This window comes from Chiloscyllium plagiosum, chromosome 19 (genome assembly GCF_004010195.1).
Source record: "Chiloscyllium plagiosum isolate BGI_BamShark_2017 chromosome 19, ASM401019v2, whole genome shotgun sequence".
In the NCBI taxonomy this organism is placed as follows: Eukaryota; Metazoa; Chordata; class Chondrichthyes; order Orectolobiformes; family Hemiscylliidae; genus Chiloscyllium; species Chiloscyllium plagiosum.
Window position 1 is genome coordinate 45,021,349 of NC_057728.1, and position 72,089 is coordinate 45,093,437.

Below are 72,089 nucleotides of genomic sequence, written 5' to 3' on the forward strand. Positions count from 1 at the left end.
TCCCTAAACACTACAAGGTAGCATGGTCAATCCACCTAACCTGCACATCCCTAAACACTACAATGTTGCACGGCCAATCCACCAATCCACCTAACCTGCATATTTCTAAACACTACAATGTCGCATAGCCAATCCATCTAACCTACACATCCCTAAACACTACAATTTAGCATGACCAATCCACCTAACCTGCACATCTCTAAATATTACGAAGTTGAATGGCCAATTCACCTAACCTGCATATCCCTAAACACAACAAGATAGCATGGTCAATCCACCTAACCTGTACACCCCTAAACACTACAATGTCGCATAATCAATACACCTAACCTACACATCCCTAAACACTACATGGTAGCATGGCCAATCCACCTAACCTGCACATCCCTAAATACTAGAATGCAGCATGGCCAGTCCACTTAATCTGCACATCCCTAAACATTACAATATAGCATGGACAATCCACCTAACATGTACTTCCCTAAACACTACAATGTACCATGGCCAATCTACCTAACTTATACATCCTTAAACATTACAATGTAGCATGGCCAATCCATCTAACCTGCTCATCCCTAAACACTATAATGTAGCATGGCCAATCCACCTAACCTGCATAACCCTAAATATTATAATGTAGTATGGCTAATCTACCCAATCCACAAAGGGCGGCATGATGGCTCAGTGGTTAGCACTGCTGCCTCTCAGTACCTGGAACCTGGGTTTGATTCCTGCCTCGGGCAACTGTGTGTGTGGAGTTTGCACATTCTCCCCATGTCTGAATGGGTTTCCTCCAGGTGCTCCAGTTTCCTCCCACATTCCAAAGAATGGCTATGCAACATCGAAGTGTTTAGGGATGTGCAGGTTAGACGGATTGGCTATGCGATATTGTAGTTTTTAGGGATGTGCATGTCAGGTGAATTGGCCTTGCCAAATTGCCCATAGCGTTAGGTGCATTAATCAGTGGTAAAGATGGGGTAGGGGGATGGGTCTGGTTGGTTTCTCTTCAGAGGGGCAGTGTGGACTTGTTGGGCTGAAAGACCTGTTTCCATATTGTGGGGAATCTAATCTAATCCCTAAACACTACAATGTAGCATGGGCCAATCCATCTAATCTGTAAATCCCAAAACACTACAATATCGCATAGCTAACCCACCTAATCTGCATATCCCTAAACACTACAATGTAGCATGGCCAATCCACCTAACCTACACATCCCTAAACACTACAATATAGCATGGCCATCCACCTAACCTACACATCCGTAAACACTACAATTTAGCATGGCCAATCCACCTAACTTGCACATCTTTGGACTGTGGGATGAAACTAGAACACCTGGAGAAAACCCATGCAGACACGAGGAGAATGTGCAAACTCCACACAGACAGTCACCCAAGGCAGGAATCAAACCAGATCCCTGGTGCAGCAGTTCTAAGCACTGACCATCTGCATTGCCAGCAAGATGGTAAGGTTTTCCTTAAAGATATAGATTGTGTCCCAATGGTATTATCAGGTGTTGACCTGCCCCATTTACCCAAGACCTGCTTGGTGGACAGGAGCTTTCTCATAAGGGCAAACGTCTGCTGGGAACAGAAGTAAGGATCAAGAGGATCCCAGAAAAGTAAATCCTTTCTGTTCTCTGTATGTTCTGTTTCTCCAGGTCATACAAGAAAACCGTTAGTTTCACTTCTCCAGAGATAAGATTCCCATCTTCCAATCTCCAACCAGGCTTACCCTCCTGACATTTCCATGCACTAGACTTGTGTCAGTGCCTATACCCCAGGGTCTAATCAGCTTCTTGCCACTTGAGTTTAATATCTTGACAGCTTCCTATCAACTTTGGTCAGCAAACATTATAAGGTAAAGCATTAATCTCAGGTCTAGGCTGCCTTGTGCATTGCACAGACATGAAAAGACGCATACTGCCATGCTCCCACCCTGGAGTTCAACTTGAACCCAAGATTTCTAATATAATTGTGAATTCACAGTTAAGTTGATAACTTGTGTTTGTATTCTTCTAACATGGCTAGTCTCTTGGTCCTAATACCTTTGACTGAACTTGTGTATTGTGTGTCTTCTCAAGTTCAAAATATAACCCAAATGTACTTTATTTTTATTCTTACTTTAAAACAAGGAATTGGTTACTGTAAATTAATTCAGAAATATAATTTCACCCTTGCTTTGAACCACCCTTAAGCCCACCCAGGAAAGGGAGAATTTAGAGTAATTAGGATGCTTTAAACCAAAATGTATAGTTCCAAGTTAAGAAACAGATGGTTTAAGGCATTATCTTTACCACAGTGTTATGCATGCTTGTTGCAGGCATCTGTATTTTGGCCACCACATTATTTCCCATTATTAGTGCACAGTATCTATTAAAGTGTTTCCCAAACATTTTCCCACTGGGACCCAACTTCAAGGTTTGGAAATTGTTGTGATTCCCCTAGAACAGGAGTCCATCAGTATGAGAGCACAGCTGTTTGTAACGTTGTCAGAGCTTCACAGTGGTGGGTACTGCCTCAGATCACATGACCCCGAAATTCTGGCTCGTGATTGCTTTGACTCTGACTTTGGCAAACCTGATCTATTAGGCCTGATGTAGCTTTAAGGATTATGGTAACCTGAATTAAATTGGGCCATATCGTGGTATTATCAATATCCTTACCTTCCTCCCTTGCCAATTAATGCTTTCATTTTGTTGTTTTTTCTTCCATGTTTTTCAGACACCGTAGTGACATTTGAATTAAAAACTTTCCTTTGGGATTTTTTTCCTTTCTTACATTGCCTTTTCAAGAGACTATCAGTTTTAATTTGGTTTAATTTGCCTTAATTTGGTTCTTCAAGTTTTACACAAAGGTAATTTCCATGGCCAGCACATATTGTGGAGTGCATTAGCAGCCCTGAAAACAAAATTTTGATTTCTTAAATTTCTATTGAAGTTTTGATTTGTATTGCAGTGCTTTGATGAGAAGCAGTAATTAGTTACATTTATTTCTTGGGTAATTGGACCTTTTTCATTGTTTATATAAAACAATATGAAGAGAAGTAACTAGGACACTGAGATGGTCGAAATAGCCCTATCTTTGCTTCTCCCTCATACGTGTACCTACCTTTTCCTTAAATACATCTAGACTAAACCATTTGCTTTAACAACTCTTCTGGTAGTGTGTCCAATAGGCATCATCAATCTTTGGGTAGAGATCCTTCCTCTGAGTTCCCTATTGTGTTTTTGGTGACCATCTTCTAATGATGCATGTCTTTCCCATAAGAGAAGCATATTCTATGTACCCATTCTATAAAAGTCGTTCAAAATGTTAAAACCTGAACCCTTTTTTAAGAGAGACTATCCCAGTACTTTTCTCACCCTGACCCCATTTCGGGACTTGAAAAATGTCTTGATTCCTCAGTGAGCTTTGGGAGCTCGAGGAGAAGACATACAGTCGGTTCTGATATAATGTGATAGTTCCCATCTCATGTTATAAGAAAATTACAAAAAAGCCATACCATTTAAACTATTTGGGCTGGAATCGCATTATTTCCAATACAGGTAAGGAAAGTTCGTGTTCCACAAATAACGGTCTAAATTCTTCAATCATATTAAAGCGGGTTCGTGTTGAAGAAGCACACATTAGAGCAAGGTGAAAGGTGGTGATCATTGCTGCCTGTACGTTACAATTCCCTGAGGGTCCCAACCCATACTTTGGGAATCCCTGCGATAGACCGTGTCAGTCCCTTTCTGATCTGCACACCAACATATTTCAGGATTTAATCGTTGTAAATCTTCTCTGAACTTCTCTTGTGACCCTATAGGATGAATTATACAGCTTTTTGGATAGCTCTAAGTTGTACTGAGTTTTAAAAGGAATTTCCAACGCAGGGCCTGGCATTCATGATGAAGGGTTTTTGCCTGAAACGTCGATTTTCCTGCTCCTCAGATGCTGCCTGACCTGCTGTGCTTTTCCAGCACCACATGCTTGACTTTTTTCTAGCTGTGTTGTACTAAACGCAATGCATTAATTACCCGCTACTTTGGCATCCTACATGTCAGACTCCAGCCCCATCTTATCACAGACCATTCTCAGAACAATTCACCATTTATAGCTGATCCCACAATTCACCATTATCCTTTGTACTCATGCCAGCTTTAAAAGTCTGATTGTCCAGGGTGACCGACTGACCATATCCAAGCCCCTGGACTGGTAACAGGAGCTACCCTTGACTGACTGTGTTGGAACTCCCTGAGCAAAGACTTCCCCCCCTTAATTAAGAACTACTGACAACCAGGTCAAAGATACTTCCTTTGTGCCTGCTCGAAAAGTCAGGACAGCACAGAAGTAATGTGAACCTGGTATCTCTTGCTGAGGGGACAAAGCACAGAAGGGCAAGGCAAGGTAGGAATGCTGTGAGCAAGCAGCTTGGCTTGGAGTGAGTTCACATCAACAAAGACCCTGATGATGCAGCCTGGTCCAGCCCATGAGCTGGATGTATAACCTTGGGGATATGGTGTCCCTGCTGCAACATTGCAATAACAATTGCTGTTATGCCCCCAAAGGTGTGTCACTGAAGTGCAGAAACTTCCTATAAATACATTGCAGATATGCCAGGAAGGTTCTTAGAGGTTGGCACATATCAGCTGCCAATATCAGTGGATTTGGGCACCATGGAGCATAGGGTTTGGTGCCTGTTGTCCAACATGGAATTCATTCAGAGCAAGCAGTGAGCTAAATTCACCAGGTAACTACTCACCTTGGTTTCCATGAGTTTTCTCAATGTCTACCTTGTTTGGCGAGTTTCATAAGAATATTAGTGAAGTTAGTTGAGCCATCAATAAGGCATTTTATTTGCAATTACCCCCTTAATTGGCATCTCGCTACTGCCTAACAAAAAACACCCCCCCTTGTTTGTGAGAAGTATGAGATAAAGCAAAATGCTCTCCGTGTCAACATTAACCTCGTCAGACTTCTCATTCGATTCTGCCACAAAGTTTACCAGAACCCATGTCACTCAGGACCCTAAAAGGTTTCACCTTTTGTGCCTCTTTTTTAGTTAATTCGTGTTTGTGCCCATGGGCAAAATGACATGCTTAGCAAAATGCTGGCACAAACATGTTGCATTTAATGGCTTCTCTTGCTGTAAGTCATTTCCACTGCATCATGTAAACAGGCAATTCTGATGTAAGTGAAAGAGAAAGCTACAATTAAATCATCACATGTGCACATCCACAGCAATTTAAATCTTCATATTCCCGTGAAAATGATCTCTTCTACTGGGGTGGGAAGGAGTGGGGAGTTGCATATTTGCCGTGAAATGCATGCATCTAATGTAAAAGATCCTCAGAGATTGCTTAAAAATGAGCCAAGTGATTTGGCATCTAATTTTCCTCCTCATTTTAGAGATATGTTCATTTGCCTGCTTAAAATGTGTGGTCAGAGAAGCAATCTTACATTGTCACTCAGAATGGTGCATGAATTCGCTGATGAGTGTACAGTGTCAATGTTCCACTATTAAAGATTTCAGAATGGTTTTGTCTACAGCACAGAATGCATGGATGGTGGGCATAGCAATCACATTGCCTGTATGATGGCACCAGTGAGAGAGCCAAGACACATTCAAAGATATGCCTCATTTGATTTGATGAACAAGCTGTCAGCACAAAAGTTTTTAAAAAGCCTCTTGCCAATTAGAGAGGGTAAGAGAAAATGCAATAGTTCAGCTATGGAGTCAAGCATGAAGAAAACTTTTAAAGTAGTGGGGTAGTGGGGTGGATGATTAGAATTTGAAAATGTTGGATGAACACAGTGATCAGTGTTCCAAGTTTTTTGGGGGCTTTTCAGACCAGAAAGCTGCTCAATACTTAATTCTCCCAAGAAGCACACACATTCTGCCCTGTGAGCCACCAGAGCTGTGTTGGGTAGATTTCTAGAAACAGTGCAGGACCCCATATGAAATATTTTGCAGAATCACATGGCTGTTTTGTGCAGGATCACTGGTCACTTATTTTCATTTTCACCAAAGTTGAACATCAGAGTAAACACCACATTTTAATATTTTATCATTCCCTTTACTCTGCATAAATGGGGTGGGAACAAATGTCAATAGCATTTCTCCCCAATTTGATTTCAAAATGTGATATGTTGAAATTAATAAATTCATTTTGAGATGCTTTGCACTTGTTGAGGTATTTCCTCTTCAGTGACTTTGTATGTCTGCCCAGTTTGAAATGAGGTGAACTATGAACCCAGCCCCACCCACCCAAAATGCCACTTCCACCAGGAAATTGAAAGTGACGACTTTGGTGCTGGTGAGTCCAGCACACGCAGTGGAGGGGCACAGACATCATTAGGCAACTGTCTCTGGGTGGAGGTGGCAGAATGAAGATGAACTTTCTTTCAGCTTGATCTTTTTATTCTTAAATTATTCAAATTGCATCAGATCATGGTGACAGTTGCCATTTTTCACCGTATTTTGCCATGTTGTTCATTGTAGAGTACAGTGACCATTCACTCATTCTTTCAAATGCCAATAGCGCAGTGGTAGGTGAGGCTTATTGTGTGCAGGTTATGCCTGATACCTGGCATACAGCAATTAATAATGTTGGCTCTTATCTCCCAATCGCTTTACAAGATATCATTTCAATCAAAATAACAAACACAACTTTCGATAGATGCTTCATCTTCTAAAGATGACAATACTATTTCATGAATGACTAACATTTTCATGCTAATTTCTCTCTCAAAGTGCTGAATGTTTTTATTCAGTGGCTATATAATAACATGCAATTAATAATTTGCACAATACTGCAGGTGACCATTTTAACCATTGAGTTCATGCTGACATTTTGAACAGTTAAAGCCTGCAACCTTTTCTCACTCAGACATTCAATTCCCTTTTGAAAGCTAGTATTGAACCTACATACAGCACTATGTCAGGCAGTGCATTCCAAATCTTAAACCTTTATTGGAAATGCCTGTTCACTCACAGCAATATCAACAGTACTATCTAGTCTTGCGTAGCTGTGCCATTTTCTCCCAAATTTCAATAAGCATTGATGTGACGTAAGGCTAGAAGAGGTCATAGCCCAACTTTGTTCTCCTAGTCAGAAGTTGTAGCTTGCAAAGTTAAAATTACATGTGGAACTATACATCTTCACAACTCTTGCAAAATCATATGCATAAATCCCCGGAAGCTTTTACAATCGATAACAGGGTAAGACAACACTGAATTATGACTGAATAGCTTCAAGTTTCACATATCCAATAAACAGGCCAAGCATTTGTCCTGCCAACTGCAAATCAGATGTAGAATGTAAACATTATAAAAATTATAAAAGAGGACATGTATTGTTTAAGTTTGAATGCAAAGTCACTTAGACCACGAGAATAAAAATCACAAAATCACAATTAAGCTTTATCACTGGGTGTTTAATTTCACATGAAATATAACAAAGGACTACAGAGCTCCAGAAGAACTCGAACCTCTCCTTCCTTTGCAGGAAAAGTCGTGGTACCTTTTCTATAATGAAACCAACTTAACCAAATTAACAAAGAATTTCATCGAAGGCTTATCAGTGCTGAAAAAAGCTTTTTTTTTGCATCAAAATGTTCAAACAAATCCAGGCAAATATACATATGTACACTTTGCAATATGCAATATAAATATATAACTTGTTCACTAAATATTCTAAACCACAATAAATATCTAAAATCATTAGGCACCAAATTAACTGTACTGATCAGTTTGATAGTACGAGTCAGTTTTGACTCTTCAAAATAGGACTTTACCTCTTCAAATTAATAATTGCAAACACTTTACACAAAATATATAGCCAGTTTTAAAATTACAACTCCCTCTAGCTACCTATAGCTCATGCCAGCCACTTACTTGAGGTCACACAGCAGAGAAGCAAATAATCTCCATTTTAGATACAACTGTTGAAAGGATCGATGCTGTAACCTGTGTGTTGAAGGATAAATTCTTCTCAAACGTGAGTATATCTGTTTTTCATCAGAATTAGCAAACAGCTAAAATAATTTGTAGCAATTCATGGGTCTGACATATGTAAGTTATATAAGTATTTTGCTAGTTTATTAATAATGAAGTGCGATAGAAATTCATGGGGAGGAGTCTATGATTCAGTCATTCCCCAATTGGGTACTAGTTTAGAAATGCGACATCCCCAGAGTCTAAGACTTGATCTCATTGTAATAAACAGTGATGAGAGTGCTGTGAAGAATGAGAATGGTCCTCTAGAACTGATGGTAAGTGACTCCAGAAAAAAAGCAACTGGGATGGGATTAAGAATCAGTGTAGAGAGTGCAGGGGATGAAGAGAAATATGAAACCAAGGAGCTCAGCCTGGTATGGGGGCAGTATTGAGGATTGCAGTTGCCTGTATCTGGAATTGAGAGTATTAGTGATTCAGCGAGGAAGTGGAGTTGTGGGGGAGATCTTTTTTTTAATGTAGATTGTTCTTTTCAGATCAACAGCTGATCTATTTCATTTATGTTCTTTTTTGTTACATGATCCAGCCCATAAAGTTTTGGCTGATTCAAAATAGACTAATTTTGGAAAGATGACTTCAGACTTGAACCCTGTGCACATTCAAATGACATGCCTTTTTGTATTAATTTGTAAGATGAGACGAAAAGTAATTTCTTCAGTCAGTGAGTGGTGAATCTGTGGAACTCATTGCCACAGAGGGCTGTGGAGGCCAAGTCATTGAGTGCATTTAAGATAGAGACAGATAGGTTCTTGATGAGTATGGGGATGAAGAGGTATGGGGAGAAGGCAGGAGAATGGGTCTGAGAAACAAAAGTCATGGTCAAATGGTGCAGATTCGATGGGCCAAATTGACTAGTTCTGCTCCTATACGTTATGGTCTTATGTGAGCATCACTTGTAAGGTCAACACTTATTATCCATCCTGAACTTTTCTTGAAAAGCTGAGGGTGAGCCATGGTCTTTAATCATTTAATTGATGTGGTATTGGTACAGCGAAAAATGGTTTTGGAGAGCGAGGTCACCTCTTGTTTGTCAACTTAGCCGGTATGGCAGGTGAATTATTTCTAACTAGAAATGTGTGCATGCTTGCTGCCCACACATTGGGCTTTAGCAATCCAAACATCTTCCTAAATTCAGCACTGCATGAAGTACCACCTGGATTTGTGTGTCAGGGAGCTGGGGCATTTATGCTGTTGCCACAATACTCATTGATGACCCCTATGGGCAAAAATGAGAAATTACCCCTTACCGGACTAAAGAATGTTCTCTCTAAATGTTTTCTTTTTAAAAAAAAATTTGAGAATGTACTGTGGTTTGACAAGGTACTGAATAATTTAAGATAAAAATCAGTTTGTATGTTGATTCAGTGTTGAAATGCATTTTAAATATTTGTCGTAACTTACATAAAAGTTCAAGAATAGAAAAATCTCAAATTTGCTAGTCTCAGTGATGTGGTAAGAAAGAATGCTCTGATCTAGGAAGCAAATTGATGTCCTTTAAGAAAAACAACATTTTTTTTTCTGGGAGGGATCACTGAATAAGATCTGTCAGACGCAGAAAAGTATAATGTTCAGCTTTGCTCGTAGCTACTTGTAGGCAACAATATTTCAGACAATATCATTAATATGGAAAAATATAGTCTATCTACAGGATATACATGATACATGTGCCACATCAGTACTTTGCGTGCTTTTTGAGTGGCAATTATGCTCAATGTAGCAACAGACACATAGACAGGCAAAGCTTGTTCAGAAGCTACAAGTCTGATTCAGGCATGTCAGCCATTAAGTATCCAATACCATAGCGGCCGTTTGGAGCTGTGTCTGCTTCCGGAGTGGGGGATCCATTTTGTTTTCGGTAAATGTTGTTTCCAACCATTGGCGAGTGCATCTCAGTTGGGGTCTTGCTGTGTAGAAGACTGGCATCATCTTCTTCCAAGTTGGAGTTCTCCTTCAGAATCCGTCCTTTTTTGTAAGAGACTGAGGCCAGAGAGTTGGAGCCATCATCCATTATGTTAAAATAACGGATGATGAAGACAACTGGGACAGGGAGTATGGCGACTAACACAAGGCCAATACAGACAGCCAAGCCCCACGTTGGGTAACTCAGAAATCTGTCAGCACCCTAGGAAAATAGACAGAAGAATTCTAAAACAGACGTATTTGAATAATTTGTAATTTGCTTCTACTATGGGTTCAGCACTTCTTGGATTTTGTTTTGAATTTGCACTAATTTTCATAGGGAGTGAAACTGGCCTCTGTCAGAACCCAAGCCAGTATGACAGGAAATAAGCAAATCCATTTCCTTCATTGGAAAATGTTGCAAAGTGGGCTTCCAATTGGTTTCACATTCCTGTGATAAATTAATATTGCCCAAACAAAATCTTGTATTTTTCAATCACACCTCGGGATCTCTAAGACTGAGACTGACTCATCAATTCAAGCAGCCATTTTTGCAATCTAAGTGACAATGATAGATATCCAAATGAGATGCAAAACACTTTTTTTAACAGATCTAAAGGATTTAATATAATTAATTAGATAATTTTTAAAAATCCCATGTTCAAAATTTGTCAGGGCTCAATCTTAAAGCATACAACTATCATGGATGACCCATGGCAATATATTTGACTCCAAGATCAGCTGCTGATTGCACAGCTCAGCTGTCATTACTTTCACCTCTGTAACATTTCCCAGCTCCATTCATTTCGTGCACAGCTGTTCTTTTACAACTCTAGGGGCAAAGCTTTTCCCTCGCTGAAAGTGATGAAAAAGGTAATGAAAAGGACAAAGATTGCGGGAGGGAGTGGCCCTGGAGAGATATTCAGCCCTTTCTTGCCTCAGCAACTGTGCTAGGAGAGCGGCTCCTTTGGGATCACATTCTTAGGGACAAGCGTTTGTAAGTTGGTCATTCGTAAATTCGAGGACGCCTGTATTTTTAATGTAAATCTTGTGCCCTCACTTCCTTTAACTTCAACAATTTCTCTTTCATTTTACAATAGTAGTAACTTCTGCTATTGACAAATGTAGTTTTCGACAATATTTTTCAAATTGTTGGATGGAATTATTTGAACACCGATTTTTAGTCAACGAATGAGGAGCATTTTGGGGTGACAATAGTTTGGCCCGCACCTTTAACTCCTAAGCCATTAGTTTGCCATCTCACTCCTGATAATCTGATGAACAGCATGTTATCATGCAGAGCTAGCTATTTTCAGGTTGTCCAGCTGACACTAGGGACTCCCACAGAAACAATTTCCAACAGGATAAGGGGGTGAGGAAGGAATTGGAAAAGTTTGCCGTTGGGAAAGACGAAACAGTGTACCAAGGTACCTTTGTGGTCAACAACAGCATTCCTGCTCCACTTGGCCAACAAGGAACTGCAACAGGTCAAAAGTAAGGACTTGCCTGCGTGTTGTGGTCTTTTGCTACCTTTTCTCAGCATTAATAACCCCTGGTCAGCCAACAGGCAATTTAAAAAAAATCCTGTACTGTTAGTATTAATGGCAGGGCCAGTATTTGTTGCCCAACCCTAGTTTTCCTGATTCTCTAAGCCATTTCATAAGGCACTTAACAGTCATCAACATCGCTGTGACCTGGAGTCACATGTAAATCAGACCAATTAAGGATGACAGATTTCCTTCACTCAGGGACATGAGTAAACCAGATTAGTTTTTACAACAATTGGCAATGGTTGTCTTTAGACCAGCTTTTGATTCCAGATTCTTTTTTTAATTGCTTTCAGATTTGACCATCTACCACAGTGGGATTCAAACCCATGTCCCAAAACGTTAAGCTGACAGTCTGAATTACTACTCCAGTGATTTCTCTGTTACACCACCACCTCCTCCAGTCACAGTGGTACACTTAATGTGATAACATCATCACAATGTGACTCAACCAATTTTACATTAGTTCCTATCGCTGTGGCAGGTGATTGTTCCATGTCTGACTTCGAGCAAGTTGTGGAGGTTCCAGTGTTGGACGAGGATGGACAAAGTCAAAAGTCACACAACACACCAGGTTATAGCCCAATAGGATTATTTGAAATCACCAACTTTCAGAGCCTAGCCCCTTCACCAAGCTCTAAAGGTTTGTGATTTCAAATAAACCTGTTGGCTATAACTTGGTGTCATCTGGCTTCGGATTTCAGGCAAGTTGATATTGTAGGTACAATTTGTGAACACATTGCAAAAACAAATGATGCTTCATAACTACCCTCAAGATTCCCATTTAAGTGGAGAAAGTGAGGACTGCAGATGCTGGAGATCAGAGCTGAAAATGTGTTGCTGGAAAAGCGCAGCAGGTCAGGCAGCATCCAAGGAACAGGAGAATCGACGTTTCGGGCATAAGTTTTCGGTTCCTGAAGAAGGGCTTATGCCCGAAACGTCGATTCTCCCCTGTTCCTTGGATGCTGCCTGACCTGCTGCGCTTTTCCAGCAACACATTTTCATTCCCATTTAGAACTCAATCTCCAAATAGAGTTTTTCTAGTTTGGATCTCCAGCTCATCTATCAGTTCTTTCCTCTAAGGGGATGGCAGTTTAAACATGACAATACTATGATTACAGTCAATGTTGGTCCATGGCTGAACATATTGATCAATATTAACGTTGGCCTGATATTTTTTCCTCCTGCAATGACAGATTCTGAAGTTCTGGAGCAGAGAAGGCTAATTGGTACTTCTGATCGGGAATTGCATTAATTGTCTACATATCCTGCTGTTAACAATTGAATGTTATGACCCCAAATAACACATGTGCACATATATACGCACAGAATCACAAAGCAGCATGATTATTGATGTACACAACACTCACCAATTCACTAATCCAGGCCTCGTAGCCTGGTGGACTCAAACACATCTGGACAATGCTTGCCACAAGCAAAGCAATCAAAATAAGTGGAGAAATGTATTTCCATGTGTAATAGTAATATCGGAAAGGAGTGAATCCAAGCATATCCTTCAAGTCCTCCATGAACCTGATAAAATTCAACAGAAAATCAAATGTTCTTTTTGTACAATTACTTTTATCAGTCTATAAAACAGAAAGTTCCGGAAGAAAGGGCCTCTTATCATGTTAGTTTTATTGTGGCAAATACACCTATGGCATGTTTCTTTTTAGGGTGAGTTCGGCAGCTTTGTAATATACTGAGTGGAGAAATACTTTGGCTCTTCGTTGAGGACATAGAAAATCTGAGGGGAGAACTTCCAATTCTAGAGGCAGAGAGGCAACATAAACAGGTAGGATGATGGCAATACCAGAACAGTGCCATCTTCCAACTGGGATTGAATTCTGGGTTGAAAGGTCAAGTTTGGGTTTTCCTGTCCCGCTGCCAGTTGAGACTTTAAGTAATTTATTAATGATCGCTGTATGAGCTATTCTTGCTAAGGCTGCAATTATTTCAACATCAAGCTGGACAAGTAAGAGTTGGCCAACCCAAATGGCAAATCAGCGAAGGTGAATAAAATAACTCGTATCCCATCACCAAACCACTCCTTATTTACATTTGGAGTGTCCTTGATGCTGATCCAACTCCCTCAGAGCCAGCTCTCAGAGTGAACAGAACCTCTGGCACTCCTGTTTATATCTGCCAGCCAGGGCTCCCTGATTGGAACGGATTAACAACCCCACTCTGAAGACTACCTGGCTGACCTGGTCACAATCACTACAACCCTCCCCTCTGAATCCCAGGACAATGGCCAGTTTCCTTTGTAGCTCCTCCTGGGGCAGTTTAGCACTGGGTCAGCTTCACCCAACTCTGCCTCTGACACGGGCAGCGTGTCATGCACAGTAGCTCGCCTCTTGTGCCCGGAGCGTCTCGGAAGAAATTCATTCTCCTCTTCAGGTGACACATGTATTGAGGTGGCGACATATGCCATGTCTATCTCAGATTCCATGGTATCTTCAGCACCTGATGAAGTGGGAGAACCCACAGGTTTAGGAACAGTCCAAAAGGCAGTTGAGGAGCTGGGCACATTTTGCACACACACAGTTTGCATTTTGCGTGTTTGTAGCTTTCATATTGTTCATGTGCTCGTTCAGGATCGTCACACCTACTCGAACTTTATATGTCACTAGACCTGACCTTGCATTGACCCCATGCCTCTTACCCATGCAAGGCCATTACCATGGTCCCTACACCAAACTTTATCCTCTGAAGTAAACTTTAGCAGAATCTTGTGTCTGGCACTGGCATTCCTAATGCCATTTCACCAACACCACCCCAGGTCCAGGAAGATCAGATTTAACATGGCTTGGAGTCTTCTGCCCATTAGCAATTCTGCTGGAGTTATCCCTTTAGTTGCATGATGGGTGGTGCTTTTATCAAATCGCAACTGGGACAGTTTGGCATCTAGAGAAGCTCTAGGCTGTTTGTTCAAGCATGCCTTCAAAGTTTGAACCTCTCTTTCAGAAGACCATTGGATAATGGATGGTATCCAGCTGTCCTTATATGAGGAAAACCATTCGACTTTAGGAAATACTCAACTTCCCTGCTAGCAAATGATGGCCTATTATCTTGACCGACACTTCTGGGAGTTCATGTATTGCAAAAGACACATTCAGTTTTTCTACTGTAGTCCCCGTGTTTGACGAATGAACTCTGACTCAAAGTGGCTGGATGTGCAGTGTCCACAATGACTAAGAATATGGAGTCCATGAAAGGACCTACATAGTTGATGTGGAACTGACTCCTGGGTTTACCCAGCAACTCCCATGAATGTGAGGGTGCTAATTTATAATGCATAAATGAACAGCTTTGTTTACGTCACTCCAATAAGGTGTCTTTGAATCTGAATTCAGAATGGTCAAGTATAAATATTAATCTTCACTCAGATGATCTCCGAGTTCTCCTTTAAGAGGTAATTCTCTATCACTAATTCTCATTTGTGTCACTAGATGGCGTAGTACAGAGTACAAAGCTCACAAAGAATAACTGCTGCCTGAACTGTGGAATAAAAACCTTGCATAACAAAACTAGAATATAATTTGATGGGAAATTATAATTGGCAGAACCAATATTTTCAGTCACTTCTTGTTACACCGCTTTTCGTAAATTTTGAAGTATCACAGGACTGTTGGTACATACTTATCTGTGCCATAAACCCAAGCGATAACAATATTTTCCAGGATGACCACAATTAGCAGGGGTAGTGTGGCGGAGTAATCATCAAACATGGTTACAAAGTAGTTTCCAGAGCGCTGCACAAAGAGGAGACCTACACTGAAAGCCACGAGACAACAGCCAACTAGAGTAAAGGAAAATATATATTACAGACCTGACAGATGGCCAAAGTACATTGCAAATCACCTACAAATAAGCTGACTGTAATCCTGTAATTGCTAGCAGAGTGAGCATGAAAAGGAAGCAGAGTTTTAAAATCGTAAGACTTTTCCACAATGTATTACTACAAGCAATACTCATTGAATAAAGGCACCAGTGTTCCCTGTCCAAAGCCATTCATGGGTCCACATTGAAAATAAAATTTATACATTGTCCACTGTGAGAGTTTCAATATTTATTTCTTTCACGTACAAAGTCAGAGACAGAGAACTTGCTTGTTGGCCGATTTTGTATTTGAAGAATTGCCCTGAAGTCAAAGCTCCACAATGAAATGCTGAATCTTTCATATAATTCCCAGGCAAGATTGAGCCACTGAGTCAAAATGTATGCTGAGTAAGCAAACTTTCTATTAGCTCAGTTGTGGCTCTTAACAATTTTTCTTTTTAATAATAACAGGGGGAGGAAGAACTGTTAGATTAACAATAATTTCTCAAGCTGTCAGTCGCAGTCTGCAATCAGCATGTGTGGCTGAGTAAGGGAATTGCATTTGAGGGTTTCCATCACTGACAAATCCTGGTGAAGTTAAGTTTCAGTTTCTGAAAGCAGTGAGGCATGGATCATGGTGAAAACAGAGAAAGCAGTATTAAGCATGTAAGCAAGCTGTTTTAGACGTTTTGAACTTTAAATTACAGAATGTTGGTAATAAACTCAAAGGGCATTGATAGGGTTGATAATAGGAAACTTTTTCCCATAGTAGAGGGATCAATAGCTGGGGAATAAATTCAAAGTAAAGGGTTGGAGGATTAGAAGAGATTCAAGGAAGAATGTTTTCACTCAGTAGGTGATGGTTCTCTGGAACTCACGTAGAGGTAAGTGCCATGACAGCATTTAATAAATATTTAGATGACCATTTGAAGAGCCATAGCTTATCAGACTACAGACTAAATGCTGGTAAATTGAACTGGGAAAAGTAGATTCTTGATGACCAGCATGGACACAATGAACTGAAGGGCTTCTTCGTAAAACTCTATGGCTATGATTCAAGAGGATTCTGTTTCTGCAGTAAGTTCCAAGTAGGTTAATAGCAGAAGGGGTCAATCTATCCATCCAAAGAAACTTTGGTACCGATGTATTTATTTTCTATCTAAATATGACTTTGTTTTTTGACAGCCTTATGTGACCAATCAAATATTATAAGAAAATCGACTGATGAAAACATAACCTCTAAATGTGCAATTTTAAATGGAATGATAAAGCCAAGCCTTCCTAAATCCTGTTCACTCGTATACAATTGAATGTTAACTGTCCTGGTAAAATTATCAAAGAGCAAAATCACAGCTTATTTTGGAACAAGACAAAATGTTTCACAAAGTTACTTACTGGTGAGAATTTCTTTGCGCATTTTGAATGTGTCAACAAGAGGGGTGAGTATTCCTTCAATGGTGCCAAACATGCTGCCCAAGCCTAGATTTACTAACATCAGGAAGAACAACACTGACCAGAAGGGTGATGCTGGGAAGTGAGTCATGGCCTCAGTGAAGGCAATGAAGGCTAAGCCAGTTCCCTGCACAGCCTGCAAAACAGAAAGCAAATAAAGAACATGTTAAGAATCAGGTTGTATGCATGTTAAAACACTGCAGAATTATGCTCCAGGATCTCGAATTCATGGGTAAATTTGGAATTTTTCAGCCTGTCTATAGTAAAGGTTTATTGGTGGTTCTAGAGACTGTACTCAGTCAAGTATAAGGTTTCTTCAGAACCTGAATCATTCACTGTTACTTTCGTATGAGTTCAGAATGGATCAGTTACTGACTACGTATGGCAAGAACAGACATCTCTTTTATTCAGGCAGATGTACCAGAGAGCATATGGCAGATGGAAATAATGATATTTGGGATGGCTTATATTTCCCTTTTATTCCAATAATCTCATCATTTCCATATACTCGCTAGGGTTGAGTGAGTTCTGCTTACACCTGCCCTCAGATTCAAAAGAATCTTTGACAGATGTTAAATCAATCAGTATCCTACAATAAATAACTCCATTACCCAGATAAGGTTTCCTTTATCCAGAAAAGCTCTATTCTTAGATTTACTGTAGACTTACCTGGTTAAGTTCATCCTCTAATTGACATGAATCCAGGCCTAACTTTGGAAATTCCTCTTCCTTCACCTCCTTTATAATGTTGTACATCTGATGATAATCCGTTGCTGAAACATCTGATAAATTAACATGATGAGGAATGAGATCATGACTGACTGCACCTACTTTAAGCATTTCCAGGATCTTGTCTGTGTTTCTGCAATGTAACACATGGAGCCAAATCAGTGTGAGTAACAACATGCAATCCTTGGGTGAAACTGGTATGGAATTGGGAATCATTACCCACCTCACAATACATTTTTCATTGATAATATTCGCTTTAAAGCCTAAGACAGCAAACACTACCAGTGTTGCTAACACAGATGTAAAGAAATTGATGAAGGAGACAAGGACAGCATCAAAATGGCAGTTGTTATCTCGTTTGTTGTAACTGGAGAAAGCAATCACACCACCAAATCCCAGCCCGAGGGCAAAGAATACTTGGGTAGCAGCCCCTCTCCAGACCTGAGGGTCCAACATAATTTCCAACTGTGAGGTAAGAAAAGATATTGTCATTAGTGCTCTGTGCAGACTCAGCCAATTCCATCATATATTCAAAGTACAGCAAAGATTTTTTGCTTACAAAGCACTACAGACCATCCCTAAGATTTGCTACTGTAACATAAACTAGCTAAAACACATTCACCTTGCAGCCTTGGCATGACCATTGCCACAGGGCACTCTAAATGAACATTCAAGATATTGCCATAAAAAACAATTTAAAATTAGCTGGTGACTGCCACAGAAGGTTCCACATAAACTTCTACTTACTATTACATTTTCTGATATATCTCCCCTCTTGTCACTCATATGGTACTGCGAGTTATTTCTGCATTTTCTCTGCAGCTTTCTTACTTGCTATTCATCTGTTTAGATATCAACTGTGTTCAAACTACTGTAATGACACACCAAATGTGTTCAAATGGCTTCCAATATCATGACAACTACCATCTAGAAGGACTAGGGAAGCAGATATGTGAGAATACCACAACTGCAAATTCCCCTCAAAGTCACTCACTATCCTGATGTGGAAATAAATCCCCAATCCTTCAGAGTCACTAGGTCAAAATCCTGGAAATCCTTCCCAGTGGCATTGTGAGTTCACCTACACCAAGTACTCTGCAGTGACAAAAGGAAGCAGCTCACTACCACCTTCTTAAGGGCAACTTGTGATGGGGCAATGAATGCTAGCCCACCCAGCAATGCTCATATCCAATGAATAAATGACAAAAAGAGGAGATATTGGAATAAGAAGAAAGAGAATGAATATATAAATAGAGGTTTTAAATAGTGGTGCTAGGTGCCATTTCTAAAAGTGAGAACTAATCGGAATTGGGACAACAGACAATCTTTCACTATGGTCTCTTTAATTAGATTGGATTTATGATGTATTTTGTAGATAACTAATTGCAGTACAATTTAAATGGTAAAATTATGTATAATTTACAATACAGAAGCATGCTATTCAAAGAAACTGGTCTTTTCTGGTGCTTATGCTTGTATACTCTACTTCCTCTAACCTCACCAGCATATTAATTTAGTCCTTTCTTCTCTCATGCCTCTCCTTACAGACACCAATACTAATCACCTCATCTGCTCCATATAATAGCAAGTTCTACATTATAACCACAGAGGAGAAAGTGAGGACTGCAGATGCGGCATGGTGGCATACTGGTTAGCACTGTTACCTCACAGCGCCAGAGACCCAGGTTCAATTCCCGCCTCAGGCGACTGACTGTGTGGAGTTTGCACGTTCTCCCCGTGTCTGTGTGGGTTTCCTCCAGGTTCTCTGGTTTCCTCCCACAGTCCAAAGATGTGCAGGTCAGGTGAATTGGCCATGCTAAATTGTCCGTGGTGTTAGGTAAGGGGTGAATGTAGGGGTATGGGTGGGTTGCGCTTCAGCGGGTCGGTGTGGACTTGTTGGGCCGAAGGGCCTGTTTCCACACTGTAATGTAATGTAATGTAATCTAATCTAATCTAAAAAAATGCTGGAGATCAGAGCTGAAAATGTGTTGCTGGAAAAGCGCAGCAGGTCAAGGAGCAGGAGAATTGATGTTTCCTGAAGAAGGGCTCATGCCCGAAACATCGATTCTCCTGCTCCTTCGATGCTGCCTGACCTGCTGCGCTTTTCCAGCAACACATTTTCAGCTACATGATAACCACACTCTGGATAATGAGGTTCCAAATTATTTACTGGTGGCTGTCTTATATGTAAGTGCTTGAGAACTTGGCCTCTTGTAACTGTTATAGCTATTTATGTTTGTCCATTTAAGTATTGCAATCTTTATAATAAGGAATATTTTGCTGGTGTAGCTTTTTAATACTGTCCATAATATAACTAGTGTCTGTTGTTGAAACTGCAAACTATACGAACCATTAATTATATTGACAGATTCATTAATCACATAACCTGTACATATCTAAGCAATAAAGTCTTGTTTGTAATTCTTTTGCTGAGTTTTGGAATAAAATTCCCTTGTGAGGAAAATAAATTAAAGTTTTAGATCTTTTTTATGATTCTTGTATTAGCTTGAGTGCATAGTTTGATCTGAATAGATTTATTCCTGGACTGGAATAAACTGGTGATACCTGATGAAGGAACGTCGCTCCAAAAGCTAGTGTGCTTCCAATTAAACCTGTTGGACTATAACCTGGTGTTGTGTGATTTTTAACTTTGTACACCCCAGTCCAACACCGGCATCTCCAAATCATGGAATAAACTAGTTTGTGACCACCATGAAGCTACTGGTACACTCTCTACCACTAGGTGGCATGCAATATAACAATTGTGTGTGCTTATCTGGAATTTCAGCACGACATGGTACTGACAGAGTCATTACGAAGCATTTTTTAATTGAACAATAAAACTGAGCAGACCATACCTTAGGGGTAAACATGTAACGGATTCCATCCAAAGAACCTTTCAGGAGAAGACCTCGAACCAGGAAGCAGATAAGTACAACATAGGGAAACAGAGAACTAAAATACATCACCTGAAAAATACGTGGAGGTTAATTATTTTCAACAAAAGAATAAAAAGAAATCCTTTTCACTTACAGAAAATATGTGGACACTTAACAATTTCATTACTGCATTTCAACCAATCTGCATGATTGAAACTTTGTTAAATGCAAGGGTTTTTCAGTTGTAATCAGTATTGGCCTTTATTGTATTTTTAGTGTAATAAAAGATTTTAATAAAGCTGGACAGTAGAAAATGTGCAGTTGACAATATTAATTAGATTCATACTGAACTAAATATGCAAGATGATCTGCAATTAAAACTACAAGATAAGGTAGCTGGTTAGGAACTCTAACCTCCTTGGCTGCATGATGGCTCAGTGGTTAGCACTGCTGCCTCACCACACCAGGGACCCCCAGGATTGATTCCACTCTCAAGGGACTGGCTGTGTGCAGTGTGCACATTCTCCCTATGTCTGCGTGGGTTTCCTCTGGGTGCTCCTTCCACTGTCCAAAGATGAGCAGGTTAGATGGATTGGCCATGCTAAATTGCCCGTAGTGTTCAAGGATATGTAATTAGATTCATTAGATAGACTTTGGAAGGCAGGAAGTGAGTCATTCACCATAGAATCCTGACAGTGCTGAAGAAGACCATTCATCCCATCAAATCCACACCAGTCCTCCAAAAAGTATCCTACACAGACCCCCCCCCCCCCCCCATTACTGTAACCCTGCATTTCCCATGGCTAACTCAAGTAGCCTGCACATCCTTGAACACTATGGGCAATTTAGCATGGCCAATCCACCTAACCTGCTCATCTTTGGACAGTGGAAGGAGCACCCAGACAAAGCTTAAGTCAAGAGTGTATTGGAACATTCTCTACTTGCCTGGATAAGTGCAGCTCAAACAACACTTCAACAAGCTGGCCCATCTGGCCTGCTTCATTGGCACCATGTCTACCACCTTCAACATTCATTCCTTCATTACTGACACACAGTAGCATCAGTGTGTCCCACCTGCAAGATGCAAAAGTTTAGCTCGCCTCATTCGACAGCACCTTGCAAACTCATGACCTGGACCATATTGAAGGCAGATGCTTGGGAACACTACCATCTGCAAGTTACGATTCAAGCCAATCATCATTCTGACATGTAAGTTTATCTCTGTTCCTTCACTGCTGCTGGGTCAAAATCCTGGAACTTCCATCCTAACAGCACTGGGTGTCCCTTCACCCCAAGAACTGCAGAATTCAAGAAGGCAGATCACCTTCTCCAGAGCAGTTAGGAATGGGGAATAAATCTTGGTCAGCCAGTGATACTCATATTTCATGATTGAATAAAATGATTATAGCTTATTTTTTTTAGAACCTCAGCAATTTTTTCTTCCTGGAAGAAAGTGAGGACTGCAGACTCTGATCTCCAGAGTCACAAAGTGTGGTGCTGGAAAAGCATAGCCGGCCAGGCTGCATCCAAGGAACAGGAGAGTTGACGTTTCCTGATGAAGAGCTTATGCTTAAAACATTGACTCTCCTGCTCCTCGGATGCTGCCTGACTTGCTGTGCTTTTCTAGCACCACACGTTTAGACTCTGATCTCCAGCATCTGCAGTCTTCACATTCTCCGAGTTGATTTTAACCTTACTATGAAGCCTCTTCCAAAAGGATGCTTACTCTGAAGAGGTTCTCCTCTTCCCTCTACAACTTCTTTCTTCCTGTCAACATCCTACAAATCTCTAGACAGCAATGGCTCTCTAACTGGTGGACAGTGCTACACCTGCCAGTCATCCTTTGACATGTTCTTCAAAATGAGCTTCACCAGCAGATTTTCCTGAGGGGTCAGATTGTTTCCTCACCAGAAGCTCACTCTAAAACAACTAGCTGAATTTGTATCGTCCTGTTAATACACTGCCATGTTTCCAATCCGGTATGTTTGGAAGCAAATCATTTCTGGATTTCAGAGGTTTGTGGATTAAGGAATGATATGGGCAAAATTAATTACAGCCACTGTAGAGATCAGTAGTAGAGAAGCAGGAGGCTGGAAGAACTCAGCAAGCCAGGCAGCATCAGGAGGTGGAGAAGTTGACGTTTCAGTTATAACCCTTCAGAGCAAACATTTATAGTTATATTGATATCAAAGTGATAGAAATGGGTAAGCGGAAGGATATCTGACATTTAAAACATAGCAGCCTGAATAAAAAGCTTTCAGCAGCTTCTGGCTACTTGCATTACATGAACAGTTGGAATGGGTAGTTCATGAATTGAGTGGGTCCAGTCATAGAAGTTCCAGCCAGTGGTGTTTCTGAAAAATAGACTTCCAGACTATAGAGGTCACAGGATATAGGAACATATTTCAAGGTTGCTTCCAGAAATTTAATTCGACAAACATTAACATCAGTCCAAAAAGGTATAACCAAAAGCCAAACCAAGGTATGGATTTTAAAGAACAATATGGAAGGAACTCCAGTTAGGGCACCTTTGGCTGAAAATGTGGTTGTCAATGGTGAGGTGAAGAAACCTTGTGAGGAACAATGCAGAACTCTTAGAAGATGAGCAGGTTACAGAGACAGGGAGGGATCATGCTGTGGGAGATCTGAGGTCAATATAAATCAATAAGCATAGGCTAATGGGTGAATGGGTCTTTAGTTTCCACAGGATATGAACAGTAGCAGAACATGGATAGAACGATAGAAAGCAGAAGACATGCCTAGAAACCTCTAGAATTGTTCAGGTTATAAGTGACTGAAGATCTGGATGAGAGTTTTGGCAGCAATTAAGATAACGATGGAAAAGGGACAAATGACACTTTGGTGCTGGGGGTGGATAGAGAGTGTAGGATTTGAAGCCTTTTATGGTGCCAGAGAAAATGAGGGGCTCAGTGCAGGCTGTATGGATTTTGCAGAGGGACTAGACAAAGATCAATGATTTTTGTCTTCTCATCGTTTTACTGGAGGAAAAGGAGATTACTGAGAATGCATATTTTACAAGCAACCTCATAATAGGCAGAGCAGGAGATGAGATGGATGATACTGGATGAAGCCTATATATGTGTGAAACCCAATTCCATCTCTTCGGATGCTGATAGCTTAAAGCTGTAGGTAGATAAGGATGAGAAGGCAACTTGATGCCTTAAGGGTATCAAAATGTAATTATCTCAAAGTGTGTCATGAAGCCATCGATAATCAGAATCATATAGATGGAAAAAGACCTAGTGGTCTAACTCATCCATACGGACTACATTTCCCAAACTAAACTATTCCCATTTGCCTGCGTTTGATCCATATCCCTCCAAACCTTTTCCAATCATGTACTTGTCCAATTGGCTTTTAAATGGTGTAACTGGACCAATTTCTTGGCAGTTCTTTCCACATATGAACCACACACTGTGTGAAAAGGTTCCCCCTCAGCTCCCTTTTGAATCTTTCTCCGCTCATCTTAAAAATATGCCCTCTAGTTCTGAACTCCCCTACCCTTTGCTCTTCACATTATCTATGCTCCTCATGATTTTTAAAAACTCCATAAAGGCATCCCTCAATCTCCTACAGTCCCAGGCTGTCCAGCCTTTCCTTAAAACTCACCCCACCAGTCCCAGTAACATCCTTGTCACTGTTTTCTGCACCCCTTCCAATTTAATAACATTCTTCCTATAACAGTGCCATCAGAATAGGACACAGTATCCCAGAAGTGGCCTCATGTATTTAGATAAGTCAGAGTGCACTTCCCTGAGGACTTCACAGACTTCACTGTCAGCTTGGATTATAGGTTCAAGACAAATTAAGTGGGGTGTGGGGGGGGGGGGGGGAAAGGGCGTGGGTTTGGAAAAATATGGGTTCTAGGTTAGGGATAGGAAGCTTTTACAGCTTGGAGGGCAATGACTGTGGCACAAGTAGCTAAATAGATAGCCTATGCAAGAGTTCCTGGTGACCTTCACATTTGCTGGTGCTGTGAGCAGTTGGAGATGTTGTGGAGAAAATATGGAGATTGTTGATCAAATGGAGAACAGGGAGAGAGCTTATTTGGGTATCCAAGATTGATCTAGAATAATAAAATGTTTTGAAGAGTATAGAGACTCAATAGTGTTTGATGCAATTCAGCAATACCTGACAACAGATAGTTAGAGCAATTGAGAGGAAATAATGGAACCTAGCAGATTTTTAGGGTTACAATGACAGCCAAAATACACACATGAATGGACATACCAGAAATACAAGTTACAAAGGCATAGCAAAGATTAGAGGAAATATGACTTAGTTGTGAGCAGACAATAGAGAGGAGACAGCCCCAAGTTAAAGCCTGAGGTCATCTGATGGGATGATGGTACCTTTAAAGTTGGCTTGGAGCATGACTGAAAAAATGTCCACTTTGGTCACACTTGTCAACTTAGGTGGTCTTTTATCAGACACTGCTTGTGTAATGGAATCTCCAGCACCAGGTGGCAACAGACAGGGAGCACACTAGACAGGGCAGCTACAGCAGTTATACCCGAACCTCCACTGAGTAGGTGGCAACAATGAGGGAACGTAGCTGGAGCAGTCAAATTGACCCTCTCTGAAAAAGAGGGTGTCTTTGGGGAAGAAGGTCTCATAAGAAAAAGGAGCAGACAAGCAAAGGATTCCTCAAGCTGATGTGAACTATATTTTCATTCATGTGCAGACAGCAACTGCTTCCTGGATAACTTTAATTTCCCTTCATGTTTGTGATGACCTGATGCTTTTAGAATAATAAATCCATGCTTCATGATTTTTGGACTGTGTGTGTGCATTCAAGTCTTATGTTATATTTCATTTCAATAAGGAGTGTCAAAAATAGCTGTGCTGCCCTCACCATGCCACTAACTTTAGTCTCACTATACTAGTGCACTCTGGGAGGTCAAACTCAGTCCTTTCAGCTCTGCATGGCTAGTTACTCAATCATCTTTTTAGACTGATCTTCAACATTGTGTTGACCTCTGAATTTCTGCCGACTTATCTTCAAAATATATCTTTCTATTCTTTATTTTTTCTAGTGGTTTTTAAATGTTATGGCTTATTTTAAAAACATTGATAATGGATCACTGTCACAGTTTTATGTTGAATAAACATAGCCCTAGAAAGGACCAACGGTTTCACATCAGTAACTTATTTTTGGGAACAGCATGCTCTCTTCTAACATCTCCTAACCATAACAAAGGTCATCAAGAACAAGTGAAACCTAAGTCTGAGAATCTCCTTCGAACTTCTCTAATGACATTTTGAGAAATCCCAAAAATATCTACTCAGCCTCAGGAAACTGGAGCCAGTTCAGTTAATGTTAAATCAACTTATTTTATTATTTTCATTGAATGGCAACTTTGAAAAGTTAGCTTAGTTTAGGGCTGTTCACTATAGATGCATGAAGGATTCACTGCATTACAGACAGAAGTGTCTCTCTATAACCAAACGTTTTCATTTAAATGAAGTTCTCAGGTCTCCCAAGGTGTGTCTTATTTTAATAAATTCAATGCTCCTGAAATATCTTGGACATCTTTTTCCTGTGACTATGTTCGTTCCACAATTTTCAAAATATAAGTAATTAACAGGTGTATGACAGCAATCAAACCACTTTCCAGATATGGACTTCCACAAATGTTAATCTGAAGTGGTTCTAGTGGTGTTTGACACAATAATCTTTTCAATATATCAAAAATGGCGGAACTACTCATTCATCTCAATGACATCCATTGGACATTGCTAGTTCACGCATAACAAGTAGTGCTCACCAAAGGTCAATGCTGGTGATGTTACAAGCATGTTTTTCTAAAATCACATAATTTATGGAGCTACAAGAAATATATTAAGTTACTGGTTGTTTTCAACCATAGAATTGTGAGGTACTTTAATACAGTGCCGAGAATAAAGGCAACTCTAAAGGTTGGACAGTGTAAATGGATACCAGACAATTGAAAGGTCTCCAAATTTGATCTTGTTTATTAGTGCAGCAAAATTATTGGGCTGGCTATGAAGAAAATCATAATTTAAAGGCGATCTATCTTCAATTATTTGGTTGACCTATGCTAAACAGAACATGAGTGCTATTGCAGGCAGGCAATACTTGAAAGGCTGCATGAGCTTAGGGTCGTTAATGGCTTGGATTCAGTGTATTAAAGGAAGATGGGATCGAGTTCTTTTTCAAGCTCCATTAGAGAACAGGGGGTGAGGGATGGGGGGGGGGGGGAATTCACAATTTTGAGATGACACCAAACTTAAGAGGTGTGGTAAACAAGTGGTATAAATCACCTGCAACAGGTTAGCAGAATGGGGAGACAAGTGGCAGATGGAATTTAATTCAGCCAAATGAAAGGTGATGCAATTTGGCAAAAGAGATCAGAAGAGGCGATCTCAGCTTAGTAAACAATTCTAAAAAGACTGCAGGAACAGAGGGACTTGTAGATGCATGCATATTGATTTTTCAAGGTGTAAGGAGGACATATGAAGAGAGTGGTTAGCACAGCATATAGAAGCTTGTCTTCATAAAGATAGGACGGAGTACAAAAACATGGCTATACTGAAATTGTATAGCCCTCTGGTTAGGATACAACTAGGCTGTAGCATCCAGGCTGATCATCGCACCTTGGGAAAGGTATGAAGCACCTTAATGGGTTGCAGAGGAGAAGACCAAACTTGTTATAGAGTTGGAGGGTTTTAGTTTCAAGGTTCAATTGGAAAGGTCAGTGTTTTCCTTGGAGACAGAGAGAATAGGGTAGATTGATAGAGATGTCCACAACTATAACAAGTTTCGACTGAATGTAAAAGGAAAAGCTCTTCCACATCGGCTAATGGTCAAAGGTCTGGGACTCAAATAAGATTCTGGGCAAGGCACACAGGACAAGAAAAGGAAGAAAACTTTTTACATTTTTTCTAATCAAACTGTTTAGATATATTATTAAATGCATTTGGACCATAGGGCTCTTGAACCCAGGCCTCCTGGCCAGAGGCAGGGGCACTACCACAGTGCCACAAGAGTCCTTAGAGCAATTTTTCCACAGAGAGTGTTGATCACCTTAAAATCCCTTCCAATCAGAGTGGCAGAAGCAGAAACAATCAATTATTTCAACAGGAAGTAAACCTGTAGGGCTATAGGAAAGGAGTGGATGAGTGGGACAAACTTGATAGCCCAGCTGGGAAATGGTAGAATTTCAATAGGCCAAATGGCTTCCTTCTGTGTCCCAAATGATGATGATCATGGCAGCAACAAAGCTGGGGACAATTCCTCAGCAATCATTTCCCCCCAACCGAAGTTGACATTCTTCAGGCATTACCTGGTGGGTGACTGGGTCCAAGGCATCTTCAAAGCAGATGATCCACCTCCAAGACCTGCCAGCTCATCAGAGGCTAGCAGCTCTCTATTACCAATGGCACTACCATGAGCAATGGCCACTGATAGCACTACTGTCACGTCTAGAAGTAGACTCATAACTGAAGGCTTTGAGGAATATAGGGAGGATCCAACAGTAAGGGAGTGGGTCTGTTTAAAAGGAAAGTGGGGTCTTCTCATATGGGTCTTCCTTGCCATATGATCGTCCCTTTGTTTGAAAAGAACTATCCAGGTAGTAAAGAATTCCTCCTTAGCTGCATGTTTGCTTTGCAGGACTTGTCTGGCAGTTTATACTCATGCATGACCCCTTCTGGCTGCTAGGTGAATACCAGCTACAATAGAATGAGGCCAGTTCAGGCTTCAATTTGCCTCCTTCTTCCCAAATCTTAATCAGGGTAGCTGAGACGACAGAACGGTCTCCACACTTTTCTTTCTCATCCCATTATACACCAGCCCCACAACACACCGTTCTCCTTGCCTAAATCAGGAGGGTGTATTTACAGTCCATCTATTCTTGCTACATTCTGAGATTACCCTGAAAGAAATCTGATGTAAAATAAGGGAGAGAATAACTGGTTATCTCAATTTCTCATCACTTTTAGGGTCTAGAAATCAGACCGCTCGTTTTTCATCTGTTTAAACATTTCTATAATTACAGGCATATTATTGAAACTGCATCCACATGAATATTTATAATATTGTTAGGGCAAGGAAGGGTGTTTTATTGATGTAGCACATTTTCCTCAGGGAGCTGAGTAAGAGCTAATTAATTCTGCAAGTAAATGAATAATGCAGCTTACTGTATAATACACATTGAAGTGCATTTGAGGGGGATAAGGAAGCACATTTCTAATAATGTCAGTCTTAAAGGCTGCTGTGTGGCTGGTTGTTCACTTAGTTTTAAATCACTCGACGCACGTTTAAAAGGAGTGGTAAATACAAGACGACCACTCTGGGTTTCGACTGAGCAAGCGGTTCAGCTCGATTTTCAAGAAAGTAAAACCCAAAAGACAAAACAGGAGCACTCGAAAGAAATTTTGTAGAAATTCCCAGAGACATGCACAAAAGAGTCATAAGTTTGGTGTTTTTGTAGACATATTCCCTTAACCTGTGTATGAAATGAGATTTACCAACTAATACATGCATGGTTAAAATTAATTTTTTTTAAAAGTTATGAATTAAAAAGTTTCTTTTTAACTGGTCCAGCCATAAATTTGTCATATGCAGGAAATTGGGTGTATAATTAAATAAGCATCAGTGGAGTGATTTAGCAATACTGGACAGATGGCATCATTAATAGACTGACTAGACTGTGACCTTACAAGCAGACATCTGAGCTAATCTCATTTAAATCCAGCCTACTTCACTGTGTATGCTTTCACAGCCAGGTAACTCAGGAGCTTCTTTGAATCAAAACGGAACAGACAATTATGATCAGAATTATTGTTTTGAGGGGAAAATAAAACTTTGGAAATTTTAGAATCCAAATCCTTAGAAATGCTGGAAATACTCAACAGGTCTGGCAGCAGCTGTGGAGAATGACAGATGTTTGGAGGTCTGTGACTCAAATGCTGTCTGACCTGCTGAGTATTTCCAACATTTTCTGACTTTAATTCAGATTTGCAATGTTTGCAGTATTTTGCTTTTGCCTTGAGAATGGCAAAGAAGGATTTTCAGGTGAATTAATAATTGGACTTTGCTGAGTTATTCGAATTATATTATAGATGAGAACAAGGAGCAAAATGAGCCCATACACTAGTTTAACAAAGATATTATTTAAGCAATTAAATACATTTTTTTCCGAAATCACAGACTTCCATCATGGTTTACTTTAAAAAATCATTATAAAGTCTGGATGTTAGAATACATATTGCAAATTATCTTTTTTTAAAATCAAAGTACCATGTGTAGCCAGGCTATCATGTATGTTATGACTTCCATATCTTTCTGTTAATTTGCTTCTTTGTGGTCTAATTGTCTTGTGTTTTATATTTTATAAATATTCATCCACCATGCTGCACAAAGTAATTCTTATCACACCCTCTAACCAACCACTTGCAAGGGAAAATAACTTTTAATAAAAAAAACAAACAGGATATTTTCTTATCCCCATGTACTGCCCCCTATATCCCCTTCAAAGAAAAGGCAAACACTGAATCGTCACACAAACCATAAATATATCTACCATTCCAGCTTCAATTCCCCTGCCTTAATTGATGTTCTGAACTTGGGATAGAGCCTTCCTTCCCCCCCACATTCCACAGACTTCATGATTGTCACACAATTACCTGTCACAGATGTTCAGAAACTCCACCATAATCAGAGACAAAATGCATTTTCAGGGGAAACATTCCAATCCTTTGAACTAGTGCACTGCTGGGACTCAGAACCATTAAAAAGTGATGCATTTCTTTTTTTCATGTAACACAGACTCCCTGAGGCATACGCGCTTGGGGATTTTGTCTCCATTGAATGAGCTTCTGATTTTAATTTAGTAAAGCTGCTGTCGGGTAATCAGAGAGAGACACACACACGAAAAGGTAAATTTTCATCTTCAATGCCAGTGTGATCAGTCGATGCGACCAAATGCCCATCCTCTGTAAAACTTCTCTTCCTTTTTTTTATTTGCCTGGTTTTCCCTCCAGGTGTTATTCCATGATGTTAAATGAAGGTAAAGGAATTGATCTAACTGAGTTTGGATGGGAGAAAGAGTGTGCTGGGGATGGTTGAGTGAGGGGTGGGTGTGATGGAGGGAGGAGCTGGATCTGTGAGTGTCTAGAACCAGGGTCACAGTCTCAGAATGAGGACCAACCCATTTAGGAAAGATAGGAGAATGAATTTCTTCACCCAGTTAGAATGATCTAAACCAGGGAGCTTTGACTGAGTATGTTGATGTCAGTGAGTATGTCAAAGACAGGAATTGATAGATTTCTAGTTACTCAGGATATCAAGCAAGTTACAGATAGAACTGGAAAATGTGTCTGTAGATGATCAGCCATGATCTAGAACGGTGAAAGAGACTTGAGAGGCTGAATGGTCTATTCCTGTTCCTAAGTCCTAGAGCCAAAGACACAATGGTGGTTTGGGGTCCAGAGGGAAAATAAGCAACCAGATGTCTTTGCTGCTGCCTAAAAACATTTCAGAGACACCTGGCTTATTTTAGTTGTTACCACCACATTCAAAGAAAGAAGGTGCACAATTGGTGAACTGATTGGCAGCTTGTCATTTGGTAAGGTGGAAAACCTGGCAGTACAGGTATCTCACAAGGGCATCCAGTTTAAGGAAAGCAATGGGAGCTAAATAGAACAGCAGATTTGAACAGCACGAAAAGCAACAAAGAGATGGACTTTATAGCAGCCTTTAAGGCTCAGAACTCTCAAGAGACTAAGAAAACCTGCGTGAAATGCTTCCCTTTAAAGGATACCAAATAAATAGTGTTACAATAGACTCTTCCTGACTTACGTCATCTATGGTTTATGGGCAGATTAAGAAAATACGAGCAGTCGCTGGGTAGTGAATGGGTTCCATGCTGAAATCCATTTGCATGTAAGTTTATTTACAAGTTGGAGCACAATTCAGGGTAATAGAGAACAACTGTTCATAAGTAAGGAAACATCCATATATCACATCTTTAAACTTTAAAACCATGTCACATTTGTGAAAATGGGCATTTGTGAGTCAGATGTTTACAAATTGGGGAGATCTTCTAATCCAACAGTGCAAATTAAAACATAATGGTAAGGGTTCATATCATTTGACTTCTTCTTAAATACTTTAATTACTTTTCTCTCTGCTTGCATCTAGAGTTATAAATTATAATGTACTGACATGAACATTGATTCCACTTTTCTGGGATGCTGGAAAATTACTGTTTGAAATACAGAAATAAGAAAGGTACATTATTTTGATGGACACTTTTGTACCATGTTCTATGAGACAAACAGAAAAACAGCTTGGAAGTAGAAGAAGCTAAAGTCAAACATTTGATTCAGGAAACTAGAAATGTTAAAGTAGGGTTATATCATGACCCCAAGAGCCGAAGCTGCAGCTGAGGTATTCTAAGTAAACAAAACACATAGTAACATCAATTCTTGTTAGTGAAGTCTGGAATGATAAGATAGTGGTCAAGTTTACATGCCATCTTTATTGTCATTCAAATTAAAATGGATCTGTGATTTAGTAACAAGACAATGAGAAGAAGCTGTAAAATTACCAAGGGTAGTAGGGTACAAATAGTATGTGGCTTCAGCAACTCTTCCATTTCAGTGTAACAATTGCTCGATGCCTCCTGTGATGAAATTTTGTGTAATTCATCCCAGGTTGAAACCAAGAACCTACCATAAACTGATTGAAGCATGATGTTGTGACTTTTTTTTGCTAACTGCATTTTCTGAGCCCAGGTCATGAACAGTCAGGAAAAGAGTTTTTTTTCACCGTTTGGCTAGATTGTGTCAAAAACACATCACATCAACGTGAAAGGTTTGAATTTGAAGTATGTTTTGGATTGATTAATTCTCTGTTAAGAAATAGGGAAATATTCTTGTTCCAAAGATCAAAAAATTTAACCAGTTTCATAATTCTTTGTGTTAAATGAAGTCTGGATTCTTACGAGTAATGACTAAACATAGGCAGTGCTCTGAATCAAGCACAATGAGGTAATCTGTATGTCTCTTAAGCAAGACTCAAAATTTTCAGGCCTGTAATTTCTATTTGAGAATAAATGAGTAAATATAATTTCTCATACTTCCAAATGTGACCAGAAATAAGTTGGATCACTGCAAAAATAGGTAGATCGGAGACAATCTGGAAAAAGATGGAAATCTTAATACTGACAGAGTCAAGAAAAGCACTAACCTTTCCTGAAGATTGAATGCCTTTGATCATGGCAAGACAAACCATAAGCCAGGCTATGAAGAGGCAGATAGTCATTTTCCAATTCAGACCCCCACTCTCTGAGATAGAGTTAGATATATCCAGCGCCTCTCGGTACCAGAAATATGTAGTGGCAGAGCTTTTCTCACATTCAGGCACAACAACTGAAAAGACAGGAAGATATCCACATTTGTTCAAAAGAGTCATAAAGGTGTACAACTCGGAAACAGACCCTTCGGTCCAAATCTTCCATGTCGATCAGATATCCGAACCTATTCTAGTCCCATTTGCCAGCACTTGAGCCATATTCCTCTAAACCCTTCCTATTCATATACCCAATTAGATGCCTTTTAAATGATGTAATTGTATTAGCTTCCACCACTTCCTATGGCAGCTCATTTAATACAGGCACCACCCTTTGTATGAAGAAGTTGCCCCTTAGGTCCCTTTTAAATCTTTCCCTTTTCACCCTAAATCTATGCCCGCTAGTCTGGACTCCCCCATCCCAGGGAAAAGAGTTTGCCTATTTCCCCTATCCATGCCCCTCATGATTTTATAAACCACTATAAAGTAACCCTCAACCTCTAATGCTCCCAGGAAAACAGCCCCAGCCTTTTCAACCTCTCCCTATAGTTCAAATCTTCCAACCCTAGCAACATGCGTGGAAATTTTTTCTGAACACAATGTCATCTCCTAACAGTAGGATATTATTCAGCCCACTGTGTTTGTTCAAGCTCTTCAAATGAGAAATGTTAACTAGAGCCAATCTCCTACTTTTATCCCATCATCCTTGAACACATGTCCAAATAATCATCCAATCCTCTCTTCAAAGCCTCTAATGAACCTGCCTCTACCACAGTTTCAGGCAGTGCTTTCCATAGCCTAACTACTTGCTGCCTTTTCTCATGTTGTAGACATGATATGGAGGTGCTGGCATTGGACATGGGTGGACAAGGTCAGAAGTCACACGACACCAGGTATAGTCCAACAAGTTGATTTGAAATCACAGGTTTTTGGAGCATTGCCCCTTCATCAGATGACCTGACAAAGGAGCAGCGCTCCAAAACCTTGTGATTTCAGTGTGACCTCTGACCTTTTCTCACATCACCTTTGCTGTTTTTGCACAAAGTTTTGTTGGATACTCACAGGTCTGGCTGCCATTTTTTTCCAAGGGACATTGATCCCAGGGCAATGGATGCTGAAAGGACTTTGACAAATAAAAGAAGCTCCATCCAATAATAACATTATAGTACAGAGCGACAAAGAAGCACACCTACAATGAAAACAACAAGAAGTATTTTATAATCCTTTCACTGGCCTGAATACAAGACATCCCACTGATTTTTTCTTATTAACAATATTTTCAAAAAATTCCTTTCCATTTAGACCAATTATAATCTGCAAATCATGCTGTGCTGAAATAGCATTTAATTGTAGACATCAAATTCCTTTCATTGCATAGTTAACACTGTTGGAGATTTGATATGAATGCATTCAATTAACGCATTCTATGTTATTCCAATTTTCTGGGTTGAAAGTTATTCGAACCTGTCAAGTTTGTAGCTGAGTCATGACCATCAAATCTTTGAATATGTTTTCTACCCTATAACTTTCAATGATTGAAAAGAAATTTCCGAAGTAATTTGTTTCACTTGTTTAATGACTAGTCACTGACGGAAGAAGGACAGCAATTGTATTAGCTTGAATCAGATCTCACATGTTTAAGTGTAGAAAAGCAATAAGAATTCTATGGGTCTTATGCTTTTTAATCAAATGTGATTCATTGAATAAGTCAGTGTGGAAGTGTGAAAATAAAGCTGGGTTGTGTCAGTATAGATGAAATTGGTGCTGTGTATTGTGTATATGAAGGACCACTAAGAGAATGAAGTAGCAATACAGATTTAACAGGAATCTCCAATTTGTATCCCTTCTGTAACTAAGATCTTGGGAAACATTAAATTTCCTTCCCCTGTCATTGTAACAAACATGCACGCTTAAAAATAATTCATTCTGTCGTTGTCAATGGCACATATTTCCTAATTAAGTTCAGGATTTACAGCAAAACAAAAGCCGTCTGGCCGGTAATTGACCTCTTGATCTGTGTCATACAATAAGTTTCTAATTGATCAGGAAGGCATGAAGAATCAAAGCCATAATTTTTCCTTAAAGGTACATACAGAACTCTCAATATTTATTTGATCTTGGAAGAAAATGTTGGAGTCCAAACGTTTTTTGGACTTTTCAGGCAAGGAACTTACAGATTTTCTTGACGTTCTGCGGAAATTAACTGCAAGATGATTAACATTTTTTCAATATTTTTCTCATTTCAAACTTTGTTCAGGATTCAGTTGACCTGTTAGGCAGGGAAGCAAATGCCATGTAATGTGAGCATTCTGACCAGACAGGAGAGGGCCAAGTTGGACATCATGAGGAACTTAATTATGAGAGTCAAACTGGAGGAGTCAGCCCATTTCTTTAACATTCTTTCACAGGATGTGGGCATAACCTGTTAGACCACCATTTATCAACGACAGCTCACTGTCAGTGAAAAAGAGGTGATAAACAATGGGAGTCTGTGCCAAAATGTGCTTGTTAGAATTGAAGAAGAGTCCTATTTCTCCTATCTCCATGATGCGGAGGTGCCGGTGTTGGACTGGGATGGACAAAGTTAAAAATCACACAAAACCAGGTTATTTGGAAGTACGAGTGTTCAGAGTGCTGCTCCTTCATCAGGTAGCTAGTGGGGCAGGATCATAAGACACAGAACTTATTGCAAAAGATCAGTGCCACGCAATTAAAACGATATATTGAACAAGCCTAGATTATTGTTATGTCTTTCATCTTTTAGAATGAGCATTGCAAGTTTCAGTTCATTAATACTTAAATCCCAGAACTTCTTTTAAGTCACATTCTTGAGATAACTTAAGGTTATCTAGGTTTATTCAATATATCGTTTTAATTGCATGACACTGATCTTTTGCTCTCAATTCTGTGTCTTATGATCCTGCTCCACTAGTTATCTGATGAAGAAGCAGCGCTCTGAAAGCTAGTACTTCTAAATAAATCTGTTGGACTATAACCTGGTGTTGTGATTTTTAACTTTCTCCTTTCTCCTGCAGTGCAATGAAAATACCTGCCTCAGGCATCTCACCTCCTTTTAATTTCAAGGTTCCTGAGATACAGAATTCATGGCAAAAAAAAACAATCAGGTGAAATGGAAGCAGATGTACTCCTCACCCAACTCCATTAAAAGCAGAAGTGGAACAGCTCAGTCTGGATTTGAGAATTTAAAAGCTTTTTATCTTCCCACCCACCTTTCGAAAGTTAAAATTTGTTAAGTTGCACACAGCTGTACTTCAACAGCAAAACAATACTGCTTCCTGCCTTTCACATGAATTCATCATTTCAAGAAATGCATGAATATACCTGGATTACTGATTTATGGTTCTGAAATTAATTAAACTAGATTTTTATTGCAACCAAAAATGGAAGATTTTCCCGTTGGAATGGTTGGGTCATGGCTTTCTTGAAGCTGTAAATAGTGAAGCTCAATAATTATATCTGTTTAGCTATGCCTTAAAAATTTTAAAATGCAGAAAATACGGGAGGGGGGGGGCGTATGAGAGACAGTAACCCAGATTATAGACAGTCAAGGATATTGGGAGTGTGGTTCTAGAGTCTGGGGCTCCAGGATTGGGAATATTGGTGATGGGTTCCTGGGTTTGGAAGTAAAGGGACTCGGGTATGGAATTTATGGAACCAAAATCTGGAAGCAGTGGGAGGATGCTCTGAAGCTGAATTGTATTGGAATACTGACTTGTGATCTTGGATGTAATGTAATTGAGTGTGAAAGCATGGAAGAGGATCTTTGCAGTAAGATTCTGGGAAGTGGGGGTGACTGAGAAGTCACTGTGAACTTTCCAGTGCCTGGGATCAATGGGAAGAGCATGCTGACCTTATATCAATTAATAAAGTAGCAACATTTTATATATACACACTGACATAAAATCAACAAATAAAGTATACAAGCTCTAAATGCTCAGGAAACTTTTAATGACAACCTGCCCCTGCTTGTAGCATGGCTCATTGCCACACTCCTTTATAACCATGACCTGTACTACCTCAAGGTTCCTTAAAGTACTTCAAATACTTTTACTTTTAAATAAAACAACATTACAAATGACTTGAATAAATTAATGCTGACTCCTAGGTCACAGCTAAGAATGTACCAATCTGCTATTCCTTGAAAATAGGGAAAGGGGGATGTGGAAACAGCAAAACTTCAAATCAGAGCTTGACCTTCATATGTTTCAGCCAAATGCAAGCAGTGCAAACTGTATTTCAGGTTACCGGGGCTTAAGCGAGTCACACAAGAAGGAGAAATCCATCAGATGAAACTAGAAGAAATAGGGAAGTTTAAGCAAGAAAGCTTGAGAATTATTCTGCTTTGCATTCAGGACCTTGTTTCTATCTGTCACCTTTGATACATTATGAATGGCCCCTGATAATTCTCATAATGATACAGTAAAACTGCAATGCTGATAACGAATGTAAAAATGAAGTCTCTGATGAATGGTAAATTCGGCTCTGTTTCTGATATCATTATGCAACAATCTTGAGGAACCGCAGAGTGAGAAAGTGAAGTCTTGGCCCCTCCCATCCCTGGAGAAAAAAAGGGAGAAGTTAGATATTTAAAGCAAAACCTCAAAGGCTCTGGGGTGAAAGTGCTATAGCACACACTGACTTGTGTCAAAGTTACTGCTAAATTCACTCCACTCTGTCAACAACGTCCTAGGTTGGATTTTATCAGCCCCTCGGGGATGAGCTGTGAGGTAAGAAGTCAGGCAAATCTTAGAAAACAGCACGTGGTGAAGGCATCATATTCCTACTGCTTTGCCATCTTTCCATTGGTGGGAAAGGTGGCATTTGGTCTGTCAATTCAAGGCCTATTTAAGTAAATAATTAGGGTCTCTTCCTTCCCCCAGTGGCATCTTGCAAGCATCCAGGTTTCCTCTATCATGTGCAGCAAGTGCCATATACACTCTGGCAGCTGTCTCTGGGAAGGTACTGTCTTCCTTTGCTGGCTAAGCATTGCCAACATTCAGCAACCCCATAAACCTCCAGGAGTCTGCATGATTTGCCCCAGTAATCTCCAGACAACACAAAACCATTGATGCACCCTTATCCTGGAGATGTAATCCCAGCAATGGCCACCATTAGTAGTGGCAGCACTGACGCTGCTGAGCTGTTGGCCTTCTGGTTGGGCAGCAACTCCTGGGGGCGATATGCCATCTTTAACAGGTAGAGCGGGTCACTGACAGGGTGTGAGCCAGGCTCCAGACTGACTGCCAAAACAGATTTTCCCCTCCTCCTCCACCCCTTTTCAGCTCCACTGATGGGACCTCTGATGCCTCCATAAAATTCAGTCCCAAGCTTGAAGCTTTGACTGAACAAAGTTGGTTTGGACCACGACCACAACAAGCATTTCTTTGCAGAACAAACAGAATTAAACCTGTTTTGTTCCATGCTGTAAACAAATTTTTCCTCCCCCCAAAAATATCAAAGATGATATATTTAATACCAATACTTTTGATGAATTATAGTTCATAAAATAACTAATTCTCTTTTTTCAAATGGACACAAGACTCATGCATTAAACATCTGGTTGAGAAACAGACTTTGCAGAGAAGCTCAGGGTTATGGGCTTACAGTCCCACTTCCCATTTGTGCAATTTTCTTTCATACATTAATTCTCATTATTGTTTAAAATTGGTCTCTTGAAGTTCAAGACTTTGAAAAAACTCATTTCCCCTCAATCAGTGGTATTTTATAGAAAAACAGAGGCAGCCAATTGGAATATAGGAAAATTTTCATTGGGCGACAAGCAGAACTTAAAAATGCTCAGAGGGCAGGATTTTTCTCGCTCCTGTCACACAGTTACACAATGCTCTCGATGGTTTCCACCTCTCACTTGTGGGACAAGTCTTACCTCAGAGAGCTGCCAGTTGATCCGATTGGTCAGCAACTCTGTAGCCCAGACAACATGGTCAGTTAGTTCAGTTGACTGGATAGATGCTTTGCAATGTGGAGTGATATCAACACTGTCTGAGGTTACCATGAATATCTCTCCTTCTCAACCGCTCCCCTTGTCCGGGGCACGGTGTCTCGCAGGTTAAAACATCACCAGTCATCTCTCTTTAATGAGAGAGCAGTCCTATGATTTGGTAAGGCTATGGTTACTTTACCTTTAATTCAATCAGCACCTGTAATAGTCATGACCATGACTGGGACTACAATAATTTGCCAAATTCTAAAATCCCAGAGCCCAGGAATCAGATACGAGCTGGAGAGAAAAGGTGAGTGCAAGAGCACTGGAAGTATCAAAGCAGGTGTCAGCAATGCGAGTGATTACCCACAGGAGGCAGACATTAGCAGAAGGGGAGAGTGTTGACATGCCTTTCCACCCCCAATGTGTGAGCAGGCTGACCTGCTAGGCTGTATTCCTACCCGTGAACCCCTCCAGCCGCCTTCAAAATTGAGGGTGGGTGAGATGCAGCCATTAAGTGTCTAATAATTGCAGTGGATCAAAGGCAGAATGTTATGTCCCCTCCCCCCACCAACATCCTCCACTTCCACCCCCCCAATCATCCCACCCTGCGTTTTCAGTTGAGGAAGTTGGTAAAATTCCCCTCTGCTCTCATCACTGCCCTCCCACCTGGCTTCAATCTAATCCCAACTGGATGCAGAGCAGTGGATGAAGACAACCTGCCCTTGTCCCATAAAATATGCCAATTGAACAACCACTAATGTGTTAAATAACTTATTAACGCATTCAATTTGCCTCCCACTCTTTCCTTCTTGCTCTTGATTCTCTCATTTGCTGGTTTTCACTTCCTGCCTTTGTCCCGGTCACTGAATTGCCAACTCGCTGCCTCTTTCCTGCTCGCCACCCCTTCCTGGTGACTGCTTTCCTCTCCCATTCCTTTTTGTTTACTGTCACTTTCTCCTGAATCCTGGCTGTGAGTAAGGGTTCAAGAAGTGAGTGGGGTGAGGGGGTGGTGCAAGATGGGAGAAAGTTAGGGAGGGATTGAGAATGTCAAATAGGAGGACCAGCAAGTATGAGAGAGACAGTTGCTAGGGAGATGGTGAGCGGGTCATAGAAAAGATAATTGTCTGCATAGAGACTTTGAATTTTTATTTGGCGGCAACAACAGTGAAGCTGCTACAAAAATGCAATGCATTTCACATCAGAAGAGTTGCCAATGGAAGGCCAAATATATAGCGAATTGTCCAAATGGCCTGACTCCACATCTCTGCAGCTAATTGCCTTGGCGCACTTTTAACCAATATTGTACAGAGAGTTAGCCATTAAATTAAAGCTTATAATTACACGTACAGTGAGTTTTAATTATACTTGCTGCTGATCTGTAATTTTCAAATAACTGTAAGAAATGCTGAGATTTTTTGTTCCTTTAAAATAGCTCAAAGGTGCAATGTTTGCCATTAATTCCAATGTTTGATGAATCAGTTTAAAACACCAATATTTCAATCATCTCTTTTGATGCTCTAAAAATGCTCATGTGATTGGATCAGAACAAAGCAACCTTTCTGTCCAATTAGAGACAAATTGGAAACGTGGGGAAATTAAATTACTTCCTCAGGCATCATTCACTAATTCTTTGTGACCTTGCAAGATAAAACATTTAAAAACATACAATGCAGCTTGAAAATCCAATTCCTCCAAGTCTGGGGCTGATGAAATTCCATACACCAATACTGCCACGTCGGATCCTTTGGCCCACAGCAAGCTCCAAGAAAAACAGTGGGATCCCAATAATGAGCAGTAAAAGCAAATAAGGCATGAGGTAGGCACCTAAAAAAGACAGAAAATGGTTTTAGAATAAACTAACATTTTTGTACAGTTGTTTTAACTAATACAGGGGCATGCGCAATTTGGACTGAAGGGCCTGTTTCTATGCTTTACACCACCATGACTTCATTCAATACAAAGTCGTAAAGATTTGTGATATATTTATTGTTTATGAAACACCTGAATTTTGATTCATCAATTTTGTGGCATACTTTTCAAACTGGTGGACGTTAATTATATTGAGATCATATTTTCATGCTTTTGTTTCAAACAGATGCACTTTAATCAATATTTTTAAAAATCATTTTACTTTACTGCACTAAGTAAGATATATTCATTCAATCTGTTTTTCTAAACTATGTGTATAAAACTTCATAAATGTGCAAGTCAGCCTCAGAGCTCAAAACAGAGCATGCCAGTGTCACTACACAATAAATGAGCTTCATGATACACTTCTGCTTGAACCGATCACAAAACTCCAAATTAATAGACATGGCTGCGCATAAATTTGAGAATGGAATGCAAACAATAATCCTTCAAGTCATAAGAAAAGTAATTATACTTAATTATAAAATAACATAATCAGTTTCCTCATTTTCAAACACAGCACCCACTGGTCACGGTAATTACAAAATTTTGAAAACTACAAAAGAATTAAAATGATACAAACTAATCCTGTCTTAATTAAGGAGAGCATTGAGTTATTGCTCAATGCGTGTTCTAGCTCTAAGGAGAATATTTTGGTTGTTGTGCACTTACCTCCACCATTTTTTTGGCATAAATATGGGAATCGCCATACGTTGCCTAAGCCAACTGAGAATCCAACTTGTGCCAGAATATACTGAAGTTTGCTATTCCAGGCTGGCCTTTCTTCTTCAATATCAGATCCTTCTTCAATGTCCACATCTTTGTCAGTTTGGGAGTCATCTACATATAATGCACTCTTTTTAAATTGATCATCATTCATGTCCTCATTGGAAAGAAGGTCCTTGACAGACTCTGTGACATCTTCATCAAGTTCCCTCTTTGCAACTTTGCTATTTTTAGGCATTGGAAATGCTAGATCACTGATTCTGTAACACTGTACGAAAGTCTAGCAGCAATACATTCAGTCAAATGTAACTTGATGCAAAGAAACAAGCAGTGATACCAACAGACAAGCTGATGAATAGTTATTGAAGTCCTGAGATGATGTGAGTCTGACAGAATATTCCGTAGTTCAAAATCTGCTGAAGAAAAACATTCATACTTCATCACTAGTAGAACAAATATTAGAAGCAAGTTTATTCAGCTTTTTAAAGATCTGTTGTTTTATTCTATAACTTGTCTTATTATTCAGAACCGCCCGCAAAGAAATAGCATTGCATTTGTGTAACACCCTTCATTAGCATAACATTTCAGATACAAGATGAGGAGGATACTACACAGTAGCATTAGATATTAAGGAAATAGACAAAAATGGTCCATAAATTTTAACAAACATTTGTGAACAAGAGGGAGTGCGGGGAATGGAGGAGGAACTGTAATTTGGATGGATTTCTCAAGGACAGAGGTTTAGTGACTAAAACATCCATATCAAATGAAAGTGGATCAAAGGAGTCAGAGGATTGAAAAATGAACATAGAGTTACATACTCCGAATATATTGTTCATCTTGAACGGTTTAAGTTCGCGAGAGATTTCAAGATGGTTTTCTTGAAAATAACATTCTGGAGGTTAGTGAGCCATTTAAGATTGATAGAGATGGACATATCCTTCAGTAAGAGGACATAAACCATATAAATTTGATTCACCAAAGTTTGGTGAATTGTCAGTCAGCCAGAGGATATTTGAGAACTTGATGTTTGATGCAGTGAAGGCAGGTTAAATTCAAAAAAGTACGGAGCCATGTAAAAAACCAATAAGTGCATGTTGTGCTAAATAGTTCCTGCTCCATGTATGCATAGTGAATGTGGCTGCAACTTATGAACTAATTAGACTAAAGCAGTTTAGTTCAAGCTATTCTCTAAGATGCAACATCTCACTGGCTTTGGGTGCACAAAATGATGGGATAAATGTACAGCCATATAGTTCCCACTATTAGGAATAGAACTCTGATATGAAAAGAATTATAAAGTCTTAGTAAACTAACCTTCAAAAGCTGTGAGATGAAAAACCCCAGAGCAAGTTCTCATTTCTATTCAACCAAGGTATGTTTTACAATTAGTAAGAAAATAAGGAAATAAAAGAGCTGCATTTTCCAATATTGGACAAGTCTGAGGCAATTCAATCAAAGGTCCAACAGAGAAACATCATGCAAAATAATGGAGGTTGTTCTTGCCAAGAAACTGCAGTCCTTTATTCTAAATTGAACTATCTATGGACTAAACAATCCCTGCAGCTTCTAAGAGACGTAATCCTCTAGGTAATGAAAATGGTCTAAAATAAAAAGAATTTTCTGACATTGCAAACATTTCTGCTATGGAAGCAAAAGGAATAATTTTGCTGATGGAAAAGTTATACCCATTATTGTCAGTTATATAGTGTTTTGCTTTGAGTTTCTGATAAAAATATAAATCTGTTTTGCTTCTGTGCTTCAGATGTAAAAAAAACTCATACAATTTTTCCAATCAGCCAGCTTCTTAGCATCGATGGAAAATCTTCTTTATCAGAAGTTCCACCAAGCTGGATAATAAAATGTCTCACTGTATGTGGTCAAGACAGGTGCATTCCATTGATTACTCCCTCCTTGCTTGTGAAGCTACTGTATTATGCCAAACTCAGTGCTCGTGTAACCATGTAATGAAAATTTTAAGAAGTTGAGACTCAGTCCAAATTATGTTACAGTTGTAAATTCTCCTCGCTTGAATTAATGTCAGATTTCTTACCTTAATTTCTGTGTGAACTAAGGTCAGACAACCAACATTAAATGTGCATATTGAAGAATGATGATGATTAAGAATGCAACAGAGTTTTCCACTGTAAAATGTATGCTTAAATACATGAAAACAAACTGTTTGTGGAATAAATGTCCTTATATGTCCATAATTCAATTGATATTGTAAAAGGGAATATGACACTTACTTGAGAATAAGGAGAAATGTTGGGGAATTGGGATTTAATAGATAAAGGCCATCAATGACAAATACCATGGTCAATCTGACTCAAAATACTGAAATCCTAGTCCTTCCCTTTTCTTTCTAAATTTCATTTTGGTGAAAGAACATTATTGCTGTATTGAAAGTATTAGTTTTGAAGCAATGGCATCCAGTCTGAACAATGACATAGTTTAGTAACAGCATACGCAGAAAGGAGTTATGTGAGCAGAGTATAATCCTAAACAAATATTTGCAACTAGTACTTATTTTTATCTTTTTTTGTACCAACTTTACCAGAAATAGAAAAAAAGTTATTCCTGCAGCATATGCTTGAGGTTTTTCACTTTCTGCAGTCATAAGTTTTTAAAAGTATAAAACTCTTCATTTGAGAATCTTAAAATTAGGTCTGACATGGGCTTACACTAAAGTAGTTTTGAAAAGATTAAAAGGAAAAACAAACTATTTCCACTGGTTGGGAGCTCACAAGCCAGTGGGTTTGTATTCCACACTATCACCAAAGTTTGGATTTCTAATGCAACATTATTACAACATAATATTATTTGAAAGTTAACATATATAATTGGTGAAAAAACATAAAAAAGTTTATAGGGAAAGAGAGCAGATTGGGCTGAAATGCAAAACACTTTCAGGTCTAATGGGTAAAATGTTTCCTGCAGCACCCCCAAGTAAATGAGGATCTAAACCTCCTCCAGATCTTTGAAGGCAGTTGCAATGTAATGTATGGCATTCCAAGATGAACCACACCTTATTGTTACTGGTGGATAGGCTTTTGGCTATTTTTATATTAAAATTAAGAAAACTATCATCTGTTGAATGTGCTTTAGGCTTGGAAATAAAAGTAGGAATTTGTCTTTACCTGTCAGTGTTATGCATATGCATCAGTTTTTCATGCAAAATAGCAAACAAAAATATATTTTTTCTATTGTGTTATCTTTTCTCTTATTGTGCTGAAAAATCAGTGTTGCAATTTATCACAGCTTGCTATCAATTTCTTAAAAATTGTGTCAGAAAAATGAAGTGATGTCCTACTACCTCCAAGATTCCATGGCCAATGTGCAAGTTGGTTCTTCACCTTCCATATTGTAAATGATGACAGATTACATTAAAAATGCTAAATAAACTTTATTGTCCTGATTGCTGTGGAGGATCAGTGAGCTCAGTTAATTGGATGGCTGGTTTACAATTCAGAGTAATACCAACAGCACAAGTTAAATTCCTGTATTAGTTGAAGTCACCATCAAGGTCCCACATTTTTAACCCCACGCTCCACTTGAGGTACAGTGATCCTCAGGTCAAACTCACCACCAGTTATGGCTCTCTAATGAGCAAATTGGCCTATGTAACTTTATCTTTTATTGTCCTGGTTATGGTTCTAAATATATGATGCCCATTTCTGATAATGTTGCCCGATGATCTCATGGCCTTAAACCTGGAACAAAGGAATAATCCATAGAACAATGGCTCCATGTCAATGAACAAGAGATATTCTTTGAATGAACTAACTGAAGGTTTTGTTCTCTTCTATACATGCAATCCCTGAGTCTTTCAGATTTTCACAATTTGATACAATTCTGATATGGGTTGCATGGTGGCTCAGTGGTTAGCACTGCTGCCTCACAGCACCACGGTCCTGGGTTCAATCCCAACCTCAGGGCGACTCTGTGGAGTTTGCACATTCTCTCCATGTCTGCGTGGATTTCCTCGAGGTGCTCTGGTTTCCTCCAAAAATGTGTTGGCTCAATTGCCCAGTGTCCAGGGATGTGTCGGCTAGGTGGGTTAGCCATGGGATATGTGGGTTTACAGGGATTTAGTTACAGAGTGGGTCTAGATAGGATACTCTTTGGAATGTCGGTGTGGATTCAATGGGCTGAATGGCCTGTTTCCACACTCTAGGGTTTCTATGATGGAAAGAGGTGAATCAATTCAGAAGAACCAGCATGGATTTGTTAAGGGGAATATCAAGTCTAACTTTCTGGTATTTGTCTGAAGAGACAACAGAAAGGGCTGTTGAGGGAAAGGTTGATGATGTAGTGTACATCAGCTTCCAAAAAGTTTTGACACAATGCCAGACTACAGACTTGTGAGGAAAGTTATAGATCTTTGAATAAAAGGGACAGTACTAACATGGATTTAAAAAAAAAACTGGGATAAGAAACAGAGGGTATGGCTAATGAGTATTTTTTGGGCTAGAAGAAAGTTTTGACTGAGTTCCCAAAGGATCAATATTGCTTTTACTGATATATCTATAGATAAGTGATCTAGAACTTGATGAGTAGAGGGTGGTTTTGAAATTTGCAGATGACACAAAATTTAGGAGAATTATAAATGGTCAGTAGGACAATGGTGAATTTCAAAGTGATATTGAGACATTAGTGGAGTCGGCAGATAGGTGGCAGATGAAGTCCAATGTGTTGAGGAGTGAGGTAAAGCACTTTGGGACATTACCTCAGACAGAGACAGTATAAAGGATTATATTCTAAATGGTGTGCAGGAGCAGAGAGATCCAGGCATGACTGACATAAATCACAGATATAATTTAGAGGGCAGATGATGACTCAGTGGTTAGCAATCCTGCCTCACAGTGCCAGGTTCAATCCCAGCTATGGGTGACTGTCTGTATGGAGTTTGCACATTTTCCCTATGTCTTTGAGGAGTTCCACCAGGTGCTCTGGTTTCTTCTCACAGTCCATGATGTGCAGGTTAGGTGGATTGGCCGTGGTCAATGCACGGATAGGGTGGGGATGCCCGAGTCTGGGTGGGATGCTGTTCAAAGAGTTGGTGCACAGTTAATGGGCCAAATGGCCTCTTTCCACACATAGAAGATAGGAGCAGCAGAAGGCCATTTGGCCTTTCAAGCCTACTCCACCATTCATCAGGATCATGGCTGATCATCCAACTCAATAGCCTAATCCTGCTTTCTCCCCATTACCTTCAGTCCCATTCACGCAAGTGCTATATCTATTTGCTTCTTGAATACGTTCAATATTTTGACATCAACTAATGAATTCCACAGGCTTACAACTCTTAGGTAAAGAAATGTCTCATCTCCATCCAAAATGGTCTACCTGGAATCTTCAGGCTATGATCCCTGGATCTGGACACACCCAGCATTGGGAACATCCTCCTTGCATCTACCCTGTCTAGTCCTGTTAGAATTTTATAAGTGTCCATGAGATCCCTGCAGGGATTTGATGATTAAAGGTGCAGGATGAGTAGACAGAGCTAAGGATCAAGCAGACAATATCCTAGACTTCTTAAATAGTGAGAAAATGTACAAGAGCAGGGAGGTTATGATGACATTAGATAAAACACTGGTTAGATCTCAGCTGGAGTACTGTGAACAGGTCTGGGTTCCAAGCTACAGAAAGGATGTGAATACATTGGACAGAGTGCATGAGGGATGTACAATGAGATACCTCAGTTATGAGGGAGGAAATGAGAACTGCAGATGCTGGAGATCAGAGTCAAAAAATGTGGTGCTGGAAAAACACAGCCAGTCAGGCAGCATCCGAGCAGCAGGAGAGTTGGTGTTTCAAGCATAAGAGCTTACGCTTGAAATGTCAACTCTCCTGCTGCTCGAATGCTCCCTGACCAGTTGTGCTTTTCCAGCGCCACACCTTTTGACTACATCAGATATGAGGAAAGATTGAAGAAGCTGGAATTGTTTTCCTTGGAACCCAGATACAAGAGGAGATTTGATGGAAGTTTGGAAGTACAGTGTCAAGTGAGGCATTGGATGCTTGCTTCTATTTAAACAAAGTGCAAGGTTACAGGGAAAAGGCAGCACGTTAGCAACAGAAATTCTCAGATAGCTAAAGCAATATGACTGGATCGAATGATTTCTTCTGTGATTTTGTGGCTCAAACCCACTTCCAATCACTTTGGAACACCTGCAAAGAAATGACACAGTTTAAAGGAAATTTTGAAACAGACAGACCTGAGGGATTAAGCCCCTGAAGTTCTGATGATGTTTGGTGAAGTAAAAAAAAAAGCACACAAGATCCTTGGCTTTATAGAAGAAACTGCAGAATATTAGAACACAAGAAATTATGGTAAACCATTATTAAACTGCTGAGGCCTGAGCTAGAATACTGTGCCCAATTTCAGACAACACATCTTTGGAAAGATGTGAAGGTTTGGTGAAGTAACAAAAGAGAGTCCAGACTGGGATGAGAGAGTTCAGTTATGGGAAGAAGGTCCATATTTATCCTAAAACAGAAATGGTTAAGGAGATATTGATAAAGGTATATAAAATGTCAGGCTTTTAAAAATTCATTCAGGGGCATTGTTGAATCAACCATAACGTCCATTTCTAAATGTTCCATAGAATGTGGTAGTGAGATGCCTTCTTGAATTGCTGCAGTCAATGTGGCATAGGTACATGCAGAATCTAGTTAGGGAGGGAGTTTAAGGACATTGACCCAGTGACAGTGAAACAATGATGACAGTTCCAAGTCAGCATGGTGTGTGCCTTGGAAGTAACCTGAAGGTGGTGATATTTCCATACATTTGCTGCTCTTGTCCTTCTGGGTAATAGAGATTTTGGGATTGGAAGGTGCCGCTGAAAGAGCTTTGGTGAACTGTTGCTGGAGGGATGTAACCAAAGGACTCAGATTTAAGAAAACAAGTAAAATAAATCCCGGGGATGGTTGAGATTTTTTTTAATACAGGGTTCTTTTAATCTGGAATAGCTAAAATGATGATGGAAGCAGATTGAATCATAAATTTGACCTGGGAATTGGAGTTGAGATTAGCCATGATCTTTTTAAATGACACAGCAAGGCTGAGGGGATGAATGGCTTACTCTTGCTTCTAGTTCCTATTTGAAATGTATGTATTTTGACTTCCTGCTATTACCAAGTGAATAGATGAACAGATTAGCAACTGTCCAAATTGCTCACTGCAATTTTCCTGTGCTTGGGTCTTTTGGAGTGTGGAATCTTTACCACAAAGGGCTGTTAAAGCTGGGTCATCTTACATATTTTAAACTAACATAGATAGATTTTTCACCAGTGCGGCAATCAAGGATAACAGGGAAAAGGCAGTGGAGTTCAGGATTATCAGATCAGCCATGATCTCATTGAATGGCGGAGTGGACTCAATGGGCTGAATGGCCTACTTCTACTCCTTTGTCTGATGGTTATATATACACTGAAAAGGAGAAACTTACAAGACTATGAAGAAACACCAAGTGGATCATAAGAAACAGACAGCTCTTCAAAGATTATTCTTCACTGAGACACAATGGGTTAACTGACCTCCCTTTGAGCCCAATGTGGAAGATGATCACCACTTTTGCACAGGAGGAATCAGCAGCTATTCAGTTCAGCAGAAAACATGCTTCCTCACTACTTTGTCTAACAACATTATTTATGATGAACGAGTATATAGTTTAAAACACAGAACCCCAGCCCACCAGTCATCATAATAAATAAAAATGTATGAATCAAAATTCCATTAGGATATCAGCATTACTTAGTTATAGTTTCTGAAACATTCCCCAACATGGAAATTTCCAGCAATATTAGACCTAAGCAGCTGATTTTATTTGTAAATAGAGTTATGTCTAAAAAGATGTGTCAAGACTTGATGAATAAAGGGGTGTTAGGTATCATCAGGATGTACACGTTCCACTGAGGATTAATCAGCCTGTAGCACAGTCACTTAACCATAATTATCACCAGGAATCAAATTCCTAAAATACAGAGTTTCACTTGTAAATCTGTATTAGAAGGAAGACGTCGAGTCAATTAACGTTTGGCAAGCTTCTTAATGTTTGGGATTTCGTTTATGGAAAAAGGGAATACACGCAGCTAACGCCTTTAACAAATTCGATAGCCTTTGCAAACGCAATCTCAAATCTGAATATGAATGATTCTGAATGTTAATCTGGATCACAGAATCTTGTGGCGCGGGCGGCGGTCATTCGGCCCATCGTGTGTCTGCTCCATGTTAGCCACAGAGACGCGGTAGGTTATGTGTGTTAACCAACCGTAATTTTGAAACAATTGATAGCTACCGTTGGATTGTCAAATCTTCTTTCCAATTTAATGTTCGATTCTCACACAATGCTACATTGAGATCTCGTCTGAAAACCTGCTAAAATGCCAAACCAGCCGCAGCCAGCGCCAAAGTGTTCAACAATCTGACATGTCAGCGGGGATGATGCAAAAGCGGGATTGGCCATTCGAGATGGCGGTTTGTGGCTTTAAAGCAGAATGCTGTAACTTTATATTTCCAGCTGGCGTCTTATTTAACCAAAATAAAAGAGAGTCAGTATTCAAAATATCCAGAAAGCTGATGCCGTTATTTCAGATTAATTTCATTTTTGCCTCAGCGACCTCTCTAGAGAGGAATCAAACAGATTGTTCTCCAATGCCTATCAAGCTGTCCCCATGAAATCAATAGCGACTCAAAGTAGACATCCCACCTCCGCATTACAACAGCTGCCTGGCAAATCATTTCATGGACATTAGGCTGGTGTGTAGAATTAAAATGAAATACAAAGAACACACACAGGCAGGTGTCAGACTGAGATACTCACTAATTCCTGTTGCATCACTCTGACACAACCAGGGGTCATTTTATTCAATAAGCCGGTTACAAGATTGACTGCTCCCCACAGTCACGGGATGCTGAAAGATGAGAGTGCGGCTGGATGAGGATCATCGCGTCCTTCAGCAGCCTCCCCCACCTCTGACAGCAAGTTTTATCTCCCCATCACAACCTCTTCTACATCTACACACACTACAACAGCCCCATCATTCTCAACAAGGGCTGGGTTCCATCCTCTCAACCTCGCGTCTGCCCACAGAAATACTGGAGAGTTATTTCATTGACAACAATATTCCCTCTTATCCATCAAATATGAAGCGAGAGGAAGCCAACGTGAAACCATTATCCATTAAATTCGACAGGTGTGGGTCGAATAAACTGACAGGAGGGGCGTGTGGGGAGGAGGGTCGCAGGACACACTTTAAGCGACCTTGGAATGAAACTTGTCAATACAGACTGCAGCAGATTAAATGCAGCGCACACTGCAGCACCACGCAGCGTTATCGTTCATTGCATATAAAGAAATAAACTCCTGTGCAGTCTGATGGGTTTGTGTTTACACTGACATGCGAGCACTTCCATGTGTGTCGATGTATTTGTGTGTGTTTGCATTAGTGCCTGTTTGTATCTGAATGTCTGTGTATATATTATTGTATGTGCGGCACATACAGACGCAGTGGGCCGAGCAGACACACCCGCTAGATGAAATTTGCATACAAGCCCAAACATACGCAAATCCCATCCTCTCTCAGACAGCCGCCATCCAACCAACTCCGCCAAGTTACCAACCAAATAAAATCAAAGAACTGATTTCGCCGGTCTCTGTTCCGCCCCCGTCTACAACACCGTTTGCTTTTTGCAATGCAATAAGTGCAGGGACTGCAGCACCATGAATGAAATGCTCCCGAGCTGAGCGAACGTCTCCGCGTATTATTTTCTTCACAATTCTCAAACGCACGGACCTATTCCAATAGATTTACCCTACCTTCACTGGAACATATCCAAATTACAAAATCGTTCTAAATTAGAATTACGTTACAAATTACAATCGCTTTTTTAAAACAAAGGTAAATACAATTTGTGGCTATGACTTGTAACGCTGCGCATCATCTTACCTTCTCGCAACGCAAGTGAAATGAGTGAAGGCTCTCTCTGTATTGGCTTGCTGAGGGACTGAAGAAGTGGCTTTCACATGATGAGAGACTTGAATGTTTCTAACAGAGAGCCACACCTTCAATGAACACACACCCTCCAGTGACGAACGTCAATAACACAAGCTGTTCACTTAAAGGGATTTTCTCGGTCGACTTCCAATAAGGTTCCACCTCCTTCCGATTTCCAATTTCGTGATAAAAGAGATTTTGTTTTATTTTATGCAGTTTACACCTCCCCCAGATTAGTATTGTTCAGATCGAAGATTTACCCAGGGGCCAAAATCCTGGACAGGATTAAGATTGCATTGTGGCAATGTACAGTGTGCCTCATTATACTTTGGGTGATATCTCAGGCTCTATTCATCCTCCAAAAACAGTTCAGCCGGGCATAAGGTCGCACCTTTCCCTTCAATCTCAGTAAAGCTCTTTAATTTAACCTACTAATTATCTATATAGTACTTGGCCAAACAGTTTGAAGACTTCAAACTCAAAGGGGCGTTGACACAAAAATTGAGAAAAAGGATTGTGCATTTTCCAATAACCAATGCAATGTCTTTGATTGCTATCGCGAAAGTGAGAAACGGCATGAAAATGATTGGGCAGCATCCTGGTCACACTAATGTTATTGATCCGGCTTCCCTTTTGCAGACCTGTTCCTGGTGCTCTATCTTCGCCCGTACTCCAGTTATTAAAACTCACAGATGTTCAGTTTCCTACTGCAGTCAGATTTGCAATTAAAGTCCCGGAGCACTGCGGCAGCGATAGAGATTGTAACACTTTGCTCAAAGTCTCATTCTGACAAAGCCGAGGCGATTTTTGCCCGATTGGTCGATATGTTGTGCAGTTTTCAAGGATACATCCCTAATATTGTCTTTCCCAGGGCATCTTGATTTATAGAATATGATAGGTCTCTAGCACCCTAATCCTGAACTATGCATCAGAAGATTACCAGTACGTTACTGTCAGACAAGAGAGCCGGCGCCACGTTTTGGGGATGTGATGGCCTAGTATGGCCAAACTATTAATCCAGAGACCCAGGTAATGTTTTAGGAACCAGGGTTCAAACTATGCTATGGCCGATGTTGGAATTTAAATTCAATAAAAAAGACTAGAATTAGGAATCTAATGATAGCCATTGTCACTTGTTAGAAAAACCTACTTGATTCATCACCACCTTTTAGGGATGGAAACTTTACCTGGTCCGACTTACATGTGTCTCCAAACCCACAGCAATGTGATTGACTCTTAAGTGTCCTCTGAAATGACATAACAAGCCATTCCATTGTATCAGCTGCTCGAAAAAAGTGAAAACGAACCACCTGGCACATGGACAGCAGCATTTTAGGAAGGGAACTCAAGGGCAACTAGGTATGAGCAATAGTACTAGCCCAACCAGTGATGCCAATATCCCATGAGTGAATATATAACAAAAGTCTTTGCATGGAGCTATTTACAAAAAAAATTCAACTCTGATATGTAACCTGATAAAGTCACCTTAGTTCCATAGGGATGCCATCTCAAAAGAGAGAGACAATCAGTGGTAGTTTCATGACACCTCAGACATGGTGAGAGTTTAGGGAAGGGTTGAGAAATGGGAACCTTTGTGGTAATTTCAGCTGGTATGGGAATGGAACCCACACTGTTGGCATCACTCTGCATTGGCATACAGGACTCTACTACTAAACAGGTACTGTAATTTAGATTGCTACACACCTTGATAGAGGTCATTCCAAAACTTAAAAGATGCTTGATGCTTTAGTGGCATCATTCTCTTCATGATAAAATACTTATTATTTGCTTATTTCCAACAAGAAGTTACACATCCTCTGTTTTCTCTTATTCATACTCTCCCTTTTATCACACCTGAAACCTTTAGCTTTTGCATCTCATCACATTTCAAGTCCCAATATTCTCCAACTCAAATATGTGTCTCTGAGGTGTTTCACAATGGAGAGGATATTGTATCTAGCAATCTCTGAGAGGAAAGAACAACATCATTTTGTTTTATGATGGCATAACCATTTTTCTTACTTTTCAACTGCTATGTGGCTTTCTAAAAATAGAAGCAGTAGCTGACAAAAATATCGAATAATCCATATGAATATTTTAAAAGACTCTTTCAAACTTAGTGAAGGGACATTTCCATCCTCACTTACTAGCTGAGAGTAGAAGCCATTTTATTACCATTACTTTCTGTTTGTTTGGTGCCATATGCCAGATGTTTGTATATTGTGTGCTGCCTTCTGCAGGACGAATGAATAGTGTCAATTGGCTGCTGCAGTCTGCAGGTCCTACGCTCACAATCAGAATTAATGATGGAAATAATAGGAAGAGTGGAGCTGGGTTTTGCTCACATGGATAACAGCATGTGAGATACAAAATGTTGTCAAGTGACCTTACGTCTGTGGCAAGGAGTCAGGTGTCATGTGGGATACTTTTAAAAAGTAATCCTTGACTGTTGTGATTGTATTAAAAATCACAGAACACCAGGTTATAGTCCAACAGGTTTATTTGGAAGTGCAATCTTTCAGAACACTGCTCCTTCATCAGGTACCTAGTGGGGCAGGATTATAGGACACAGAATTTACAGTAAAAGATCAAAGTGTCATACAATTGATGCGATGTATTGAACAAACCTAGATTACTGTTAAATCTTTAATCACTGAGAATGGGTTACAGGTTTTGATTCATTAATATGTAAATCCCAGAACTTCTTTCAAGTAACATTCCCAAAATAACTTTAGATTTTTGAAAAAAGGTGACAGCTCAGACAATGCATTAAAGTTTTTATGAAATCTTAAGTTATCTCAGGGATGTGACTTGAAAGAAGTTCTGGAATTTACATATTAATGAATCGAAACCTGCAACCCATTCTAAGTGATTAAAGACTTCACAGTAATCAAGGTTTGTTCAATACATCGCATTAGTTGTATGATACTTTGATCTTTTACTGTAAATCCTGTGTCCTATGATCCTGCCCCACTAGCTACCTGATGAAGGAGCAGCGCTCCAAAAGCTTGTACTTCCTAATAGATCTGTTGGAGTATAACCTGGTGTTGTGTGATTTTTAACTTTATCCATCCCAGCCCAACACCGGCACCTCCACATTGTGGCTGTGATTATAGATTATTATTTTGCTTTGTCCATGTTGATCTATGAAGTTATTAAACTTCTTCCACCAGTATAAGACAGTCCTCTTAGTTTATGGACTGATCACTCACAGCCACTTCCATTTCTTTCTGATGTCTTTAGCAGTTACGCATGATGCCTATTTCCTGGAAACCCAACAAGGAGCTTACCAGTTTCATTCTCCAGCTTCTTGGCTCAAGTTACTTAGTCACTTTTCTAAGAACTGCTTAGCCATTTAACTCCATGATTTTCTTTAAGTATAGAGGTCTTGCCCTTAGTAGCTGAACATACAAGTTCTGACAGTTTCTCCAATTTATTTGACATTACTTCCACTTGATCGCACTTACACCCATGAAATGGGCCCCCAGGAATTTCCAGTCAAGCATTTCCAAACCTTTGTTGTAGCCAACATTTATCCTTCAACTGTTATCACACTAAAACAAATTAACAAGTAATTTATTATATTTTATCTGCACCTTGCTGTGAACAAATTGGTTGATGCATTTATTTATATCACAACAGTGACTACAATTCAAACCTAGTTCATTGTTATGAAGTGCTTTAAGCTGTCATGAAATACAATATATTAATACAATTTCCTTCTTTCCCTATTGACTTATCGATTACATTTTCTGAGTATATCTTTTTTATTCCAAAACTATGACTACACTCTTTTTTTAATTAACCCTTTTATTAAGGCTTCCTGTCTAATTAAACCAGATTTCTGTTTCTACTAGATTCATGCTCAAGAGATTTATTTTGAAGTTTGCCATACTGTCCATCTCTTATGAGTAATCCGAGGCTACTATTTTTCATACTTTTTCTTTGTACTGCAAGTTTGATTTCTCATGCTTCAAGACATCTAATATAGTCTGTGCAGACCTTGCTGTTTTTCACTAACAGTGATCTACTGATCAAATTTCCACAATTGTTTTTTGAAGTTATATACTTGCAGTTCTACTTTTTTCAGAAATGAAAACATATATTTTATTCTGCAACTTCTTAGAGATTCAATGGCTCTCATCCTTCAGCTTCTCACCAAAATGGTTCTCTAACCAACTTCATCTCTGGCATTCCTGTTAATATAGGCATTCTACACTGTTGATTGCAAAAAACACAGATGAATGAAATCAATCTATGAAATTAACAATGACAAGAAACCCAAAGGATATCATGGATAATTAGTAAGAAACTGTGTGATGAATGAAATCAGGAAATTTCAAATGTGGTATTGAACTACAAATAAGTGCTTGACTAGTGACAAAAATACCTGTGTAATTTTAGTTAAATCAACAGTATCAGAAGTCAACTGATGCATTAGTGTTGTGATCAGTGTAGTAAGTTGCAATGTAGATGTTTTACATACATACCAAAACATTTCTAAACTCACAGACAACCAATTACTTTACTGAACAAACTAGATTGCCCAGAGTATTACCAGTATAAATTATTACACACTGGTAATGCTCCCCCCAAACTGATTCTTTAATTACCTGTCTATAAAATATGTAACATATAGCTATAATATTTATTTAATGTACATGTTTCAAAACTCTGTAGTTAACATGTAGATTGAGATGAGCAATTTGTTATTTCAACTGCACTGTTAAAACAATACAGCAAATGGCAGCATTGGCAAGTTTCTTATTATGTGTATGTTAAATATAGCAAATTAGCAAATCACCAGTATTAGCAAAGTCATGAATCATGTATTCACCTATCCTCACCAAAAAAGTAAGAACAAAATTCAATATCCTCAGGCAAAACTTGTGTATCTGCCATTTCTAACCTATTTTTAATCTATTTTTAAATGAGCTCTGCACTCTCAAATTTAGTTATTTGTGGGGATTCTCAGGTACAGAACTTTTCTGGGTCAAGAAGAATGATTATCTTTTTTATGGGAGGTACTTTATATAATATTTTTTTTATTTGAATGCAGTATTCTTAGATCGCAGGCAAAGTTAATTTTAATTGGAAAATACAAATATACAATTAACAGAAATGTTAAGTTGACATTGACAATATAAAGTAGCAGATGTATAATCTCCCCAAATCTTCCTTGAACAAAGTGACAATTATTCCCGATTTTTTTCTTGTATAATTCCAGATCTGGTGGTAGACATGCCATTCTCTTAGGTGGAGAAATAGTCATTATCTCCTGAGTACCCAGTTTGTATTCCATTGAATTGATTTGAATTGAATTGAATTTATTGTCACATGTACCGAGACACAGTCTCAAGGGAATAATAGTGTTGAAGGCTGAACTGTAGTCAATGACTAGCTGTTCTTGGTATCAAAATGTTCTAGGGAGGAGTGAAGGACAAGTGATATGGCATCTGACGTGGATCTGTTGGTCCGATAGGTAAATTGGAGTGGCTCAAGAGTAGTGGGGAGGCTGGGGTTGATTAATGCCAAGACCAGCCTTTCAACGAACTTCATGACCACTGAAGTTAGGGTCACTGGACGGTAGTCATTGAGACATGCTGCATGACATCCCTTCTTAGGCACAGGGATGCTGTTGGCCCTCTTGCAGCAGGCAGGGACATGTTCTGCTGCAGGGAGAGATTGAAGATACCCGAGAAGACCTCTGCCAGTTGATCTGCGCATGCTCTGATCGCTTTCCTTGGATTTACACAAAGGAAAACTGATCTAACCTCTGATGCAGTGACTGTTGGGATAGATTCATTAGGACTTGTCAGAATAGGTGTTACCTCTCCACCAAAGTTCTGCTCAAAGCGAGCGTAGAAGATGTTGAGACGATCTGGGAGGGATGTCTCACTGTCTGCTATCTTGCACTTCTCTTTTTAGAGCCTGTGATGTCATTCAGTCCTTGCCATAGTCGCCGGGTCTGTCTGGGTCTCTTGTTTGGATCGGTATTGGTCCTTGGCTGTCTTAATGGCTCTGCGAATGTTATACTTAGATTCCTTATATTTGAGTGGGTCTCCTGATCTGAAGGCTTCACGCCTGGTTTTGAGCAAGTTCTGTACTTGCCATTTAGCTTTGGCTAGTAATTCAAAGTTATCAGTAGGCACGTTAGCAGTATCATTTAGATGGCACAATATTAGCTAGAATATCAAGCTAATACAGCAGTGACTGCCTTTGCACAATAGCCATAACCTGTTTTATTCACAAAACAAAATCAAAGAATAAATTAAAAGTAAAATTCAAGTTTCGGCATGTTACCAGTATATGATAAATAATTTGTATTTGATAAGTTCATCAAATCTCAGTAGAAAAAGTTGTCATAGCAATTAATTAAACTTCAAGGGGAATACAATTCAAACATATTAAACTCCTCAATTTGAGAGCAGTAAATTAGCATGTTTTAAGTTATAATCTCACATATCATTTGTTAAAATGTTACACAATGTAGCTATAATGCTTGTGCTTATCACATAAACCTCTATAAGAATACCCTTCAGCCTTTTACGCTGCAGGGCAAAAAGTCCCAGCGTATTCAGCCTCTCCTAGAACTCAAACTCTCCAGTCCCAGTAACATCCTTGTAAATCCTTTTTCACCTTTTCCAGTTTTAATAACATCCTTCCTATAGCAGTACTCCAAATGTGGCTTTACCAATGTCTTGTACATACTTGATGCTGTGAACGGTGAAGGCAAGCATGCCAAACACCTTATTTACCATCTTGTTTACCTGTGATACCACTTTCAAGGAACTATGTACTTGCACCCTCTAGGACTTTGTTCGACAACACTCCCCAGGACCCTACTATCAGTTGTGTAAATCCTGCCTGGTTTGTCTTACCAAAATGCAACACCTCACATTTATCTAAATTAAACTCTACCTGCCATTCCTCGGACCATTGGACCAGTTGATCAAGATGCCATTGTACTCTTAGATAACCTTCTCCACTTTCCACTACACCACCATATTTTGGTGTAATCTGCAAATTTACTAACCATGCCTCCATGTTTTCATCCAAATAATTTATATAAATAACAAACAACAGTGGATGTAGCACCAATCTCTGGTCACGGGCCTCTATTCTGAACAACAACCCGTTACACTACACTCTGTCTCCTACCATAAAGCCAATTTGTATCTAATTCGCTAGATGTCCCATCATATATATCATATGGAACCTTGTCAAAGGTCTTGCTAAAACCCATGTAAAATGATGTCTACCATTCAGTCTTCATGTATTTTCTTGATCATCTCTTTAAAAAACTCAATCAAATTTATAAGACACGATTTCCCACACACAAAGCTATTTTAAACCTTACAGATGTTTATAAAATCACGAGGGGCATAGGTAAGGTGAATAATCAAGGTTTTACCCCCAGGGTAGGGTGAATAGCTAAGGTTTGTCCCCCAAGCTATAGGGCAGAGTTTTAAGGTAAGAAGGAAAAGATTTAGAAAGGACCTGAGAGGTAATTTTTTCACAAAGAGGACGGTGTGTATATAGGCGAGAAAGTGGTAGAGGCGGGTACTATTACAACATTTAAAAGACATTTGGACAAGTACTTGGATAGGAAAGGTTTAGAGGAATATTGGCCAAGAACAACAAATGGGAGTAGTACAGGTTAGGAAACCTGGTTGACATGGATGAGTTGGGCCGAAGGTTGTGTTTCTATACTGTATGACTCTATGACCCTTGTTAGGTTCACCGTCCCCACCAATCCATCCTCCAAACCTGGCACTATTCCCTGATACCTCACAAGGTGCAAAGTCTGTTCCCCCTCAACTACGTTCAAGACCCTAAAGGATCATTTCAAATCCAGCAGAGATTTTCTTGCGCATCCACTCCTTCATTTACTGAATCTTTGCTCTCGATGTGATCTCCTGTGCATCAGGAAGACTGAATGCCAACTTGGAGCAGTTCAGGGAATATCTGTGGTCCACACGCACCAAACAACCCCAATTCCCTGTCGTCAACCACTTCAACTCCCCCTCATCTTCCGCCTCAGGACCATACAATCACACGGCATCAACATTGACTTCACCAGTTTCCAAACCACCCCACTCCCCCACCTTATCCCAGATCCAACCCTCCACCTCAAAACAACCCTTTTGACCTGTCTACCATTCCTGATGAAGGTCATTCACCTGAAGCGTTGACTCTCCTGCTCCTCGAATGCTGCCTGACCCGCTGTGCTATTTCCAGCTTCACAGTTTTCGCCTCTGATTCTCCAGCATCTGCAGTCCCCACTTTCTCGTCTCTGACTCTATATGGCCATTAGAAAGTGGGATGCTACCAGCACAAACTAATTAAATGAAACAAAAGGATGAAAAATTGTGGGTATTATGGATGTCATTTCATATGTGAACAACCTCAGGAATATTACTTTGCAAAATAGCATCATTTAAATCAAGTTTGATAATCTTGCATTCATAAAACAACATTCAGAAGCACAGGATGGTACATAGTATTTAACTGCTAATGAAGTACTTTTGAAATGTAGTGCTTCTTATAATGTAGAGCATGAGGTAACTGTTGTATGTGTTGCAATAACAAGCACCACCAACTTGTGAGTTTGCTATCACCAACATTTTTCCTTGACTATTTACCATTACAGGGAAGTAATACTGAATTCGAAGAAGCGCTTGTCTGAAATGAGTTGTTGTTTATTGCATGATAAAAATCAGATTCAAGTTAGAAGAGTAAGTTTGTTATTATTAATTCATGGGTTGTGAGCATCACATGCTTGTCCTGCATTTATTGCCTATTCCGAGTTAAGAGTCAACCACAAGACTCTGAGGAGACTTAGAATAATTGGTCTGTCCTCTTCAATATCATAAGATGTTCTGCCTTTTCCCACCCAAACCCCGATGACACCATTAGATTGGGTGGAGCTTCATGCAGTCTTTCAGAACCGTTATCTTATACATCACAATCCCGCCCTCCAACAGTTGTTTTCCCATGGTTAACATTGATATATTCATGTATGTAATTATATTTATCACATGTCTCTCTCTCTCTCTCTCTCCCCCCAAGTTACTGACTTTAGAAACTTGGGGAATATGGATGCTTCGAATATGTATTCTGGAAGATTGATATGTATTTAGCTTGAGGATTGTTGACCTGGCTATTTAACCATGCACAGTCTGCAAAGTCTCTACATATGGAGGACTTTTTATCTTTGAGTTGTCATTCGGTGGGACCTTGGTTTGAACTAAATCAGGCGGTTAGTCAATTGCCTTATCTGGAGGATCATTAATCTATTGAATTTCTTTTGCAGCAAAACTCTGCCCAAAAAAAGCATCCAACTGACCCTTAGTTTCATACAATTTCTTCACAAAAAATGGCTTCGCTGTTGAAGCAAGCATTTTATTTTTTAGTCTCCGAGATTTCTGCACAAGACAATTTCTTCTTGACTGTGGCCTGAATGTGCAGAGAATCATTGGTAACACTTCAGTGCTGGTTGTCATGGAGTCGTATGCAGCCCATTTTCCATCTGTGTAAGAACATCATTATTCTCAATCTGTGATAAGTCTGTATTAAAAATATATTAACTCTTTACTTCAACTTGTATGTAAGTTCGAACACCTCTATGACTTCATTGTCATAGCTAACCTTTACAATTTTATTAACCCAATTAATAAGAAGATCACATTCACATATAATTGTTGCTCTATTCTTTTTACAGGCTCTTATTATTAGATGTAGGTTTGCTCGCTGAGCTGAAAGGTTCATTTTCAGACGTTTCATCATCATACTATGTAACATCTTCACTGAGCCTCTGGATAAAGCACTGGTGGTGTAGACCACTTTGTATTATGTGTTTGGGCTTCCTTGAGTTGGTGATGTCATTTCCTGTGGTGATATAATTTCTCTCCCATACTTTTATTTTCTGGCAGTAGTCAACCCCATCATTAACCAAAATCCCAATTTCTCCTTTACCTAATTTTATAATTTTACACCACTATTTAGTTTACTGTCCTAACTACAGCCCTAGTTATGATTTGCCATGATGCTGATCCAGCATGATTCAGATGACGCACAACCCATTGGAGCAGCTTCCTACTTCCTCAATACTGGTGCCAATTTCCCATGTATTTGAGCCTGTTTCTCCCACACCAATCTTTGAACCACTCTTTTATCTCTAATCTTATTGACCCTGTGTCAATTAGCCTGTGACTCAGGAATTAATACAGAGATTATTACCTGTTTGGTTCTGTTTTTCAATTTAGTTGCTCATATTTCTTCAGTGTAACCTCTTTCCTTATTCTACCTATATCATTGGTACCTATGTGGACCACAGCAACTGAATCTTTTCCCTTCCACTTCAAGTTCATCTGCAGCCCAGATGAGATATCCTGAAGCTGAGCACCAGGCAGAACACAGCCTTTGGGGCTCTTGATCCTGACTGCAGAGATCAATGTCTATTCATCTGACAATACTATTCACAATTGCAACAATATTTTCTTTTTACTCCCCACTCTTGAATTCCCCCTCTACCCCGGTGCTATGGTCAGTTTGTTCATCCTCCCTGCAGCGTCTGCTCTCATCCACACAGGGAGCATGAATGTCAAACCTGTTGAAAAACCTCAAGGCCTGAGGCTCCTTTACCACTACTTCCTGAATCCCGTTACCTGCCTTGTTTGTAGTCACAACCTCCTTAAGCACTAACTCCTGAATCCCGGTACCTGCCTTGCTTGTAGCCACAGCCTCCTGTCTCTGACTCCAATGAATTTGAGGTAGATAATCTAAGGGGTGTAACTGCCTCCTGAAACACAGCCTTCAGGTAACTCTGTGCCTCTCTGATGTATTGCAGTGTTTGAAGATAGGACTCCAGCTTATCAACTCTGCATTAGAGTTCCTCAAAACAACCAATACTTGTTCTAGATGCATCTCCATTTTGCTTTCTTAGTTCTTAATTTATATTTAAAGAAATTTCCTTCAGGATCTTTAAAGTTTAATCTGTAAAATATTTCTCCAGTTTACCTTTGATCTGAAAGCAATTTTTAATAGATTATCAAATTAGCAGCTATTACCAACCAATGAACTTACAGTTTTCCGATGACATTACTCTTGGCTATGTGCTGGCTCCCTGATCCTGGGCATCAATTTATCCTGCTGAAAAGACCTTGCAAACTATGAGCCAAGAAAAGAGCACTTCTGCACTGAATTCCCACACTGCTCCAAAATCCTAGAAATATAGCCACACTCATGCTGTGCCTTCCTCCAGATATAATCTTTCTTTCCTGATCATGCAAAGCTTACAGTAACTGTGTCCTACTTTTGCACATCTTGTGGAAGTGACTGACTGTTTCACAAATATAGTATTCTTCTTTAATGTCTGGGCACAGTTCGGACTGTGGGACCTACTTGGTTGACAGGGCCAACAGTGACATTTAGAATCTACTATCCAGCCTATTGTTTGGTGTGGGCTTGACTTGTCCATTTTCTCAGTTTTTTCAAACTTGTAAAATGAATGAATTCTGTTGCTCTTCTGTGCTTGAGTTACCCGACTTATTCTCAAAGTTTCTCTTTGATTCGTCATGCTTTCTGCTTCCCTGCAACCTGAATAGCTTTCTCCAAAGTCAAATTTCCTTTGGGCCAGAATAAATTTGCCAAAGATTCATCAGTAATTGTGAGAATAACCTTTGGAATTCTGACTTCAAAGCTCTGTAATCATAGTTTTCCACATATCAAGAATGACCTTACCAATGGATGCTGAACTCTTCTGTTAAATTAAGCCCTTTGAAGAATTGTACTGTTCTCAGATTAAAATAATTGTCAAAAGCTTGTAAAATTTCAAAATATGCATGAATACCTTCCTTTATACCTTAATGCACAATAACATCATCAGTTGCAGATCCTATTTTGTATTTATTTGTTAAACATGTGATTTAATGTTTGATTTGAAAACATTTCAATATCTTAACTATTTTCACCATGACATCCTGTGATTTATTTGGCCCGTCTCTGAAATTAATCTATTGGGAAGCATTATTTTTCTTGCCACTTCTTCCCAGTGCAGTTATTTTCCCTCTTACACTTGCTACAACCAGCCACAGGACAAGTTCTCCAATTCATTATGATTACAATTAGAATATCCCAGACTGTTAAGTTCTTAGAACAAGAGGAATGAACTAGCTTCCCTTCTTTATTCACTCACTGCCTCTGTGGATGACAACAGAGCAAATTTAAAAAGCCTTTCAAACATATATTTTAAAAAGGACTTGATTTAGTCAGGCGTTCTTGAATGAACAAGAAGAAATACCTATGCAATACACTTACACACTGATCAAAGAAAAGAGGTGAGTTCAAAGGATAAAAGCAAAGTAAAATGAAATGATCAGAATCTGGGTTGTTCCTGAAAATCAGATAGACAAAGGGACAGCCATTACTGGTTGTATCATTGGCAGCTGAACAGCCAGTTTTCGAGTTTCTTGGTTTTAAAAGTTGATTGATGTCCCTTTGGCTGATTTTGACTGGTTGATAGTGTATGAAATAAGAGGCAATCATGCTTTTTTTAGCTGTAGGGCAGGGATTCTCCTTGCTGTTCTCAAACTGTGACTTTCATAGCACACAGGATACACTCGAGTCCACATCAATCTAATAATAACACAGACCAGGATTGAAGCTGTCTTTTAAATCCATTTCTTCTATATCTGGAAGGGGAAAAGCACAAAGTGAATGTCAGTGTTGACTTCTGCGAGACAGGGAAGGGACAATCGTCAGTCCCCTCATTATTTTAAGTTTCTTTCTATCTTTTGGAAGCTTCTTTGAGACACCTTTTGCGTTTACATTCTATTGATCCCATACAGAAGGTTTTTTTTTGCCAGCCAGCCAGTCATTGAATTTACAAATTTTTTGGTCTGTTTTGCAGTTCTCTTCTAAAGATATATTTTGGAATCAAGGGCTGAAAACATTGATAATATTTAAGGGTTTTGATGCACCACAGATACATGTTTTTTGATATCGTTGCTGAAAGCTGCTTTATTTTTGTTTCCAAGTAGATTCTTATTTCTTGAAGGTAACAACATTGTTTTATCTTCTTACCTTAAAGATTTTTAAACTCGAGTAGAGATATCCTGTATCTCTGCCCTCCTTGCTGGAGTAGACCCATGTTTTGCAGTTAAAATGGAAGATTATTGTCTTCTGTTGCCAAATAGAAATTTCCCAGATCTTCATGGGTAAAATGGATGACGTCTTTCTTTCCTTTCTGAGCAGAATAAACAATGTCTATCTTTTCCCATGATTTTTTCCAACTAAGCCTTTTGTCTTCAACCTCAATAAGTTCTTCCCCCGAACCACAGTTTAAATTATGAATCTCCTGCACTTATCACAGCCTCCATTGGTGTCTCCTGTCTTCTTCCGTGAGATAATGAGTATTTAGGCTTTTTAATTTCCCTCTTGTTGACTGGGGTCTAACCTTGGTATGTTACAATGCTACAACCTCAATTTAAATTACTCAATTTTCATGAGTTTTAAACAAGATGTAGTTTATTAGATGCTAGCAATCACACACAAGTGATATTATTAATTGAGGCATTGTCTCAAAGACTATGAGAAGGCTGAGGATAATGGATCTATTCTGTTCAAAATCCTAAAATGCTCTGCCTGTCGCACATAAGCCTTTGTGAAATAATCAGATTGGTGGAATTTGCCTATTTTTATGTATGTATGTTTTCTAGTCAGCCTGTTCAGAGATGTTAGTGCACAGCTCTGGGGCGAGTGGAACACCAGCCTCCCTTCCAGCGATAGGGGCACCACTACTGCACCACAAGTTTGCACAAACATTTATTGCAGTCTCGATGATTAAACTTTCAGAGCCATTACCTTGTACAAAAACAGCCAATTTCCACACCACAAGCTCCCACAAATAACAATGTGGCAATGACTACTTTCTGTGGTGTTAATTTATTGACAAGGACACCAGGGATAACTGCCCTGCTGTTCTTTGAATTGTGCCATGGGATTTTTCCCATCCATCTGAGAGGGAAGAGGGGTCCTCAATTATCCATCTCATGTAAAAATACATAGAAAAGAGAAAGGAAACTAGATTAGAGTCGATAGCCCATTTGAAGATTTTGACCCGTTGGTCTCACTTTAATGTGCAATTTTTAAGATCCAATGAAGTCAGTGATGATAATTTCGAAGGGACTATTCCTTCCAATATCATAGGTGCTGTATAACCTTATTTCAATATAGTCAGTGATATTGCTGACAATTATGTTTATTAAAAAGGGCAAATAAAACAACGTATAGTGTTTCAATTAACCAAATTGTGAAATATGGTGCTGACTGGATTATAGAAGCAATATCTTCTATAAATCAATATTATAGCACTCAACATTATAGGGTGCAACATTACTCCACAGAGGTGGTATCCTACCACCAAGTCACCCTTTATTTACACATGGAGAGTCCTTGACACTGATCCAGTTCCCTCAGAACCAGCTCTCAGAGTGAACAGAACCTCTGACACTCCTGTTTGTACCTGTCAGCCAGGGCTCCCTGATGGAACAAATTAACAATTGGGGAACTCATAGCCTATGAGGTCCACCTGGTGGATCACTGGTTTACAATCACTACAGGATGCTTTGTCGTAATGACTGAAGAATTATATTTTTGTCGACTTTCCTTTTCTTCCCATGGATAGGGGACAGTGAGACCAAACTTGGTTACAAGGCTTAGCTCCTTAATCAATTTACTGATCTCTCTTGGAAAATAAATTGAGTCTAATTTGATCAATGCATGTCTCAGCAGGTACTCTGGAATGGTTCCATGGGTGAGAAATTTCAATCATGATGATAGATTCGAGAAGTTGGGACTGTTCTATTGGAGAGGAGAAGGCTAAAAGGAGATTTTATGAAGGCTTTCAAAATCTTGACAGGCCAGCAAAGAGCGGATGGGAAAAAAATCTGTTCCCATTTGTAGAAGAGTTGAGAACCTGAGGCACAGTTTTAGTGTGTTCTGCAAAAGAAGTTAAGGTAAACAGAGAAATGAGCGAGTAATTAGGGTATGAAATGCTCTGCCCGGACATTTGGTAGAAGGAGGTTCAGTAGAGGCATTCAAAAAGGCATTAGATAATTGTTAAAAATGAAATAATGTGCAAGGTTATTAGGAAAAGGTTGAAGTTTTGCCCTCAGTTAAAATACTCAGAGAATCAGCACAGACACAGTGGGCTGAACAGTCTCCTCCATTTTAACAATTCTGAGATTCTGCAATGCTGTGTTAATGAGGTGATCTCTCCTCATTCCAGATTAGGCAAAGATGAAGAACAAATGTCAAAGATATCAACTCAATGAACTTGTGATAGCCAAGTGGGACTGAAAGATTTCTGCCCCATTCTTCATGCTTGCTTCATCCTAAAATGCAGAATGTTACTTGCATTTTTTTGTAAGGACACGTATTGCAATGATCTAGTATGCTGGTGTTCAAAACAAATCTTTCACTCTTCATGAATATTAGCTACAAAGCAAAATAGTTTGTGTTGAAATAATGAAAAACACTATTGTTCTTTTGTTGTTTACAACCCAACTCTCATTGGAAAGCTAATAACTGTGTTATCGCTGTCATCCAGCTCCTCCACATTCAATGCTGATGTTTCTTATTATTATTCTTGGCATATTAAGAGACACTAGCATAGTATATACCTAATTAAAGCATGTAAAATACTTTTCTTTCACAAGTCACTTCATTCACTTGTCGAAAATATATACAGTGTAGAATCAAATTGGAATTGCATTTAACTATTTTTAAAGATGAATCACAACACATCACAAAGGAACATAGTAGAGTTACTTTAATGCAGTTTCAAATCAGGCACATTATCTTAAATGAAATACATGCAATGATGTTAAGATTGTTTATTGCTGAATGAATAATTATATTTAACTATTTATTAGCATTCAACATAGCAACTGTGACAATCACTTTGGTTGGCTGCAACATTGTTCACCAGAAATAAATAAGGAGCTAATTTTGAGGTTTTCTTGAGTGAAAAAAGGTCAATTTTATTATTTGCTAACTCCAAGGAAAACAATAAAGATTCAAATGTCATCCATAGACATGGATGGCAAGTTAAAAAAGGAATAGTACCCAGGATCAAAAGGAAGATAAAAATAATCTGAGACCATGGTTGGTTGGGTTGTCATGGATTAATTGCAGTCTGAATATTACAGGCATCTTTGAGTTCAGTGTTCAGATGTTTGTCTCCAGTTTGCATTATTATTACTGGCAGTTTTGTCCTTCAAGAGGCTGCAAGAAATTTTTCCAGTCACAAGTTCATCTTCTTGACTTCGATCAAAAGCAGCTGTCTGAAATCTTCAGTTTACCTATTCAAATGTCTGAACTTTTGTTTGTTTTCTAGCGCAATAATTGCAGGTGACTTCTTCTAAATCTCAAACATGAACATAAAGATTTAAATTATAAATGAAATACAGGTCTGGTTCACTGAATCACTTGTTTAATAAAATCAAATGTTAATTTCCATTCAGACTGCTCATTTATTGATGGTTTCATAATGCTTACCTCAAGCCTGTGTTCAGGCAATTACTATGACCTTTTTTAAGTCAATGATTTTTTCCATTTTTGAAATAATTTCAGTTCATGAAAGTCCCAGGTGTTAAAATCAAATTATGGAGGTTGAAAATTGATTGTCCATATTTTACCACTATCATAACAATACCTATATATATGCCAGCAATTAACTCGGATTCCAGTTCTGACATGTTCAAGTAGAGAAAACTGTTTGTAGTGGCAGGAGACTGAATAATAAAATTTCATGGCATTTTAAATATTGCACGAGAACATAACTTATAGCTGTGTGACAAAAATATATGATCTGTCTATTCTTGGCCCTAGAGTAGTTCATTTAATGCTATCATAATATCTGGTATGACACTTTATGATCTGAAAGATCCCACCAGCACTGGTGTGGAGAGGAACCTCATTTTGCTCCAATACCTAAAAGCTATCCCAACTTTTTTTTTCTGGGGCCAGAGTGATTACTACTATTTGATCAAATGCACAATGGGAATTCAGCCAACAAGGATTGGAGAGGATACGTTTGGGGAAGGAAAGAGGAATAAGATCACTGCAGTGTGCCTCAAGCAAACCTGCCAAAGGAATGTCTGGCAGTGTCAGGAATCCAAAATGTTCCCCAGTGCATTTGCCAGTGAATTTTCACTGTGTTTGCATCTGATTTCTAGGTTTCCCAAGCAGAGACTTCAGGCATTATGATAGTCTTCATCAATAATAAGAAGAACAAGTAAGGCTGGAAAGACTCAACAGGTCAGGCAGCATCTGTGGAGAGAAACAGTAACATTTCAGATCAAGATCAATTGTCATTTTGGTGAAATGTAGACTCAGTTTTATTTCATAGCTGTTGCCTGACCTGCTGCATATTTCCAACTTGCATTTTTCTTATTTTAGATTTTTAGCATCCATAATATTTTGTTTTCATTTGACAGGTTGTTTCAGCTCCAATATTCATTTAACAGGTTGTTTCAGCTCCAATATTGAAAACGATCCTGCAAAGGCCAAAATTGAAAATTTACAAATCCATTGCAATAAAGCCAAGAACTACACAAGTGGTGGCTCAAGCTGACACACAATGTTTATTTTCACATTATTCCTTCCTGTGATGTGAATGTCACGCATATATGGAGGCACACCCATCCCTAATTTTCCTGAATAAGGTGTTGCTGAGATGCCTCGCTAAGTTTCTGCAATACTTAGTGGCACAGGAAAAGCACAGTAGGACAGGAAGCATCAGAGGAGAAGGAGAATCAACATTTCAGGCATAAGCCCTTCATCAATTCTGCTTCTCGGATGCTGCCTGACCTACCATGCTTTTAGAGCACTGTACTTTGCAACATCTGCGGTCCTCACTTTCTCCTTAGGGGTTAAGTACACCAATAGTGCCATTAGGAAGATTGTTCCAGGATCTTGTTCCAGCAGTAGTCCCAGGTCAGGATTTTGTGTAAACTGGAGTGGATGCTGATGGTGAGTGTTCTTAGAATTGCACCCATCCAGGCAGGTGGGGAATGTTCCATCAAACTCCTGACTTATACTTTGTAGGTAGTGGATCGGCTTTGGGAAGAGAAGAGGTAGACTTGCTCACCACAGAAATTCCAGCCTCTGACCTGCTACTGTAACTTGTATTCATGTGGGCAGTCCAGTTCAGTTTCTGGTAAACGATAACACGGTAAACCAATTCTCCACTGCCACACACCCCCACCGCCACCACCATAATCTTGATAATGGAAGCCATTAAACATTAAGGGAAATGGTTAGATTCCCTTTTGTTGGAATTGTCATTGCCTGACACTTGTGTTGTGTAATTGTTACTTGCTACTTATCAGTCAAGGTAGACAGGCAGGAGGCTGGAAGAACACAGCAAGCCAAGCAGCATCAGGAGGTGGAAAAGTCAACATTTTAGGTGTAACCCTCCTTCACGTTGACTGCTCCATCTCCTGATGCTGCCTGGCTTGCTGCGTTCTTCCAGCCTCCTGCCTGTCTACTTTGGATTCCAGCATCTGCAGTCTTTTTGTGAATTAACAGCCAAAGTCAGGATATTACGAAGGTTTCGCTGCATGTCGACATGGACCGCTTCCATATCTGAGGACTCTCAAATAGTGTTGGATGTTGTGCAACCTTCACAAAAAAAAATTCTTCAGTCTCGCCTAGTGATGGGGAATAGGTTATCAATAAAGCAGCTGAAGGTGATTGGGCCTGGAACAGTATCCTGAGAAAAACCTGCTAACTCAGATTGTCCTGCGACTGAGATTATTGATCTTCAGCAACCACAGCCATCTTCTTTTTGTGAGGTCTGATTCCAATCAGTGAAGAATTTTTCCCCAATTCCCATTGACTCCACTTTCCCTGAACATTATGCTGTGAGCAGTGAGGGCCACCAGGGAGATTCTGCTCCCTGGAAACGGAAGAAAGAAGGAATCTTCAAGTATGAATATTGCACAGTTGAAAGTAGCCAACGAGTTGAGCAGCAATAAGAAATGCCTCACTCCTGAAGGTAATGCTATAAAACCTTCAATGACGTGATCAGGGCAGGAAAGGTGAGTTTAAGGCATATTCAAGTAAAAAAATCACATAACTCTGCTTCTATGGTACAATCATTGTGATACCAGCGCAACCTATAAGCACACTCATCCTTCACTGTCTGAGTGACTCCTCACATTCATATCTGTGGGCACTATTGACATTTACTCTCATTTTATGGCAATCTCACAGCTGTCCAACACAATGACTCTCCACACATGTTGAGCTTGGGTTCTCTCAAAGCATTTTAATTCTCTCAGTCACAAATCTCTTTCAAAGGCAAAGAACCAGAGGCAAAGTTGGCCTTTCAGGCATTTTCATCTCAGACACTGTGTGGGAAGACTTATTCTTAATGTTTCAGTATTCAGTTTAATTAATGTTTCACAGAATCCTGATGGGTTATTTGGTCCATCGAGTCCATACCCACCCTCCGAGGAGCAGCTCACCCAGACCCAGCCCATCCCTGTAACCCAACATTTCCCATGGCTAATTCAGAGCTGAAAATGTGTTGCTGGAAAAGCGCAGCAGGTCAGGCAGCATCCAAGGAACAGGAGAATCGACGTTTCTGGCATAAGCCCTTCTTCAGGAAGAAGGGCCTGAAGAAGGGCTTATGCCCGAAACGTCGATTCTCCTGTTCCTTGGATGCTGCATGACCTGCTTCGCTTTTCCAGCAACACATTTTCAGCTCTGATCTCCAGCATCTGCAGTCCTCACTTTCTCCCCATGCCTAATTCACCCAACCTACATATCCCTGGACACAATGGGTAATTTAGCATGGCTGGACACAATGGGCAATTTAGCATGGCCAATCCACATGCCTTTCACATCTTTGGACCGTGGGAAGATACTGGAGCACCAGAGGTTTCATTATTAATTTTCCAGAGAAGAGGTAAGCCAGATTTCCACATTGCTAACATTGGTAACAGGAAGATTTGCAGCTACACAGTGAGAGAAGTAATTATGATGGAGCCATATAACATACAACAGTCATTTCCACTAACTTGATGTCCACAGCTACTGAAATGTGATGCTCTGTACAATAATGACATTGAGTCATTTAACCTTGTCAGTTTGGATTGATCTCTTTCACTTTCCGGAAAGTGAAATTGTCCCCTTGGTGGTGGTGCCAGAGAAGGGAAAAAACTTCCCAAAGGAAGTCATCCACACTGAGAATGTGAGGACCCATATAAATTTTCTAGCAGCTCACTTGCAAACCTCAGCAGAGCCTCCAAGGTAGGTAGTTACGATGACAGACAGTATAAAAAGAATTCATAAGTGATGGACACAGGGACAGCAACCTGTGTCAGAGAGTGTAGCATCTTCCAAGCTCTACTTAAATGGACACAGATGCCTAATCTCTTGGGTAATCATTCAAAAGGGATAGGCTGGAGCAGCAGCAGGAAGTTAGTAAAGTTTCGTCAGCGTTTCCAGTCACACAATGTATAACTATAGAGAGATTGAAGGAATCCTTCTCAAACATACTATACTGTTGCAAACCTTTGCACTAATGCCTATTTGAACAAAAAAGAGTGATCACCTGCAATGCATCAGTCTAGCGAGTGCATGCTGGCCCTCACTTGCACATTCATTCATACATCATCGTAGTAAAGATTAAGGAAAACCTTAACTTGGCCATTCAGTGACTCATAGCAATGCAGCAAAGTGTTCTCTCCTTCCTAGATAGCAGTGACATGTCCATGTGCCATGAGAGGGAAGGTGAGAGC

General features: G+C 39.6%; 1 protein-coding gene across 2 annotated transcripts; it reads right to left on the minus strand.

Annotated features, from left to right (window-relative positions):
- Positions 1-8,730: 8,730 nt before the first annotated feature.
- slc6a15 (solute carrier family 6 member 15) lies at positions 8,731-51,357 on the minus strand. Of its 2 annotated transcripts, none has more exons than XM_043709692.1 (12): positions 51,226-51,357; positions 41,218-41,684; positions 40,304-40,461; positions 33,735-33,861; positions 32,571-32,752; positions 20,312-20,422; positions 17,677-17,918; positions 17,394-17,586; positions 16,668-16,860; positions 15,093-15,252; positions 12,821-12,983; positions 8,731-10,126 (listed from the first exon to the last, which is right to left on the minus strand). In XM_043709692.1, exons 2-12 carry the CDS (start codon positions 41,507-41,509, stop codon positions 9,758-9,760), a joined length of 2,190 nt encoding a protein of 729 aa, XP_043565627.1. In that variant the 5' UTR covers positions 41,510-41,684; positions 51,226-51,357; the 3' UTR covers positions 8,731-9,757. The 2 variants fall into 2 exon arrangements, with proteins under 2 accessions (XP_043565627.1, XP_043565626.1); XM_043709691.1 differs by having other exon boundaries at positions 41,218-41,687.
- Between the last annotated feature and the right edge of the window lie 20,732 nt (positions 51,358-72,089).

Bases quoted from the DNA above. Each gene is read 5' to 3' on its own strand.
- slc6a15 (XM_043709692.1), bottom strand. From the start codon at position 41,509: ATGCCTAAAAATAGCAAAGTTGCAAAGAGGGAACTTGATGAAGATGTC. The intron at 16,861-17,393 runs GTAAGTCTACAG...TCTGTTTTGCAG, and splicing joins TAGAGGATGAACTTAACCAG to GCTGTGCAGGGAACTGGCTT. The intron at 12,984-15,092 runs GTATGTACCAAC...GAATTTTATCAG, and splicing joins TGGGTTTATGGCACAGATAA to GTTCATGGAGGACTTGAAGG.